This window comes from Triticum aestivum, chromosome 6B (assembly GCF_018294505.1).
Source record: "Triticum aestivum cultivar Chinese Spring chromosome 6B, IWGSC CS RefSeq v2.1, whole genome shotgun sequence".
NCBI classification, from domain to species: Eukaryota; Viridiplantae; Streptophyta; class Magnoliopsida; order Poales; family Poaceae; genus Triticum; species Triticum aestivum.
This window is the reverse complement of record NC_057810.1, coordinates 54,098,119-54,170,207: the sequence shown is the minus strand read 5'-3', so window position 1 is coordinate 54,170,207 and position 72,089 is coordinate 54,098,119. Positions and strand designations below refer to the sequence as shown.

At 44.0% G+C, this 72,089-nt stretch overlaps 1 non-coding gene and 2 pseudogenes across 1 annotated transcript; 2 read left to right on the top strand and 1 right to left on the bottom strand.

Annotated features, from left to right (window-relative positions):
- The first annotated feature begins 3,373 nt into the window (after positions 1 to 3,373).
- On the top strand, positions 3,374 to 7,467 carry LOC123133435 (putative disease resistance protein RGA4; annotated as a pseudogene).
- A 19,200-nt stretch (positions 7,468 to 26,667) lies between these two features.
- On the top strand, positions 26,668 to 26,752 carry TRNAY-GUA (transfer RNA tyrosine (anticodon GUA)). Its single transcript is given in 2 exon segments — positions 26,668 to 26,704; positions 26,717 to 26,752. It is a non-coding gene; the product is annotated as a tRNA-Tyr (tRNA).
- Positions 26,753 to 27,812: 1,060 nt separating this feature from the next.
- LOC123133434 (wall-associated receptor kinase 2-like) lies at positions 27,813 to 30,404 on the bottom strand (annotated as a pseudogene).
- Positions 30,405 to 72,089: the final 41,685 nt, after the last annotated feature.

The window sequence follows — 72,089 nt, the reverse complement described above, 5'->3', positions numbered from 1 at the left end:
AGAGTTCATTAACGGGATGGCATACCAGTGTAACTTACAAGTTTCCGAATGTAACTCCAATGGAATAGGTCATACCAGAAAAAAAAACTGATAAGACAATTGCATGATGCTCATCATCTTTCTTTTTCCCAGACAAGCCCTTAGGATGTAGAAAGAAAACTGAATGCAGTTTTCATACAATGTTGTTTATATGGGATGGCACATACCAGTAAAAACTATTGTGTACTACATGTTTAATTACCTGCTGTTTAGTACCAGTAAGTGCCAAATTGCAATTTAAAGTGCCTGGAGATGTGAAGTATCTGCATGGAATGACATCTCTTATGAATTGTTTGCAACTATGCACTTTTATTACTTAACAAAATTTGCATATATTCGGTAGCATAGCAATGCTACTGGGATAGTTTTACTTATTTTTGAGATATGGTGAAGGCTTCGGTGGGTTGGCTAATGTTTGAACTTGAATTCTTTCATACACGGGCCTGTGTGCTTCAGTGTGTTTGGTGTGTGTGACTATCGTCTTTGTTAAAAGTCTATGTACAATGCAGGTACATGTTGTGTTTCTTTTATTATGCGTGTGCTCATTTTCACTGTTTTCTTTTGATTTTGTCCCATGTTGTATGAATAGGGGAAATCCTACGTCGAATTTCTGCTCATGTCCCATTTAGTGTGTACTGATGAATTTGTCTGGTTCTGACTGATGAATTTCAATTTTTTTTGCCTTCACGACAGGGGAAGATAAAATCAAAGACACATTAAAATTAGCAGGTATTTGCCAAATGGGTCGATAACTGGCTTTATTATAAGATTCACAAACTTTCTCACAAGTAGTGCACCGAAGTGAGATACATTTTATTGCATTGGTGCAGCCGTTCAACATCGTATGATCCCATGATCGACCGATCTTAGATCTTCAAGGTTCTGTGGCGGGACCATGGCCACCCCACACCTGGCTGCATGCATGGAAACAATCCGGAGCACAAGCTGCATATGCAAAATGGCAGTGGAAGCACAAGAACATCAGAACAAAATAACAGCAAAAGGAGCACACATATTCCATCAATGTGCCTCTACGGACAGACCCACAAAGTAGGGTGGTAGGTCCTCTTACCGGACGGCGCCGGTGGCAGGCCGCAGATAGAGTCCGTGCAGCAGGCGACCATGCAGGTGACGACAGGGTCCTTGTTTTCGTTGCAGCTGCCACCGCACACGACCTTGCAGAGCATCGGGAAGGTGTTCTTGCACTCGAAGTAGCACTTTCGGTAGCAGTCGCAGGAGTGATCGGAGAACTGCTGAAGGGATGGCCTTGACAGCATGAGGAGCAGGAGCATGCACATGGCGGCAATGGCCGCCACTCTCTTCTTCACCACCATCTCCCTCCTCGTGCAGGCAATGAGAAGAGAAGAGAAGAGAAAGAGAACTGCTGTGGTAAGTGGTGAATGGTGACTGTTCATTCAGCCAGTGTGAGCTCTTATATAACGGAGAACTGCTGTGTGACTGTTCATCTCAATGGGGGCAATCTCGACATTTGACACGGATAATTTGTATTGTAGCCGAGCAAAGTATTTCAGTATTCTACAGCAAACTAAATGCGCCACAATTTCAGGTTGAGTGTCCTGTACCCAATTTTTTGTGAACGATAACTGAATGCATGCTGCCCACATCTTTCTTTTGTCCAAACAAGCTGCATGCACTGATGAAGAGAGATAACTGAATGCAGTTTCATACAATGCTGTTTATATGGGAAATTACTATAAACAACTATTTTGTTTCTAACGCAGAAGAAGTTGATCAACCAGCCGATTCAAGAATTTTCATTGATGACAACTGGAATTGGTTCGACCATTTGTGGTAGATGTTTCCGTTGCAACATACTGAAATTGTTTCGATCGTTCATGTCCAATGTTTTCCATGGTAGCCAAAAGATGATTCCAACAAAACTAAAATTTGTTTCAACCGTACATGAAAATATTGTAGGGATAACATTTTTTTCAGATTAGATGAAATTTTGTCTTATAAGTAAGGAGAGTATTTACTTCCACCTATGTTCAACAAAATGGCTATATATTAAAACTGATGCAGCTTAGTTTTTTAAGTGCAACACTAGAATCAGGTCTAACTTGTCACTGAATCTTCCACCTCTGCCTGGAAAGCATACGCCACTTGTTAACTGATCAACATCCAGTGCTCCTATTGTGTCGCCACTTTTTGCTTGAGCAAAAAGTACTTTTGTGTTGATTCATGCCTACTCTTCTCATCTGGTAAGTCGCTTCAGGGTTCTTTGCCCCCTCGCCTACATTTCAACAGTTCAACACGCACCTGATTAGGGTTCTTTGCCTCCTTTCCATCAAACGATACCTCTTTCTAAAAACAAAATCCAACTTGTACAGCCTCGCACCAGGAACAAATATGCACCAGTCACTCCTCGCACAGCATGTCTCTTAATTTGAGGTACATAAAATGTCTACTATTAGTATGTTTGAAATTCTGCAAGATTCTATACTGTGTCCCCACCCCTTATTTCGGTGTTCCTAAAGTAGTATTTACAGTTTTTCTTTTGGCAAAAAAGAGGCATCTACGGTGGTGCAAGGAGCACCATCCTTCCAGCCCTCGACATCATATTGAACAAGGTGAGGAAGAGATGAAATTCGATACAGCTAAAGAGCACCCACCCTTTAATGTCTGGACATCACCTCTTGGCTAAGGTAGCACAGTCTTTGATATCTTCATTATTTACAGTCTTACGAATAGATGGTGGTCATTACTGTCTTGCTAATACAAGTTTGGAACAATTCACTGATATGATGAGCAACTCAGGCATTCAGATTTGAGTTGTTACATGTGCACTAGATGCAGAACTGCAGAAGGACCATAAACCAGTAGCCAGAACCGGTTGACCCTACCTTGGAACCAGATCATGTGAGTGATTGATCAATAGTCAAAACTGTAGTTGCATGATTAAAATCCATCGGCATTAGGCGCATCCATGATGTTCACTTAATAACTATACGGAGTAGTTATCAAGTAATGCACTCTATTGAAAGTTTCTTGTCACTATTATTAATGTATGACGTGCTTGCGCGGAACTTGTTGTTTGGCATAAACAAGTACAATACGTGCTTCCACAGAAATTAATGATCTGGGTGAACGATTCCAAAGTCAAACACAACTCTCTAAAGGTATCTCCACGTCAAAGCAATCGATTTTGATTGCTCCAGCTCCATGTCCCACCGAAAATAATATGATCTACTAGCATTTTAATACTATATCATTTTATAAAATCGTTGCTTAAAGTCAATGGAGGCTTATATTGTGGAATCAAGGACTACAAGTCGCCTGCACAGATCTTTCTTTGGTTGTGTTAGTCCTGACTCCTGACTCCTCCTTGTCCTTTCTGTTTCCTGTCGAGAGAGCGAGATCCAATCCTCCTGTCCACAGCAATGGCAGCTACTGCTGCACTGGTCTTTGCAGGGAAATCGGTTGCAACACCGGCCATCTCATTCATCGTGAACAAGGCATTCGGCTATCTCAGTAAGAGGTACCAGCCTAAAGATCTAGAGCGGCTCAAGAATAGTCTGCCACCGAAGCTCAAGAAGATCCAAGCAGTGTATGATGCTGTTGATCGTCAGGAAATCAGCGAGCAAAGCGATGCACTGGATAGGTCGAGGGGGCTGAGGATGTACTTGATGAGATGGACTACTGCAAGCTTGAAGAAGAGGCAGAAGCCCACAACCTAGAACAGGTGCGTAATCCAATCACAAGGTTTTACAAAGAAAAGATTGTTGGCAAGTTTGCAAGGATGATTTCTGAGGGTAGGATGGCAAAGAAGCTGAGGGAGGCCATAGAGAAGTTAGACAGTGTTGCTCAAGATGTGGGCAATTTCCTTCAGCTTTTATGCCGTGTTGATAATCTTGTCTTGCAAGATCATGCTGAAAGCAGTGAACAGCAGACTAGCTCCACTTTGGTGCCTATTGAGATCTTTGGCCGTGACAGTGAGAAGAACCAGGTTATGAGGTGGTTGACTCATAATGTATATGATGATCCAGATACAGTTACTCGAGTCCCGATTTTTGCAATAATCGGAATTGGAGGTATAGGAAAGACAACCCTTGCTCAGATTGTCTGCGAAGAGTTGAAAGATTCAGCACACTTTGACTGTATTCTGTGGGTACATGTTTCTGATAATGTTTTCAGTTCAACAAGGATAATGAAAAAGATCTTGGAGGCAGTTACAAAAGAGAAGCCTAATGCTGATACTTTGGAAGCATTGCAACAGATTCTCAGGGACAAACTTGGCCTTAAGAAAGTTCTACTTATTTTGGATGATGTTTGGGAAGATAGCAAAACAAGTGAATGGGAAACATTAATGGCTCCTTTGCGGAGTATGCAGAGAGGAAGCAAGATCCTGCTGACAACCCGAATGAGATCTGTGGCAGATATGGTTGCAGGTGTGATGAGAAGTAGAAATGATTATTTGCACTTAGATGGATTAAATGAAGATGAAAATTTTATGCTCTTCAAGAAGTATGCATTTGATGGTTTGGATTTGGAAGATTATGCACACCTCTTGCCAATTGCTGAAGAAATAGCAGAAAAGTTTCATGGCTGTCCTTTGGTGACAAAGATTGCAGGTGGCCATCTACAAAGCAATGTAAGTGATCAGCATTGGAAGGACCTGCACAGACAATTAGAACATTTAGAAGGAAGCACTGATGCTATCGTCACAACTGTTCTTCGATCGAGCTACCATCATCTACCTGAGCACTTACAGCTTTGTTTTAGATACTGTAGCATATTTCCAAAAGATCACAAGTTTAAGGAAGACATTGTGAAAATGTGGATGGGTTCAGGACTGATCCTACAAACTGAAGGTGGTTCCGAAAGGCCAGAAGACATGGGAGGAAGATACTTTGTGCAGTTGGCAAGAAAGTCATTCTTTACTTTTGTGCCAACAGTTGATCCTTACCAGAAATACTACACGGAGTATTATGTCATTCATGATTTACTGCATGAATTGGCACGTAATGTTTCTATCGGTGAATGCCTAAGACTTGAATCCGGTGGTTTTCTGCATCACAAGTGTACAGTTAGACACTTATGGATAGCAAACTTCAGCAAGTTATCATGTGAGGAGATCAAGGCCATTTCCTGCTTTAAGAGTTTGTGTACACTCGTCATGGAAGACTCTTATCATGTCAGTGCTGGTCATGAAGATGCACTGCAGGAAGTCATAAAAACTGTCAAGTGCTTGCGGTTATTGAGCTTAAAAGGGATAACCAAGTTCTATTTCCCAAATGAAGTTGCTAATAAGCACCTTCGTTATATCTCTGTCTCTAGGATGGAGGAAATACATGGACTTTCTAAGCTCTATCATTTACAAGTACTTACTGCAGCGAAAAGAATAGGTACAACATCAGAACAAGTGGAGAATATGGAAAACATGTTTCATCTGCGGTATGTGTCCTATGGTAGTAATGGATATGGTGAGTTTCCTGTTGGCAGATTAACTTCACTGCAAGAGTTGTATAACTTCAAAATTCAGTCAGTGGAAGGTCACCGAATAAGTTCATTAAAGAATTTAACAAGCCTTTGCAAGCTACAAATGTGCAACCTTGAGAATGTTGGGGGTCATGAAGAGGTTATCCAGGCAAAGCTAAATGATAAATCCTATCTTAGGTCACTGTCACTTAACTGGTCTGAAACTAATGATGATCTAAAGGAAGACAACCTAGTTCTTGATAAACTTGAGCCACATGCTTGTCTTGAAAATCTGGAAATTACAGGATATAGTGGTGTCCGATTCCCATCTTGGATAAACCATCACCCTCTGGTCAATATGGTGTCACTTGAGCTGAGATGGTGCAAAAACTGGGTGCACCTCCCGTCTCTTGGAAATCTGCAGTTACTCAAGCACCTCGAGTTGCAAAACCTTAGTGGATTGGAACGGATTGGGCCATCATCTGGTGACTCCTTCCCTCAAAATCTGAAAACCCTAGTGGTGGAAGGATGTCAAGAGTTGAGGAATCTACCACTTCTACCTCTGACTTTGATGCAGTTGGAAATAAATAATGTTGGATTGGAAATCCTCCCAAGAATAGGGGCCCACCATGATAATGTAGATTCTCAGACCACAGCACCCAAGCTAGTATCAGTCATCATAAGCAATTGTTCAAATTTGACTACGTTGTCAGAGAGCTTTCTACTGCAGGAACACTATATCTGCACTCTTCGGATCCTAAAGATTGTTGCCTGTGCACAGTTAAAACATGCTCCTTTATCATTTGGGAGCATGAATGATCTTACAGAATTTTGTATTGGGAGCTGTTACTCATTGAGAATGATGGAGAATGTTGATGGTGGACTACTCCCTTGCACGCTTAAGGAACTGTCTATGATGCAGTGCGGTGACCTCCAACTTCCTCTGCTCGATTCACTGGTTGGTCTGACTAATCTTAAATCATTAAGTTTGTGCAACTGCTCCAGGGTGAAGTCTCTTCCATCATCAGAGGTGTTCCAGAGTCTCACGGCACTTCGAGAAATGGTTGTAAAAGACTGTATTTTCTTGTCATCCTTGGGTGGGCTTGGAGCTCTTTCATATCTCAGTTGGCTAGAAATTACAGACTGTGAGCAGCTTCATCTGGCTGCAGAAACAGGTGAAATGGATGGAGATTCATCGTTCGAGGTCTCCCTGAAGGTCTACTCACTCTGGATCCATACCCCTTGCATGTTAGAAAATGAGCCACTGAGTAGATTGTGTAACACAAAAAACTTGATCATCTCTGTTGGCTGTGGCACAATATCTCAGCAATGGATGAGACAAAATAGAAGGTCCCTTGAGTCCCTGGAGATACTGAAGGTGGGGATGATTATGTTAATGCTAGAAGAGTTTTGCTCTCTCAAGAGACTGGAGTTTGATGTAGTTCCCTGTCACCTCCCGTTTCCCTATCTGCCCTCTTCGCTGGAGTCTTTCATTATCAAAAAATGTGATCCAGAGGTGGCGGAAAGCTGGAAAAAGGAAGGAAGCTATGAATGGAACAACATTTCCTGCATTGGTCATGTGAGAATAGGTATACCCCGCTTCTCATCAGCCATCTTGTTTCTTAGTCACTTCTTCCATCTCATCATCTCCTGCAATCTAGTTGTCAGACCGAGAGATGTTATTCCTATCTTACGTACTGTTTCCATGAATTAACCAGAATTATCTCCGTCAGTTTGTGATCTGGGCATTGGTTTAACTACTATATGTGTTAATTTTGCAGGAGACACGAACTACTATTTGGGTCAGGAGAGACCTGTCACAAATTTGGTAAACACGGCTACCCATTTTGATAGCTGTGGTCCTTTACGAGGAAAGAGAACTAAAAGGTACCCCACCGTTTCTTTACAGTCAACGGAGTACACGACATTTCTTGCTTCTATGTTATAAAGCTACGGAGATGTGCTGTGCTTACAGGTGAAGTCCAAGCTGTTATCTCTACTGCCTGAAGATTCAGGAAAGAAGTCACGGAAAGCGACGTCCTCTCATTTTCGCGCTGCAAGTGACTCTGGAGGGAGAAGAAGTAACCATGTGCTCTGTTATGCTCTGTTCGCAAATGCTCTGTTCCACTGTTGGCCCCTCCCGTCTCATCTCACGCTAGCCGCCAGCCGGCGACAAGGATGGTGTGGGTCCCATACTCCAACAACTGTACAGATGTAGTTAGGATCTAGTACTTTCTAGTAAGATTTCTTTTCCCGTGTTGTTTTGGGGTCGACCCCATTGTAGAACTAGCTGACTATGCCATCTGACCGCCGTCTCTTGTAACAACCTAGCGAGCCTCTAGGATTTTGTCCATATTGAAAGTTATTTGTGTGCTATATATCGCTATAGATATCATCAAACATTTGTTGGATATGAGATTTATACAATTGTATAACAGCATATAAGATTGGACAGAAAACGCGAAAAGCTTTGTAGACACACACACACAAATAAACAAACTCTAGGTCGGAATCTAGGATTTCATGGCATAATTCGACTTCACCTTGATTAGGAAGTAGGGGTCGCCAAAATAGAAAACTGAGAAGCCTTGTGCACATAAACGCAAACACCTGGTGGTCACGAATTTTAGACTGCAATGTATAGCTAGCTTGATTAATGTTGGACCAGAAGGCACGGATCAACACGAAAATTGGCTCCACTATCAGAATCTCTCCACGTTAGGTTGGAATCTATGATTTCCTGGCATTATTCGATTTCTCCTTGATTGGGAAGTACGGAATAGAAAAATGAGAAGCCTTGTGCGCATAAACGCAAACACCTGGTGGTCACGGATTTTAGACTGCAATGCATTGCTTGATTAATGTTGGATCAGAACTTCGGAAGGCACAGATCAACAAGAAAATTGACTCCACTATCAGAATCACTCTACGTTACCTGATTTCCAGCATTGTGAAGTTGAATGTCTCCAGTGCGTGACCCAAATTCCAGTAACGCTCCGGCACCAGGGCCAACATTCCCGCCTTTGTCCTCCATGCCATGGTGCGGACTGCAGAGGGAGAGGCGGCTGGAAGGGCCGGGATTAGGGCTTCGGCGGATGGGAGTGATGCAGCGGTGGATTCAGGAAATGCAAGCGACGAAAAGGGAGAGAATAGTCGACATGTTCTTGCCAGGTAACTCCACATGGATCCCTGTGAAGCGCGCGCGCGGCAAATCCAAATTTTTTAGAGCATCTCCAGCAGGCGCCGAACGCGCCGCGCGCTAAAAACTGATTGGCGCGCGCCCAACGCCTGATTTAACGCGGCGCGCGGCGTTTGCTCCAGCAGCCGCGCTGTAAAGCCGCGCGCGCGCAGCTCCAGCAGGCGCGGTAAAAATACAGCGCGCGAACATTTTTTTTGCATAGATAACGATGCAAGATATTTTACATAGATAGATAGATAGTTCAACATACATAGATAGATAGTTCGACATACATAGATAGATAGCCACTACTACGGCATAGATAGATAGATAGAAACTACTCCAAGTCGCTACCATCATTATCATCATCATCATCCTCGTCGGTGTCGTCCGAGGTTGAGAGCCATATGTCGTCCCAACGGTCATCGTCGGTCGTGAAGAACGACCTCCCACCTGCTGAAACTATGTCGCACTGCTCGTTCGCCAATGCCTTCCGCTGACGCCGGTCAGCCCGCTCCGCACGGTGCCTTGCCGTCCTCTCCGGCCAGTAGGCGTGCTCGTCGGCGACGTCCTCCGGGTGGCGACGGCGCCACTCCGCCATGGCTCGCTCGTCCTCCTCGGCGACGAGGAGGCGGCGCAGCCGCCGAGCATGGTCGGCACGGTCGAGGTCGGTGATGAGACGCGGCGGAGGGGCGACGCGCTGCGCCTGCTCGCGCGTGAAGACGTCCCGGAAGTTCATCTGCGACCGGGGCCTGTCCAAGCACCACGCCGCCGCGTCGTACGCGCGGGCCGCCTCGTGCGCGCTCAGGAATGTCCCGAGGCCGAGCCACACGTCGCCGGACCGTATCTCGGTGGAGAACCAGCCGTTGGGACGCGCGCGGACGCCGTGATAGCCCGAAGCACCCCGACGGCGCGGCGGCATGGTGGCGCGGTGGTGGCGCGAAAAGCTGCGAAGCGGCGAGCTCGCGAGGGGAGGGCGCGTGGCTGTGTGCGGTGCGCGTGGCGGGCGCGACAATTTATAGGCGCGCGGTAAGCGGCGCGCCAAATCTACCGCGCCGCGTGCCGCTTTCTCCCGCGCGCGCAAGTGCTTCCCGCACGCGGTAAGTTCCCGCCACCGATGTAGCGCGCGGAATCAGCCGGCGCGCGCTAAAACGTAATTTTACCGCGCGAGCGCGCCTTTTGCCGCGCCTGTTGGAGATGCTCTTACTCGTATAATATCCCATATCCCATGTGGAAGGATTCAGTGCATCATATGACTTGATCTGATGGCCTGCAGCTCTTGGCCGTCCAATGTACCGGATCCATCCAACTTAGTAATGAAAATTATTCATATGCTATACATCCGGTACGGATATAGACTTGAAGGATTGAACGTGTCTTGTTGCGCTGTTGGTGTTGTTAAGATTTCATTAAAAACATTTTTTTGCGGGAAAAGAAGATGCTGAAGTGTATTTCCTTTTTAAATGCGGTAATTTGATCGAGTTAATATGGCCGCAATATGGGAGTTTGTCAATGGGCGCGAGAAGAGTTCCACGTAGGCCTGCAGAGCCTCATCGGAAATGATCTCGCCTTCATGCGCTAGGCGTTACTTCCTAATCTGAGCATCGCTTGCTGCTTGGAGCCAGTGGAACCACGACCTGGCCTCTTCGCTAAACGTACACTCCGCCTTGGGTTCGACGCTAGCAACCTCTTTTGTATCGCGCATCATTTTGGGGCAGCGGGGAGGCCTCTGCGGGTCGGTCAGGACAGAGAAAGTGTTCGTGTAATCTTGTTGCAAAAATCCTGAACATGTGATCAGATATGTGAGGTACGCTGATTTGGGGTAGTTACGGCATACAGATCACTCTCCAATACTACAGAGCCCCGTGTAGCCGGAATGCCCTCTGATAGGCTAACCAAGAACATGTTTGTCCTTGTGCATGTGCACATTGCAATCCTGTATGCCGATGGGGTCCACCGGATCGACAAGAATCCCGAGGCTTCCGAACACGCCAACCCAATCTTCCACAAAGCCTGAGCCGTCAGGCGTGCCAGCGGGTGCCAGCGGTGAAAGTGCGTTATATCGACTAGAGGGAGGGGTGAATAGACGACTTTTATGAATTCTTCACTGAGTATTTGCCGGTGAGGAAATTGCCTAGCGAAGAACTACTTGCAGCGGAATAAGTACTTAGAAGTAAGCATAACAGAATACAGACATGGTCATCATAATGAAATGAAGACAAGCACAGAATACGAAAAGCGTAATCACAGGATAACACAAGATGAAGACAAACAGACTGAAGAAATTGAACTGAGAAAATTGAGAAAGTGTTCTGTCAAAGTCTTCAAACACAGATATGATGAAGCACTTAACACAGTAATAAAAAAATGAAAGAGTTGAGGAAATAGAACCAGTAAGCTTGGTGAAGACAATGATTTGGTAGACCAATTCCAACTGTTGTCTCAGTTGTACGTCTGGTTGGAGCAGCTGAGTATTTAAACTCGAGGACACACAGTCCCGGACACCCAGTCCTGAACACGCAGCTCAGGACACCAAGTCCTCACCGTATTCTCTTGAACTACGGTCACACTGACCTCGTCCAATCACTCGTGGTAAGTCTTCAGGCGACTTCCAAACCTTTACAAACTTGGTCACTCGGTGATCCACAATTCCTCTTGGATGCTCTAGACCATGACGCTTAACCGTCTGGAAGAAGCACAGTCTTCAAAGGTAACAAGCGTTGGATCCACGCAGGATCAATATCTTGTGTGATGCTCAATCACTTCGGGTTTGTAGGTATTTCGGTTTGGTTTTTCCTCACTTGATGATTTTCACTCAAAGTCCTCAGAGAATGGGATACTCTCAATTGACAAGTGTCAGTTTCTCTCGGAGCAGCCAACCAGCTAGTGGTTGTAGGGGGCGACTATTTATAGCTTAGGGAGCAGCCCGACATGATAAGACATAAATGCCCTTCAATAATATGACCGTTAGGTGGATAAGATATTTTGAGACAGTTGGCGCGTAGCACAGCAACGGTTGGAAATTTGAGGTTCAAATTCCTCAGGGCTATCATGTTCCTCACTGTGTAGGCAATCCGCACTGGCGAATTCCTAACTTCTCAGTCAGAACAAATTCCTTAGCGACCCGAAGAACTTCGTCTCTATCACTGAAGAAATTGACTGAACTGTATGGGATTTCCAATGGCTTCACTCGAAGGTATTGGTAGGTGTAGGATTTTGAGTTGAGCATCACATTGAAATTTTTCCTTAGTATTTCCTCGACCCCCTTTAACAGTACAGTGTTTCCTATGACTCAAGAAAGAGAAAACGAAATTACGAAAATAAAAGTCTTCACGCTTCATGTTCCTCAAATGAATACCAAGTCTTCAAGGTCACACCAATTGCTTCACTTTCAAAGTCTTTAAAAAGTCTTCAGTCGAAGTACTTCATTTTTAGGGGTCGACTTTCTCTGTAAATATCAAACTCCTCATAGACTTATAGACCTGTGTACACTCATAAACGCATTAGACCCTTAACCTATAAGTTTTCAATACACAAAAATCACTAAGGGGCACTAGATGCACTTACAATCTCCCCCTTTTTGGTGATTGATGACAATATAGGTTAAGTTTTCAATGAGGATAAACATATGAAGTGTAAATACTGATATTGAGAAATTTGATTGCAAGATATAGAAGAACTCCTCCTGAAGATGTGCATAGTGAGGAATTTTCTTTTGAGGCAATGCACATTTGAAGAGTTGAATCATGGAGATCTCCCCCTATATCTTGTAATTCATATACGCATTTGACATATAATATGAAGAATTTGAAATGCATGATGAAATATGATGACTGATGTAATTCAGAAGAGCACATCAAAAGTATCAGAGCACCATCGGGTTTAAGATTACAACTCGATCCAATAAAGTTTCAGAAGAGCGAGAGTTGTAACTTAGCAAAAAAAACGCCCATATAATAGACCCACTTAAAGACTAACTCAACTTTCTCACCCTTTGTCATCGAATGACCAAAAGGATCGAAACTGAGGACTAACGCCCCTAAAGAATATCAAGTTGATGGAGGAGCGCCAGCATTGTCGGGGTCATTTGTCGTAGTAGGGCCTGCCGCAGTGTCGTCCAAGTCTTCATGTTCATCAGTGTCGCGTGATGAAGAATAGGAGCTAGCCACCAAGGAAGGAACCTTGACCTTCTTGTATTTCTTCGGTGGAGGTGTAGACCAGTCAAATTCTTCCTTGAGACCCATTTTCTTCAGATCTTCTTCGTTGTAGACATGAGACAAAACAGCCCAGGTACGGTTGAAGGTTTCATGGAGGTAGTATTGGTTTTTCTTCACTGCATTGTGGGTTGAAGTCATGTTGTGAAGAATTGAACCAAACTGACGCTTGACCAATTTATGATTGCGATCAACCTTCTGATGAAGACTGAGGAGAAGCTCACGACCAGTCATCACCCTGGGTGTTGTGCCTTGAGGATTTGGCTTGGTTGTGTTGGCGGCAGAGTCATGGATGGCAGAGTCGTCATTGGTTGAGTAGGATGCAGCCTTGCGAAATTGACCATCCAATGAACGAATGCCTTCATCTATCACATCAGCGGCCTTGCCTTTGTCATCAGCTGAGGAAAATGTCCGTTTGAGGACTTCAATCAGAGGCAAGTAGCTGCAGTGATTCAGAGTACCAGCTTTGTAATTGAGTGAAGACCTTGTTCTGATGAATCTCATGATCCAAGGTGCATAAGGCTTCAGCTCAAAAGGTGACATAGCGACATTGGCCAGAGTACTCATGAAGAAATCATGGAAGTTGACGGGAACACCATGAATGAATTGAAAAGAAGATTCTTCATGATGCCAATGACTTCTTCATTCGAGTCATGGCCTTTGATAGGACTCAATGTCTTCGTCAAAATGTGATAGACAGTCCGAGGCACATACAGTAATTCCTTGACGAGGAATTTGGTTCGTGGGGCCTGCCCTGGATTCAAAGGCTTCATCAGAACTTGCATGTAGTGATTTGTAAGCTCAGGTTCACTGTAGACGCAACGAGCACCTTCAAGGGGAGGACTGAGTGGTAGGGCACGAAGCAATTCAGTAGCTGGTGCCTTGTAGTGAGTGTTTTCTGACATCCAGTCCAGCACCCATGAGTTCACATCTTCAAAATCTCCTGTGATGTGCAGCATCGCAAAGAATTGAAGAATGAGTTCTTCATTCCAATCACATATGTCAGTGCAGAAATTTAACAGTCCAGCGTCGTGAAGAACACTGAGGACTGGCTCGAAGCCCGGCAGAGATTCCATGTCCACATGAGGAATGTGTGCATGATCGAAGACTTTGTCTTTGTTGAACAACACTGAGGAATAGAAATTGGCCTGGCTGGCCGTCCAGAAACGCCTCTTCCTTATGCGAGCAGAATCATAGGGGTTGTAATCTGTGAAGAACACATGCTCGCCGAAGAAATCTTCAGCCTTGAACTTTTGCTTCCTTGAGAATGGATCCTTTGGCTTTTGAAGTGGAGTGTCAGTGAGTTGCATTACGACTTCAGGAATCTCAATCTCAGGTTCTTTAGGCTGAGGAATTTCTGGTTCCTCTTCAGTGGCAGTCTGCATGTTCAAGTGATCAGCAGCAGCAGTTTCTTCAGCACTAGTGGCTGGAATTTCTTCACGTACAGATGAAGTGGGGTGATTTTCTTTAGAGCCCATTTGAGCGGTTGGTGCAGGGGACTGAGGTATTTGCTGTAAGTGGAGAATTGGGGTGCTGATTTTCCCAAAAGTCATCATTCATCACTGGCGTAGTGCACCCAATATCCACATATTCATCTTCCATTTCTTTAACGCCAGCCTCTTTAGCTATGAACTGAGGCATGGGCGAGGAGACAATAGGTGTTGAAGGGATAGCATCCACTTCAATTTCTTCATCAATCTGCTCTGACGAAGCAGCAGAATAATTTTCTTTATCAGATCCGCTAGGGATCACATATTCTTCACCAAAAGGAACAAGGTCCTTTGATGGCATGATTGAGATCGGAACATCATCAATTGGATTTGCAAATGAACTTGTCACAGGCTTTATTTTCTTTGGAGCTAAGGAATCTAAAGTAGCTGATGATTTCCTTTTCTTCACAGCTGCACGCTCTGCAGCCTTGGTCTTCTTCACATCTAATGCAGATGGAAGGATTGGAGTTGGTGTAGGCGCAGGAGGAGCAGAGGAATCTGGTTAATTTTCTTCAGGTGCAACTGATGCAGTTGCCCTGACTTCTTCATTTTCTTTAGGCGCATCACTAGTGGATGCCTTGGCAATGTCTTCAGCGGCTGGAATGCAGTCATCAGCCCTGGAACTAACATTTTCTTCAGCAGTCTGAAAGTCATCATCGGTGCTGGCATGTTCTTCAGTTTGCTGAGCAGAAGTTTCAGCCTAAGGAATTTCCTGTTGCGATGGGGCTGCAACACTGGAGGTGAATTTCTCAGTCAGTTTAACAAATCTGACTTTGGCACCTTGCCAATCAGCATAGTAGGCATTGAAGTTATTGCTGAGGGCTTTGATTTCGGACTGGATTTTTATAAGCTCATGAGTTGTCATAGAGACAACGTTGGTCTTCAAAAACTTTTCTTTTCTATACTGTGCTTTCTTGATCTGCCTGGCTTTCTCATATTTCCATTTTTCTTCAGAGATGAAATGGGTCAGCATGGTTGGCCAGGAGTCAAATTGAAATCAGGCATAGGAGTGTCTGGATCCTTGTGCCAGAGATCAATATAATCAGGATCAACTTAGGATCCAATAGCAGTGGCACATTAGTGCCTTTGGTTCTAGCGGCCCTGACTTGTCTATCTCTGATGATCTCAGCAAGTTCTTCATTATCAGCTTCGTCTTCTGCAGATGGTACTTGGAAGGCAACCTACTTCTTCTGAGGACTAGGGCGAGGACCTCGTCCTGCAGTGGCCTTTTTCTTCAGTAGAGACGGACCCGTTGAAGAATTGGGTGCAGCTGAGGAACTATCTTAGACACCTGAGGCAATGGAGATGCCTGCCGTCCTTTGGCACGTGGCAAGATGCACAGGTGCAGAGGACTTTGTCGGAGCGGCCGAAGACTTTGGTGGAGGAGCTGAAGATTCTGGAGGAGCAGGAGCAGCATGAGGAATTGGCCGTGAGGGCTTTGAGGATTCTGGCCGTGAGGGCATTGCTGAGGAACTAGGCCTTGAGGGCACTGGAGGTGAAGCACTTGGCTTGCGCGCGGGCTTCTTTGCCATAGATTTCTTTGGCTTGACAGTAGAGGCCTCAGCAGAGGCAACAGCAGTAGCAGAGTCCTCATTGAGTTTCCTCACTGTTTCTTTGGCTTGCCTGGCCAGCTTGGCTTGGCACTTTGCCCATTCATCAGGATAATCCTCACCGCGCTTGAGGCTGGTGGGATCTGCTACTTGGCCAGGTGCCAATGGTGGTCTTGGGCATGGAGGATTGATTGTGAATTTCTTCATGTACTTTGGAGTTACATACCTGTACTCCCTCCATTCTCTTGCCCATCTCTTTTCTATCCTATGGATACGCACCTTGCGCTGATTTTTGTTCTCCTTACCAAACTTGGCCTCATCAGGAGTGCAATAGTCTTTGTATATGTCATCAGGGGCCTCAAAGGCAGTCATGACCTCAGGCTTCTTTTCTCCTTTCTGTGGCTTCTTACCGCCTGCCATTTTCTTCAGTTGAGGAATTTGAACAATCGAATTCTCTGAAGAAGTATGCAACTTTTCTTTGAGGAACGCTGCAAATGAGTTAAGTTGATGAGAACCTAGTGATTCAGCAGCGGACATGAGTACCTGTGAACAGAATATAGTTGCGAGGAATTTGGAGAGGTCATATGCGTTCTCAGAAGGTTTTACAAAAAGAACAAGTTTCAGGAATTTTAACTAGACGAGTCTTGAAGAATTTCAGTAAGCGTTCTTTGTCTTAGGTTCCAGAGTTGTATAGATCTAAGATCCACACAATTGAGGAATCTTGAAGAAAAATGATGCTTAGAGAAACGAATCAAGAACAGATGACATGTGAGGTGTTTAGTGTGTGAGGATTTGAAGAATAAAACACCTTTGAGGATTTTGTAGAAATCATTTGAATCAAAGAGGGTAATAAAAGTAACTTTTAATTACCCTGAACGAAGAACGCGACGAACTGTGAGATGGAGAGGTCAAGTTCGTCAGTGCAGATCTTCCATGCCCTAACTCGACGGAGGAAGACGGCTACGACGGCGGTGGAGTGAAGATTTCCTCGGCCGGCGCGAGTACGACGGCGACGAGGTCGAGGCAGTGAAGCTCTTCCTCACCGGCAACGATGAAGTAGCGGCCGCGCTAGGGTTTGAGAAGCTCGAGCAGGAGAGAGAGCGAGCGGAGTAAAGGAAGTGAGGAAGGGGAGAGGGGTATTTATAGCCACAGTGAAAAAAAAATTGTTCGCTCGAAGATTTAGGACGAACGTGCCCCTGACCCTTCTCATTCGCATGACATGTGTCACCCACGTATTGAAAAGTGGAGATCGTGTTAGATCGTGGGTGAATAGATAAGTCTATCGTGGGAAACGGAACGGTTTGAGCGGCAAAGCTAAAAATTTGGATAAGATAAGTTAAAAGTTCCGCTCGCAAATTCTTCAGATGACAAGGACACAGTGAAGATTTCGAATGAGTTTCAAATAGAACGCACATGAAGAATTTGTAAATAGATTGGGTTGAGTATAGCATAGATGGGGAAGGGTCCGATCACATTCACTTAGCAGAAGAACAACTTGAAGAAATAGCCATAAGTGAATGATGTAGAGGACATAAACCCATATATATATATATATATATATATATATATATATATATATATATAGCCAATGAAGAAAAAAGACGGAACCAGTGAAGATTTTGCAAAGTTGAAGAATTTGAAAAACTTAAGAATTTCAAAAACTGAGGAAAAACTCAAATTGAAGATTTTTAACTTTGGTGGTGGCGTGACCCACCATATAAGAATGATGATTTCAGACACTGCATACAATTGTCGTAGGGTTCTGAGAATCAAATTCTTCGTTAATTTCTTCACACTTAGAGTGTTCTTCATTGATTGAAGAAACATGTTTCTTCATGTGTTGCATATCTAAGTCATCAATTTTGCATAAGTGTTAGTATGAGTGTCCTATTCAAAGAACATTCGAAGATTCTAAGATATTTAGCTCACGCCGCAACTTGCTAAATCTCTTCTCATCCAAGGGCTTTGTCAAGATATCGGCTAGCTATTCTTCAGTCTTCACATGATCAATAAAGATGTCGCCCTTCAACACATGATCGTGAAGAAAATGATGACGAATCTGAATGTGCTTCGTCTTCGAGTGTTGAACTGGATTGTGAGAAATCTTGATTGCACTCTCATTGTCACAGTAGAGAGGCACATTCTTCACGTTGATGCCATAATCTTTGAAAGTTTGCTTCATCCACATCAATTGAGCACAGCAAGAACCAGCAGCAATGTACTCAGCTTCAGCAGTAGACAGTGATACGCAGTTCTGTTTCTTCGAGGACCAACAGACCAAAGATCGTCCGAGGAAATGACAAGTACCAGATGTTGACTTGCGGTCCACACGATCACCAGCATAGTCATAGTCAGAATATCCAATGAGATCAAAAGCAGAGCCCTTGGGGTACCATAATCCTAGTGTTGGTGTGTGAGCTAGATATCGAAGAATATGCTTCACAACCTTATGGTGTGATTCCTTCGGTGTAGCTTGAAATTGGACACACATGCAAACACTAAGCATTATATCTGGCCTAGATGAACATAAGTACAATAAAGAACCAATCATGGAGCGGTATACCTTGTGATCGAAGTCAATACCATTTTCATCAGTGCATAGATGGCCATTTGAATTCTGACGCCTTTGCAATCTTGCATGCTGAATTTCCTCAAAACATCCTTGAGGTATTTCTCCTGAGATATGAATATATCATAGCACTATTGGCAAATTTGAAGACCTAAGAAGAATTTCAACTCTCCCGTCGTAGACATTTGATATTCTTCACTCATCATATAGGCAAATTCATCACTATAACGTTGGTCGGTACAGCCAAAGATAATATCATCAATGTATATTTGGCACACAAATAGTTCACCATCATAAGATTTAGTAAAGAGAGTAGGGTCGAGTGAACCGGGTGTGAAGCCATTCTTCATGAGGAATTCCTTCAAAGTGTCATACCACGCCCGAGGGGCCTGCTTGAGGCCATAGAGGGCCTTGTTGAGTCTGAAGACTTTGTCAGGATTCTTTGGATCTTCAAAACCTGGGGATTGAGAAACATATACTTGTTCCTCAAGCTTACCATTGAGGAATGCACTTTTCACATCCATTTGATATAAAGTGATATCATGATGGTTAGCGTAAGCAAGTAATATGCGAATAGCCTCAAGTCTAGCAACAGGTGCAAAAGTTTCATCGAAATCAATTCCTTCAACCTGTGTGTAGCCTTGAGCTACAAGTCGTGCCTTATTCCTCACCACAAGGCCATTTTCATCTTGTTTGTTGCGGTAGATCCACTTTGTGCCAATGATATTATGCTTGCAAGGATCTGGACGTTTGACTAGTTCCCAGATGTTGTTGAGCTCGAACTGATGTAATTCTTCTTGCATGGCCTGAATCCACTCAGGCTCCAGAAATGCTTCATCTACCTTAGTGGGCTCTGTGATAGAGACAAAAGCATAGTGCCCAAAAAAGTTAGATAAATGTGAAGCTTTTGAGCGTGTGAGAGGACCTGGTGCTTCAATGTCATCGATGATCTTTTCAACTTGCACTTCTTTTCCAACGCGAGGATGAGCTGGTTGTCTTCGAGGAATTTGATCAGCATTTTCTTCAGCACCATTTTCTTTAGCATTTTTGTCAGGTGCATCAGCTCGACGTTCTTCACGTTCTGAAATAAATTCTTCAGCAGATTCTTCAGTAGGAATGACATCCTCAGTAGCCTTGAACTTGATAGAATCCTCAGGTGCTGGTTCATCTATCACAGAAGGTAGGTGCTCTCTTTGCGAGCCATTAGTTTCATCGAACCGCGCATCTACAGTTTCAACAATCTTGTGAAGAACATTGTTGAAGACTCTGTAGGTGTGCGAGTCCTTTTCGTAACCAAGCATAAAACCTTCATGTGCTTTTGGTGCAAATTTAGCATTGTGATGAGGATCTCTAATCCAATATTTAGCACCGAAGACTTTGAAATAACTCACATTGGGTTTCTTGTCAGTGAGGAGTTCATAGGCAGTCTTCTTGAAGAATTTTTTGTGAAGATATACCCTGTTGATGATGTGGCATGCAGTGTAAATTCCCTCAATCCAGAAGTGACGAGGCGTCTTGTACTCATCAAGCATAGTGCGAGCCATCTCAACAAGAGTTATGTTCTTGCGCTCCACGACGCCATTTTGCTGAGGAGTATAAGGAGCAGATAACTCATGAGTAATACCAAGTTCATCAAGATAGTCATCAAGACTAGAATTCTTGAACTCAGTTCCATTGTCACTCCTGATGTGCTTGATCTTCACACCAAAGTTGGTTGAAGCCCTCAAGGAAAATTGTTTGAAGACTTCCTGCACTTCATGTTTGTAAGTAACAATGTGTACCTATGTGTAATGAGAGTAATCATCAACATTAACAAAGCCATATAGAGATGCATCATTAGTGACTGCCGAGTAATGATTAGGACCAAAGAGGTCCATGTGAAGCAATTCGAATGGTCGAGTAGTGGTCATGATAGTCTTCGCTGGATGCTTGGCCTTGGTCATTTTTCCAGCTTCACAGGCCCCGCATAAGTGATCCTTAAGGAATTTGACATTCTCAATGCCAATGACATGCTTCTTCTTCGCAAGCATGTGCAAATTCCTCATGTCTGCGTGACCAAGTCGTCGATGCCATAGCCAGCCTTCTGAAGCTTTTGCAAGTAGGCACACGGCTGGTTGAGGTCTTGTAGAGAAATCAACAATGTACAAGTCTCCTCTCCTAAAGCCTTCGAAGACTTTGGAATTGTCAGCTTCCATAACCACAACACAACGATACTTGCCAAAGACAAAAATCATATCAAGATCACAAAGCATTGAGACAGACATAAGGTTGTATCCTAAGGACTCAACAAGAATGACTTTGTCCATGTGTCGATCCTTTGTGATCGCAACCTTACCTAGACCCAATACCTGACTTTTACCTTTGTCAGCGAAGATGATATGCTTCAGATGCGATGGTGATAAGGGAGCATCAATCAACAGATTCTTGTCACCAGTCATGTGATTTGTACATCCACTATCGAGGACCCACTCAGTGGCTTTGGGTTGATCATCCTGCAGATAAATTAGTGCAGCTTACGAACTCATATACTTCATCAGTGAAGAATATGATATCAAATTCATCAGATGAATTTCATCAAGCAGTAAAACAGATATAGCAGTATGAGGACGTGTGAAACGAAAGTTCATTTCTTCATGATTAGCATGTGTCCTTTCAGGCATTTTTGTCAGGCCCCCAGCAAATTCTTTAGATGTTAAAGCACGTCTGGAGACCTGACCCTGCAAAAGAGATTAGTTCTTTTTCTTCACCACCCACATCTGAAGGGGTGGCAAAGATTTCATCACTCTGCGAGCTCCATATGAGAATGGTGGCAAAGAAGCCAGACCATTTCGTTTCACATAAGACAGGTTAGGGTAAGCATATGAATAAGCAGAGAAATTATTCAAGGACTTATGAACATAATGGTTTGAAGAATAATGCACATATTCATAGCCCTTAGCTCTACCCTGCGAAACAGAGTTGTTAGCATGATGATAATCATATGAGGACTTTGATCATTTTGAGGAATTTGATCCACGTGAGGAGTTTGGTCCGTATGAGGACTTGGATCCATATGAAAAATTTGGTCCATATGAAGAGTTTGATCTGGGGTTCCTATTCTTCACAGGTGGTGTCATGAGGACATTCACCTGAAGACTTTCAAGGCACCTTTTGGGAATCCAGATTTTCTTCATAGGGGAACTGTCCTGCAGTTAGTGCCAACATATCTAGCCAATACTTCACCATTCTGATTTTTGAACAGTTTATAGTTGGAGTCAAATGACTCGTCAGAAGAATGAGGAGATTCACATGTAAAGCCAGTTAAGTTAGATGGATCAACTGGTGGTCCCTTTGCAGCAACCCATGAGGTTTTAGGGTACTGCTCAGACTGCCAATATGTACCATCAGCATTGATTTTCCTCTCAAAGGCAATACCCTCTTTCCTAGGGTTCCTGTTGAGGATCTGCTTTTTAAGTACATCACAAAGAGTCTGATGCCCTTTCAGGCTTTTGTACATGCCTGTCATGTATAATTCCTTCAGCCCTGCATCGTCAGTGATACTAGCAATGTCCTCAGATGAGGAATTAGTGATAGCAGAGGCAGGTGAAGAATTTGTAACAATAGAAGCATTTGAACATTCAGGTGAAGAATTAGCAGATTCACGTTCAATGCACTTTAAGCATGGAGGAACAAATTCTTCCTGAGAAGCGCTGATTTGTTGAGCAAGTAATGAATCGCGCTCCTTCTAAAGATCTTCATAACTCACTCTTAGCTTCTTAAGATCTTCCTTCTTTTGAAGAAATTCACAAGAAAGCTTCTCATGATCAGATAAGAGAGTGTTATGATGACCTTGAAGGCTGTCAAACCTAGACTGAAGTCTCTGAAGATTTTCAGTCAAAGCTTTAGTGCGATCCATTTCTTCACCCAACATATCGTCACTTTTGTCTAGCATGTTTTGAACCTTTTCAAAAGCCCTTTCCTGTTTTACAGCAATCTTAGCAAGTTTAGAGTAGCTGGGCTTGAGGTTTTCATCAGATCATTCTCACTAGATTCAGAGGACGTATATTTGAGTACCTTGGCACCCTTTGCCATGAAGCAGTAGGTGGGAGCGTAGTCATCATTGCCTTCATCAGCCTTGTTGGTGAGGTCATTTTCTTCAGAGTTGAAGATAGACTTGCTGACGAATGCAGTAGCGAGAGCCAGACTCGCCACACCAGACTCGGACTCCTCAGATGCCTCCTCTTCCTCATGTTCCCCAGATTCAGCCTTAGAGTCCATTTGCTTGCCAATGAATGCCCGAGCCTTCTTGGAGCTGCTCTTCTAGTGAGATGAAGACTTCGAGGATTTTGATGATGAAGATTTTGACGATTTATTCTTCTTCTTAGCGTCATCAGAACTGTAATCCTTGTATTTCTTCTTCTTTAATTCGTTTTCTCACTGAGGACAATCTTGAATATAGTGATCAGGTTTCTTGCATTTGTGACATAGCCTCCTCTTGTAGTCACTGGATGAGGAATCATTGCTCCTTGAGGATTTTCCAAAGCGGCCACGTCTTGAGAACTTCTGAAATTTCTTCATGAGCAGTGCTAGCTCCTGGCTCAATTCTTCAGGATCACCAAGGCTGCTGCCAGAATCTTCATTTTCAGATCCAGACATTGCCTTGGCCTTCAGGGCACGTGATCTACCGTAGCATGAACCATAGAGATCTCTCTTTTCAGCAAGCTGGAACACATGAGTGTTTAGCCTCTCAAGGATATCAGCTGGATCAAGTGGCTTGTAATCAGCACGCTCTTGTATCATCAATGCCAGAGTATCAAATGAGGAATCAAGTGATCTCAACAATTTCTTCACCACCTCATGGTTGGTGATGTCAGTGGCACCAAGCGCTTGAAGCTCATTTGAGATGTCAGTGAGACGATCGAAGGTTTGCTAAATATTTTCATTGTCGAGTCTTTTGAAGCGGTTGAAGAGATTGCGAAGTACATCAACCCGAGAGTCACGCTGAGTTGAGACTCCTTCATTCACTTTGGACAGCCTATCCCAGATAAGCTTAGCAGTTTCCAAAGCACTCACTCTTCCATACTGTCCTTTGCTCAGATGGCCACATATGATATTCTTTGCTTGAGAATCGAGTTGCTTGAATCTCTTCACATCAGTGGCGTTCAGTGAGGATGAGACAGAGGGAACACCATTTCCCACAACATACCAGAGATCGTTATCAATTGCCTCAAGATGCATTCGCATCTTATTTTTCCAGTAGGGGTAGTCTTTCCCATCGAAGGTAGGACAACCAGTAGAGACCTTGATCATACCTGCGGTCGACATAACTAAAACTCCAGGCGGTTAAACCAAAATCACACAGAACAAGGGAGTACCTTGCTCTGATACCAATTGAAAGTGTGTTATATCGACTAGAGGAGGGGTGAATAGGCGATTTTTATGAATTCTTCACTGAGGAATTTGCCGGTGAGGAAATTCCTTAGTGAAGAAGTACTTGCAGCGGAATAAGTACTCAGAAGTAAGCATAACAGAATACATCCATGGTCATCATGATGAAATGAAGACAAGCACAGAGTACAGAAAGCGTAATCACATGATAACACAAGATGAAGACAAACAGACTGAAGAAATTGAACTGAGGAAATTGAGAAAGCCTTCAGTCAAAGTCTTCAAACACAGATATGATGAAGCACTTAACACAGTAATGAGGAAATGAAAGAGTTGAGGAAATAGAACCAGTAAGCTTGGTGAAGACAATGATTTGGTAGACCAGTTCCAACTGCTGTCTCAGTTGTACGTCTGGTTGGAGCGGCTGAGTATTTAAACTCGAGGACACACAGTCCCGGACACCCAGTCCTGAGCACGCAGCTCAGGACACCAAGTTCTCACCATATTCTCCTTGAACTACGGTCACACAGACCTCGTCCAATCACTTGTGGTAAGTCTTCAGGCGACTTCCAAACCTTCACAAACTTGGTCACTCGGCGATCCACAATTCCTCTTGGATGCTCTAGACCATGACGCCTAACCGTCTGGAAGAAGCATAGTCTTCAAAGATAACAAGCGTTGGATCCACGCAGGATCAATCTCTTCAGTGATGCTCAATTACTTTGGGTTTGTAGGTGTTTGGGTTTGGTTTTTCCTCACTTGATGATTTTCACTCAAAGTCCTCGGAGGATGTGATACTCTCAATTGGCAAGTGTCAGTTTCTCTCGGAGCAGCCAACCAGCTAGTGGTTGTAGGGGGCTGCTATTTATAGCCTAGGGAGCAGCCCGACATGATAAGACATAAATGTCCTTCAATAATATGACCGTTAGGTGGATAAGATATTTTGAAACAGCTGGCGCGTAGCATAGCAACGGTCGGAAATTTGAGGTTCAAATTCCTCAGGGCTATCATGTTCCTCACTGTGTAGGCAATCCGCATTGGCGAATTCCTAACTACTCAGTCAGAACAAATTACTCAGCGACCATAAGAACTTCGTCTCTGTCACTGAAGAAATTGACTGAACTGTATGAGATTTCCAATGTCTTCACTCGAAGGTGTAGGATTTTGAGTTGAGCATCACATTGAAATTTTTCCTTAGTATTTCCTCAACCCCCTTTAACAGTACGGTGTTTCCTATGACTCAAGAAAGAGAAAACGAAACTACGAAAACAAAAGTCTTCACGCTTCATGTTCCTCAAATGAATACCAAGTTTTTAAGGTCACACCAATTTCTTCACTTTCAAAGTCTTCAGAATACCAAAGTCTTCAGTCGGAGAACTTCATTTTTAGGGGTCGACTTTCTCTGTAAATATCAAACTCCTCATAGACTTATAGACCTGTGTACACTCATAAACGCATTAGACCTTTAACCTATAAGTCTTCAATACACCAAAATCACTAAGGGGCACTAGATGCACTTACAAGCGGCGCGGGATCCCGAGCCACCAAACTGTCATGCCCGACTGGGAGGCCATCTTACATGGTAGGACACTACTTCCTCCCATCTCTTCGGCACATCCTCATCACTCATGCTCTTGGGTGTGCGGTGTGCCGCATCATCATACACTTGAATATGTGTACATTTTTTTACATTGCTCGAATTTGTATGCAATTATTATACATGGGGCATGGATTGTGTTACTTTTTCGTGAATCACACTCCAATTGTTTTGTCATTTTTTAATCTTGCACAAGGATGAAAACATATATCTTTTTTTTGAGGGTGATGAAAACATATATCTATTGTAACAAGGGGTGTGTTACGCGTTAGCCGAATGATCTTTTTAGAGGATTGGCTCGGTCGCGAGCTGTCGGATATGCGTCATCGTGCGGATCTTCCCTTAGTACAACAGACTGGCTGTTGCAGAAATCTTTGCAGCAGAGGTCTTGTTGCAGAAAAGTTTTGCAACAAAGGTCTTTTTGCAGAAAAAAATTCGTCTTCACATTTTTGCAACATAGGTGATATTTTGCGAAAGAAGCTTTTGCAGCATAGGTGATGTCGCAACAAATTTTGCAACAAAGATGATGTTCCAGAAACAATGTCGCCATTCCCGACGCATGTCGCAGCAGCACCATCATCGTTCGTCGTCACCGTTTGCAATTCCGTCGTTGCCATTGCAACAGGGAGGCAAATGATGATGGTCGGCGGCGGCTCATGCACGCATATCCATGACCCCAAGTTGCGAGCCGGGCGTCACTGCGGCTCACAACAGTCGTGCTTTGCTTGTAGCAACAAGGGTGCGCGGCAGCCGACCTTGCACCATGGCGCGGGGGCAGAGCTCGCAGCAACCTGAGGTCGTGTTTCAACGAGGAGCTCTGCGCCTAGCACGTTGCCTCGTCTGGTCGAGATGAGCAGTGCAATAGCGGCAACAAGCACAACATACTACAATGGCGGCGAGGTGAAAAGGCGAGGAGGATATGGTAAGGACGTGTGTGTGAGGTGGAGATTTTTTAGGAACATCGAACATGGTGCAGTGTGGTTGAGATTGGATAAGCCAGGGAGACCATGTCACGCAGAACACGCGTCACATGAGCGAAGCAGTGGACCGGAGACAACAAATCAGTCGGGTGATTTGAATCATATCCCAATTGTTTTCCTCAAGTGATGTTGATTAGCAAAAAAAGTACTGTTGGTTAGCAAATTGTGCATCTGATGCGCTAATCCAATCCTTGACACAGCTTCTTCTCTTTATGAAAGATCATTATTAAATGATAAACAGAAACCGACCTTAGCTCAGTTGGTAGAGCGGAGGACTGTAGTGTTGCAGATAAATCCTTAGGTCGCTGGTTCGAATCCGGCAGGTCGGAATTTTGTATTTTTCTCCCGATATCTTTTATCTTTTTTTTTTCCTACCATCTGCTGACTGTCCAACGAACCCAACCTGAACCAGAACGGAGACAGGCCAGCGTACCCTCCCGCGCATACCGACTCCGCCGCCGGCGTCGTCCCTGCGCACCACCGCCGATCCCACGCAAATCAGCTTCTCTTCCCTTTTCAGTTTGAAACCCTTGCTCCCTTCCATTTGGAAACAAATTAAATCACAGTCCCCTTGCTCTGTTCAGTTTGACAAATTAAATCCTAATATCTTGGCATGATTTGGATCTTAAATACTTGAGTTATGCGTAATTTTGACTGGGAACATTCATTGGTGGCACACAAAATATATCTAGGACTGAATCTTAGTGTATGATTTCTGAAAATATAGTGTCACACAGAATATCTAGAGCAGTGGCACACAGAATAGAAAGTACATCATTTAATCATGGCGAGAACATGCCATCATCTATATCTTCAAGACTTTAACACTAGCTAGGACATGCAAAAGATCAGTCAAACTTGTCATGAATTCGTATCCTCGAGAGCCCACATCATTTGGTCCAAAATCCTTTTTCTTGTTACTGAATAATTATGTGTTGGCATGTTCTCTTTTTCTTTCTGCTTGCCAGAAAGAAGTCGTCTCTTTCTTTTCTTTCTGCAGACACAGATGGTCTTTTCTTCTTTTTCTTGTGTTGCCTATCAAACCAAGTTCTTCTTTTCTAAAGTGGCCGTATGCATCTCCCGGATGCAGAGGCCGGGGGTCATGCATCCTCCTTTTCTAAAAAAAAAATCAAACAAAGTTCTTCTTATTTTGGAGTTTTTGTTCTGAACCTCTTTTTTCTTTATGCGTGCATCACTCAAGAATTCTTTCTTCTGAACCCCTGTCAAGTGCATTTTCAATCAAAATGCAACATTCTTCAGAGCTTGTATGTCTGTTGCACTAATGCAAGCTCTCTTTTTTGCCAGAGCAGTGAGAAAACCAATGAGATTGAGACAGACATGCGAAGTTCCAAACTATGCAATTCCACAAGACCACAAGGTATGGACACATATGTCAATTCTCGTTGTTTCTTTTAGAAAGAAAAACGTAAAACAGTTTATATACCATTATGGAGTCATCAGATTTCAAATTTAACTGACACAAGGATTTTATTCACTACCGAGGGTACCTAGATGACAACAAATACTCTGCTTCCAAGCTATACTGCCGGCTCGTTTCCTCCATGTTCGTACCCTCAATCACTGGATACTTCGGCACATGCATGTCATGCATCACGAAGCTATCATGCGAGGCCCCAAGACTCTCGAGTGTCAACTCCACTTGCCTCATGCTTGGCCGGTGGTCTCCTTCAATCCTCACGCATGCCATCGCCAGCACAGCCACCTCTTTAACCTCCTTGCCGCCTTCTTCAACGACCTGAGGATCTAGCACGCGAACCAGCTTGCCTGCTGCTAGCGAAGAAGTGAAATATGAGACAAGGGTTTCCTCCTCGGATGACCGATATGAGCATGGTTTTTCCTTGTCAAAAGTTCCATGAGGAGGACACCGAAGCTGTAAACGTCGCTCTTCTCGGTGAGCTGTCCCGAGTAGAAATACAAGGGGCCTAGGTACCCAAATGTCCCTTGGATAGCGGTTGCGGTCTCTGTTTGATCGACCGGAATGCACCTCGAAGCTCCAAAGTCTGACACCTTTGCTATGAGAGTGCCATCTAACAGAATGTTTTGGGACTTGATATCCCTGTGGACTATAGGGAACGACACGGACGAGTGAAGGTAGGCAAGAGCTCTTGCAGTTTCGGTTGCAATCCTTATCCGATCTTCCCATGCCAGGGATGGCGCGGGTTCTTGGACATGGAGATGATGGTAAAGGGTCCCATTGGAGATGAACTCGTACACCAGCAAAGGCACCTCCGTCCCAAGGCAACACCCAAAGAGTTTCACCACGTTTCGGTGGTTGATCTGTGAGAGGATGGCTACCGCATTTATAAACTCGTCGATCTCCCTCTGGATCGCGACTTTGGACTTCTTGATCGCCACGACGTGCAGGTCTGACATGATCCCTTTGTAGACCATGCCATGCCCTCCTCCACCAATCTCGCGAGCTTTGTCGAAATTGTTTGTGGCCTTTTGTAGCTCCACCAAGGGAATGATCATCCTCTCGGCGATGTCCGCCTTCTGAGACACCAATTGCTGCAACAGATGCCCTCGATTTTGCTTGAAGAATCTCTTCTTGAGCATTTTTGCCCTCCGTTGCTTCATCTTCCGGGTCACCAAAATAGCACCAAGTACCATGATTAGAAGGGCTGCTCCACTGCCAACTCCAATGCCGACACTTAAACCTGAAGAATGTGCACAAATAATGCATCTTTGTTGTTAGGGGAGAACCTCTGAGATACAAAGCAGAGCATGACGACCCGATGCAATCTCTGACTCATAATTTTATTGGTTCTGTGCTCACCTAGAGAAGATCTGATGCAGCCATTTCTTATGCGCGGGTCGCCTTGGGCGCCACGCGGGCACCGGCATAGGTGCCCGCCGGCCGTGTTGGTGCACTCGCCGAAGCACATGCCCGGCAGCGTGCACTCGTCGACGTCCTGGCATCCGCCGGCGAGGTACGGGTTGCCCTGGTAACCGTCCAGGCACCGGCACACGTAGCCGCTGCGGTAGTTGCCGGAGACGTTGCGGCAGGAGGCATGGCTGCTCTGGCACGCGCTCCTCCGCGCGTCCACGGGGCAGCCCGACGTTGCCACTCCCGGCAGCACCACCGGCTTCGAATCCACGGCGAACTCGAGGACGACGGGCACCGCCGGCCCGCGCGAGGGCGAGTACCCCAGCGAGTCGTTGAGGAGCGCGGCGGAGGCGCCGTCGAACCACCCTCTCTCGGCGATGCGCACCGCGATGGGCAGCCTGTCGGCGTGCTCATTGCTCGAGTCCAGCGACTTGATCTCCACGCGGTAGGAGGGGCGGCCGATGGGGACGGGCGTCTCGCAGCAGCCGATGCCGGAGCACGTGGCCGTGGCGGCGCCGTCGCCGGTGGAGCTCGAGTTGGTCACGGCGCCGGTCCACTTGTCGTTGATGGAGCAGAAGGAGGAGCAGCCGCTGATGACGTTGCCGCCGCCGCCGTCCCCGACGAGTGTGGCCTGCACGTTGCACCCCGTCACGACGAACTGGTTGCGCCACTCCGACAGCACGTACGGGCCGGCGGTGCCGAGGCCGCCCCACGCACCGTTGCCGTCGAGGCCTCCGGGCCCGGTGAAGTTGAGCTTGACCTGGCCCGCGCCGTCCACGACCCGCAGCGTGGAGTTGGCCAGGGAGATCTCCACGACCTGGAGGCCGGTGCCAACGAGCAGCCGCGGCTCACCGGAGCGCGCCCGGTCGCAGGTGAGGTTGAATCCCGGCCAGTAGCAGCCGTCGCCGATGCCGATCGAACGGGTACGGCACGCGCACAGCGCCGCAGCTGGTTGGGCAGCGCGAGCCTGCGCCTGGCGTAGCCTGAGCTGCTGCCGCTGAGAGGCAGAGCTGCAGCAGCAACACCGTCAGCGCGACGGCCGGAATCATCGTCGCGGCGGGTTGTTCCATTATTGTCTCTCCGATCCATTATAAAGCTTTCTACAAGTTGAGCAAGCTGTAGTGTAGGAGAGCAGCCGCAACCTACCGTGACAGTGAGTGCTCGCTCGCTTGACCCAACACGCGCGCATGTGCATGCATGTGCACGTTGACGGACCTGGTCTAGGCTGCATGGTGATGAGTGATGACCAAGACATTGAGATGTCGTTTTGGAAAAAGTCCAAAACAAACCTTCAATTTGTAGGCGAAAGCTAAATCAAATCCCGAACTCTCAATCCTTGAAATCAGCACACCAAACTCTCTAATTCCGGTCTATTTTAAACCTTGACAGAACATAGTCGGGATTTGCTGAATTGGGCCGGCCCAGCAGCGAGTTGCTTGCGCGCGCACTAATCTGGTTTTCTTAGTTTCTTCCTTTTCCTTTTTCTTTTCTTTTTCATTTTTTACACGTGTCTAATTTTTCTCAGCATCCAATGTACATTTTTAACGCACACATTAAATATTTTTGATAAACTTTTGATATTTTAAAATACATTATGTACATTTATAAATTACATGTTTTAAAAAAAATTGAATGCATGGTAATATTTTTTCAACTACATGTTTTACATTTTCTTCATGACAATAAACATTTTATAAAACTACACAACATTCTTTTACATGGTTCAACATTTTTAAATTTGCATACACTTTTTTCAAGGACATGCGACATATATTCTGTTAAGGTTATGACACATTTTTTTACATCACGCAACATATTTTTACATTGTAAACACATTCTTTTAAAAATGTCACAGGCACAATTTTTGGAACTCGTGATCATTCTTGAAATTTTACATTTTTTTGAATGTATAAAACATTTTTTAATCACACAAATATCATTATACATTGTATAAACATTTGGATTGGCCCATACATTTTATAAAACTTGAGATATTTTTTAAATGTCACAAAATATTTCCAGGTTTCAGAAAATGTTTATGTATCAAAACGTGTCCGCACTTTAAAATTTTGTTCAGGTTGCAGAAAAAATTTATGTTTCGAAAAGTGTTTGCACTTTAAAATTTTGTTCAGGTTTCAAAAAATGTTTATAAAGGTGTTTGCTTTTTCAAAGTTGTTGCTTTTTTTAAAAGTATTCAAAATTTTCAAAAAGTTCTCGCACTTTATAAAATGTTCAAAGATTTCATAAATAAATACATTTTCAATAATTGTTTGCCCCTAAAAAATGTTTTCAAAGTTCGACGCTTTGGTTTCTGATTAAATATTTCGGGCCTCTGACTATGTCAGCATAGTCCTCTGGTGTAGTGGCTACTAGGTCCCAAGTTCGACTCCACAACATATTTTTTCTGTTTTGGAATTATTACGTCGCCCGTTAAGGAAAAGAAAGAAAGAATTTTTACGTCGCGTTTTAAGGAAAGAAACTCGCTTCATGTCTGGTGCACTGGCCTAGTCGAGTCCACTGCAAACAATCCGAAACAATTTTTAAATAATATATTTATGAAACTCCAAAAACAGTATTTAAAAATGTGACACAGTTTTGAAAATATGAAATATTTTTCATAGCATGTGAAAAAATATTGGAATTCTGAACATTTTTTGATAAATGTGATTTTTTAAAATTGCGAACAGTTTTCTAAAATGCTAATAGAGTTGATTTTGTGCGAAACATGAAATTCCAAACAGTTTTTATTAACACAAAACGAATTGAATTTGTGGGAAAAATAGAAACAGAAACATTTTTAACTTTTGAACATTTTTAGAAATGTGCGAACATTTTTTAAACCGCATGAATTCTTGTTGTGTTATAGTGGACCGGCCCAAAATCTAGTTCGTGAGAGTAGCTGGAATCCTGGCCGGGATTGTAGTCTGCCCAGTGTGCCAAACAGGTCTAGAGTCCAAAATAGACCGGGATTACAAGTTCAGAGTGCCAATTTCCGGGATTCAAAGTTCAGGGTTTAATTTAGTTTTCATCTAAAACTTCAAGGTTTATTTTGGACTTTTTCCTATCGTTTTCTTGTTTTCACATTTGTATCTACAATTTCATGATTTCTTCTTTTTCGATCTCATGAATTTTCTATTTTTTTATTTTTTTTAGAAAAGGAGAATGTACCCCGGGCCTCTGCATCAATGCATCCATATTATTAATTATTCACAAACACCATACAAGGTGATACATCAATAAGCCTGAAGCCACCATCTTGGCAACACTGTTGCTACTCCTATCCCCTTGATGAAGGTGTGCCGAATGTCCGGGCCTAATACCAAATAGACATCGCACCAAAGCCTAACATCTAAAGCCGGTGTCCCATCCAAGCCACTACCTGGAATGGGTCCCACCCCGGTCTGGCACACTCCCAGTAAGCACCGGACGTTGCAAGGGCCGTCACCTCTATCATCCCTTGGTCCATCCTCAGAGCAGAACTGATGTACCGACCTTGCCAGGTCTCTCTGCCATCAACGCCACCATGACACCAGACAGCTTCCTCCTCATGCGCACGTCCATCTAGACACATCTGTCGTTGAGAATCAGCTACACCATGCCGCCAATACTCGTCGTCGTCGACGCGGTAGATCCAACACCGCTCCACCTGCCGACCTCCACACCGTCGCTGCTGCAGGAACTGCCATGCAGAGCCCCCCACCCACAGTACCTCTCCCCCGAACACCCAAGCCTCCCAAGATGGCGCCTCCATGGAGGACACGATGCTAAGGGCGCTGCCGCCGCCCAATCCAAGATGGATTTTGGACTTTCGTCCGGGAGTGGGTCAGAGGTGGATAGGAGAGGACCTCAGCTTCGCCTCCAAGGAGGGTAACGACGCCAAAGCCGTCGCTGATGTCGGGTCGAGCTAGCCAACCAAAGTTTCCTTCTATCCCCAACCTGTACCACCAACCACTTCCTGCTTTGGATCTGGCCACAAATTGAGAAACGTAACCATCCGGAGAAGAAAGCACCATGGGGCGACTCTGGTGCAGATCCGTCCAGGCTCTAGATCCAGAGAATCCAACATGGGCAACGACGAGTACCACCATCCCGCACTGACCGCCGATGTCCAAGCGCCTGATCACGAAAGATCTGACCCGAATCCCATCGTCGCCTTTTTCTGGATCGAGATTCCCATGCGAGAGAAGAGAGAGGGTGAAAAGAGAGTGGCGAAAGGAGGGATGGACGAAGGGATCACATGAATGAGGAAGAGAGAATCACTCTAGATCGGATGGGGGTTGGGTTTGGAAAGCAAAATCAGAATCGGGAACATATCGGGAAGGAGCCGAGGTCGATTGGAAAAGATGGAAAGAGAAGAAAGCCAAAGGGAGGGGACGATGGAGTTGGATGAATGACGCGTCAATTGATTTTCTTTAGTTGATTGACGAAGCAATTGATTTGGCAAAGGAGATTACGGAGGAGAGGTGGAGGTTTCCTTTTTTCCTTAATAAGGGAGAAGTGGAACGACGGAGCAAAAGAATGAAGCAATGACTTACCGACTGACCATCACTGCTACAGACTTCGCCTTTAGGAGTAGAGATTCAATAGGGTTTGAAAAAATAAATACAAAGGTCAACCCAAACCTAACTTCGAGGTGAACAAAGTCACCTATACAAGTATAAAGATGTGTCCTAACCGCCTCAACCAACCAGTCTAGGTGTCCTACAACGTGCACCGCATGCACGCGCTCTATGTCCGCCGCCACCATCTTTAGTCGTCCCATCTTCAGGAGGGATCATTGCATAGACCTTGCCAGACGCTCTACCGTCGATGTCACCACGACATGATACAACGCCACTAGCCTTCGTGAGTCCCATACCACGTCCAACTCCAAGGATCCACTGCTCCACGTCGCTGAGACCCGCCATCTTCAATGCGGTAGATGCAACACTGGTCCACCTATTGGCCCCTCGAGTGAACCTCTACTCGAAAACAACGCCCTTGGGAGGGAAAATGGCACCACAATCTCTGTCACCATCCAATCTGGGAGACTAGATCTAAGGTTCCCCCATGAACAGATGCCCATGCAGGAAGAGGGGCACGCCTTCTGCACCTGCCACTAAACCTAAACGGTGTCAACCATCACAAAGCTCCCATGGCGACGCCTTTGGGATGGACACGACACCTTGAGCACCATCACCGCCCACCGTAGTTAGGGTTTTCACCCGAAATGCAGTAATATAGGAAAAGGTAGGGCGGACCCGAACGACATCTTCAAGAAGAAAGTCGGCACCCGTGGGCGGTGTCATCATGTCTGGCCAGAACCGACCAAGGAATTATCCTGATCTAGTACCGCGATCCCTAGCGGTAGTACCGTGAGGACGAGCGGTATACCGCTCCTTGGAGAGGTAGTACCGCTCTGTGCGGGCTGTGAGGATAACGGTTGGATTTTTCCCCACCTACAAAAGGGGGTCTTCTTCCCCAATGAACCTTATCTCTTTAGCTCGTGTTCTTCCTCCATCATTGACCTTCTTCGAGCTTGCTAACTCTCAATCCCTCCATGGATTCTTGCTAGTTTTTGAGGGAAAAGAGAGAGGAGATCTAGATCCACATTTCCACCAATCACTTTCTCCTCTGTGTGAGGGGAACCCCTTGGATCTAGATCTTGGAGTTCTTGGTGTTCTTCTTCTTGTTCTTCCTCTCACTTTCCTCCCTAACATTAGTTGCTTCGGTGGGATTTGGGAGAGAAGGACTTGGGCACTCCGTGTGCCCTTGCCATTGCATTTGGTGCATCAGTTTGAGTTCTCCATGGTGATACGTGGAAGTTTCGAGTTGGGAAGCGTATTACTCTTGGGTGTTTGGGTACCCGAGAGCTTGTTCCTCTTGGGTGCCTTGGCGCCCTAGACGGTTGGTGTTGTTAGGAGCTCAATCATTGTGGTGTAAAGCTCCGGGCAAGCGTCGGGGTCTCCAATTAGGTTGTGGAGATCGCCCCGAGCAATTTGACGGGTACCGGTGACCGCCCCCAAGGGTTGCCAAAGTGTACGGGTTTGGTGACCGCCCCCAAGGGTTGCCATTTGTACGGGTTTGGTGACCGCCCTCAAGGGTCCCTTAGTGGAATCACAACATCTTGCATTGTGCAAGGGCGTGAGGAGATTACGGTGGCCCTAGTGGCTTCTTGGGGAGCATTGTGCCTCAACACCGCTCCAAACAGAGATTAGCATCCGCAAGGGTGTGAACTTCAGGATACATCATCGTCTCCGCGTGCCTCGGTTATCTCTTACCCGAGCCCTTTACTTATGCACTTTACTTTGTGATAGCCGTATTGTTTCTTTTCATATATCTTGCTATCACTTAGTTGTTTATCTTGCTTAGCATAAGTTGTTGGTGCACATAGGTGAGCCTAGTTGTTGTAGGTTTTGTACTTGACATATTAACCGCTAGGTTTATTCCGCATTTGTTCAAGCCTAAACCGTAATTATTTTAAAGCGCCTATTCACCCCCCTCTAGGGGACATCCACAATCTTTCAATTGGTATTAGAGCCTCGTCTCTCTTTAATAGGCTTTACCGCCTAGAGAGTAAAGATGTCGACTAGGGGATTAGGATTCTCTGACACTCTTAGTTTCAATGGCACAAATTTTGATGTTTGGGTAATTCACATGCTTAATCTCTTTAGGGTCATGGACCCAAATTTAGAGCGAATTGTAGATATGGGTTTTTCTCCTCCAAAGGATCCCCAAAGATTATCTTTAGAGGATGAAAAAAACTCTTATCTCAATGCTCAAGCTTCTAATGTGCTTTTCGATGCTTTGAGCAATGTAGTTATTTTCCAACTCATGCCATTCCGGGATGCTCATGAGTTGTGGACGAAGCTTCGAGATAAATATGGTTTGTCCAAGATTTGTGGGGATGATTGTTCTCCTTCCACCTTCGGTCATATAGTCTTCTCAACTTCTTCTACTTAACCTACATGTGGTTTGCCACAAGGTAATGATATGGTGAGTAGTGTTGGTCATTGCAATGACGATAGTATGCTTATTGTGGATGATCCTTCATCACTATATTATTGCAATGCTCCTTCTTTGGGCTTTAACACTTTGAGCACTCCAAATGTTTCACATGCTTGTGTTGATAGTCCTTGCATATCATGTAGAAATTGCTTGACTAAATCTCATGATGATATGCTTGTTATGTCTTGTTGCCATGATAAAAATGCATCTATTTCCTCGAATTGTTGTGCTAACAATGTAGAGGAAACCCAACACTCCATGGAACAAGATGTGGTGTTTAATGGTGCCTCAAGGGATCCTACATCATATATTGCTTTTTGCCTCATGGCTAAGGCTTCAAACGTATCTCCTACCTTGAACCCCAATATATCTCTTGATGAAGAGAATGATAATGTTGCCTCCTTAAAAACGAAGGGGGAAATGATTTTTAAAGCTCTTCATAAAAATAAAATTGCTCGTTCCAACTTCATGGAAATAATGTCCATTGCCATTGAAGGCAAGAAATACATTGAGGAGTTGGAATCTCATCTAGAGGAGCATGAGGTCACCATTGAGAAAATGGAAGATCATGAGCGAGATTACGCAAATGAGATCGCGGAGCTATCTCAAGCTCTTAAACATGAAAAAACCACCTCCGAATCTCTTAAGGAGACTTTTGCTCTAGAATTATCTAGAGTGAGGGAATCTCATGATAGAGCTATTGATGTGGCCAATGATTTCAAAACTAAAAATGCTAAGCTTGAAGTTGCTCATGCTAGACTCCTTGAGGACTTTGAGCACCTCGAAAATGGCTCTAGGGTCATTAAGAGTGAGCTCATCGAACTCACCGAGTCTCATGCTCAACTTAAAGCTTCCTATTTGAAAGAGATTGACAAGTTGCCTTCTCCTCTTGTTGTCAATGATGATGCTTGTGCTACTAACTCTATTTCTTGTGAAGCATCCATTTTGAAGGAGAATGTTGAGCTACGGGCTCAACTTGAGTTGCTATCTAGCAATTATGGGAAATTGGAAGAAAGCCATGAAAAGCTCTCAAGCTCTCATGATGATCTACTAGTATCCCATAATGTGATAAAGATATCTCATGAGGCCATGATTGCTAAGGTAACATCAAGTGAGCCTCATGCTCATGTGGATACTAGCACTTCTTTTAGTCAAAATGCTATATTGCCTTGTGCTAGTCCTTGTAATTCATCCATGCATAACATTGGTACATCTTGTGATGAATTGCTTTCCTTGCCTTGTTGCTCTAACGATGAAGCATATACTTCCTCTAGTACTTGGGTTGAGAGTAACCATGTAGAGGAAATCAAAGAGCTCAAGGCCCAAGTCACTTCTTTGAAGAAAGACTTGGAAAAGAGTCGTGAAGGGAAATCCACACTCAACAATATCTTGAGTGTGCAAAAATCCCCCAATGATAAAGGTGGACTTGGATTCATTTGGATTCAACTCCAATAGGAAGAAGAAGTCCAAGAGAAACAAGAAGAAGGGCCAAGAACAAGTCAAGAATTCGGCCAAGATTATTTGCTTCAAGTGCAAAGTAGAACGACATCATATTAGATCTTGCCCATTGAAGAAGAAGCCCATTAGTGACAAGCAACAAGGGAAGCAGCCAAAAGTTCACTCTCATGCTCAACCTCAAGCTGAAGAAAGGCCTCTTACCAAGAAAACTCAAGCTAACGCTTCTCTTGTTGAGAAATCAAGTAAGAAGAAAGTGAAGAGTAGACGTTGCTACTTATGTCATGAGAAAGGTCACGTTGCTTCTTCATGCACTAGTGGTAACTTATCCAACCCAATTATTATTGATGATATCTATTCTCTTGGGAAGGATAAGGTTGGCAATGTGTTTTCCAAGTTTGTTGGTACTCAAAGTGGTGTCAAGAAAATAACCATTTAGGTAGCCAAGCCTATTGTGACTAACCTCTTAGGACCCAACTTGGTTGGGGACCACCAAGCTCAAACTTGATCAATAGGTGTTGTTGGAGGGCATTGGAGACTTGGCTACATTATGAAGAATTAAGGGGACTTCATCATTCTTATTGTCTCAAGCCAAGTCAATTGGATTATCAAGTTTCTATCTGATATCCACTGTGCCTCCTTGCGGTAACTTGTACTTAATTTGTTTACATTGAAAGTTACTTGCCCCCTTGCATGTTTTGGTTTTGTTCCTTGCATGTGTTTGTATATGTTGTGCTTCCAACTTGCTTATCTTGAGCAATCAAGTATGTGTGTGTTGGGTTGAACATCATGTACGTGTGTGTCGTGTGTTGAGCCTTTATGCTTCTTGTTTGTATCCTAGTTGGCTCGTGTGAGAGATTAATGGAACATCCCATTTTGGGGGAGTGATGTGCTTTGTGCACCTCACAATCCTATAAATGTGTGTACATGAGGAATACCATCTAGTATTGATATTACAAGATTATCTAGTCGCTAGGTGGTATATCTCTCATGAGAGATTCAAATTCTAAAAGTCCATTGATTATCTCTCGTTGGATCCTCTTATTGCCTCTTGTTAAGTTTTCTTTGGTATCACATTATGGGGGACTAACACCTAGAAAATGTGTACATTTGAGATATTGTCACTTAGAGTTGATATTGTAATTATATTGTTCCTAAGTGACATGTTAGCTCTACAAGTTGCAGCTTGCTTGTGTTTGTTGTGAAGATGATGTTGGATATCCTTGTTATCTACCACCGGGAATTATTTCCAAATACTTCTTGCCTTTTGACAATTAGTATTCACTTATGTGTGGTAGAATCTATTGATCATCTTTACATTGGTTTTTGTTTTTATTTGCCTTTTCTCTTCCCAAGGGTTGTGTCAACTCCCGTTGTCTTCCATACCACTTGTGGATCTTGTTAATTTCTTGTTCTTGTCTAGTGTTTTCTAGATATAGTGAAAGTGGTGATCCCATCTTGTGCATTTTGTATTCAAATGCAAATTCTCTATAATGCACAACTCGTGGGGGAGCTATCCTATTTTCTTTAGAACACTCTTCTTGTGATCCTTATCAAGTGTGTGTTGGTGGAAGGGAAGCCGTTTTCTTTTTGGTACTTGTGCCATCATGAAAATTTGTTGAGAGCTTGGTTTGTTTGGAACCATCCTCTCTTTGGGAGTTTGACATCTTTAATTTAGTGTGTATCAATGGATATCTCATTCCTTGATGTATCTTTAATGATATCTTCCAAGTGATGATTTCTCCATTTGGTATCCTTTTCACTTGGCATTTCTTTTTCTTTTGGTTTCGGTTCTTGAAAGTTTTGAGCATGCATATTTACTTCATGTATTTTATTAGGCATGCTTTCTTTCTTTGACTCAATATATAAGGGAAACTCCACCAAGTCTCAAATTGGATGAGATGTACGTGAAATTCATTTTCATATCTATATGCACATATTTATGTGGAGTTTGTCCTATGTATTGGTGTTTCTAACTATTTGGTCCCAATGAATTTGGGTACCGTTTAGTTTGTGTTGTTCTTCTAGGAACGGTTGGAGATGCATTGGATGCTCGGCTCACTCACAAGGAAGGTGTTGTCACCATGTGCTTATTGGAGTCAAGCTAGGATGATCAATTAACTACCATCTACACTCATTTGGTATCTACTACATCCTTCCAATGGTATCTCGGTAACAAGTATCATCATTTACTTCATGCACACATTTCTTGCATCAACCTTGTGTAGGTTGTATTATGGCATGTAATTCATTCTTTCTTGTGGTACTTGTTTCCTTTCTCAAAGCATCTCAACGATGATCTCATGTTCCTAGTTGTGATGTCTTTGATGGTTGTGTGGTAGGAATTCATTTATATACAATAAGACCATATCTAGCCATGTGCTATGATTCCAAGCAAATATCTTATTGGTATATGTATGACTTCCTTGTGGATATCTTGTTCCTGCGTGTTGTAACTATGTCAGGTGTACATCCTTCTTTGTAGACATATGTCATCATGATTTCGTCTACCTAGAACCTCATACACCTGAGAGAAATTACATCTCTAGATGATATCCTTTCTTTCACGTCCACCTTGTCTTTCTTATGTTATTTCTTTGGTAGCTCCGTGAAAGCTTTTGTCTTGAGTGCGGATCTTATTTCTTGTTGCATCCTGATGCACTCTGTGGTGAAGATTATTTTTCTCATGCTTGTCTTTACGAGGCTTTTGCCATCTTAATTGGTATCCCTCGTCTTGATAAGGCTTTCTTTTTCTTTCTTCTCCATGGGTTGTCAAAAGTGTTGGTTATTCATTTTGCATTTTTAGTGTGCTTGTGAACCCATTTGCTTGTTGGGTGTGTGTGGGGAGGAATGTCATGCACCGTGTATCTCATTTATCCAAGACTATGTTGATGCTTTATGCTCATCCTTATTTTAGTCTTCTCAAGTGCTTTGCCGTGACTCACACACATCATTTTGGTTGAGCCTATTCTTAAGTTGCCCCTTTTACATGTTGCTCAACCATGTGTTTGTTGCAAGTCCTAGGCTATGCTAACTTGCACTTGTTGTAAGTTTCTATTGATTTTGGGGGAGCTATGATCCTATTTTGTGCACTTTGTATCCAATACAAATATTCTTATTTGTGCACAAATCATGGGGAGCTTCTCTAGTTTCTTTAGAACACTCCTCTGCTCATATCATAATATCATTTATTCTTGTGGCTCATAGGATCCTTGGTCTATTTGGTTTAATTGATATCTTTTGTTTGCTTGCTTGAATTGGTATCTTTTGATTGCTTGATTGCGTGTGACTCTCTTTGATTTGTCTTTGTTGAAGGAAATATGCCCTAGAGGCAATAATAAAGTTATTATTTATTTCCTTATATCATGATAAATGTTTATTACTCATGCTAGAATTGTATTAACCGGAAACATAATACATGTGTGAATACATAGACAAACATAGTGTCACTAGTATGCCTCTACTTGACTAGCTCGTTTATCAAAGATGGTTATGTTTCCTAGCCATGGACAAAAGAGTTGTCATTTGATTAACGAGATCACATCATTAGAAGAATGATGTGATTGACTTGACCCATTCCGTTAGCCTTAGCACTTGATCATTTAGTATGTTGCTATTGCTTTCTTCATGACTTATACATGTTCCTATGACTACGAGATTATGCAACTCCTGTTTACTGGAGGAACACATTGTGTGCTACCAAACGTCACAACGTAGCTGGGTGATTATAAAGGAGCTCTACAGGTGTCCCTGAAGGTACATGTTGGGTTGACGTATTTCGATATTAGGATTTGTCACTCCGATTGTCGGAGAGGTATCTCTGGGCCCTCTCGGTAATACACATCACTATAAGCCTTGCAAGCAATGTGACTAATGAGTTAGTTGCGAGATGATGTATTACGGAACGAGTAAAGAGACTTGCTGGTAACGAGATTGAACTAGGTATTGAGATACCGACGATCGAATCTCGGGCAAGTAACATACCGATGACAAAGGGAACAATGTATGTTGTTATGCGGTTTGACCGATAAAGATCTTCGTAGAATATGTGGGAGCCAATATGAGCATCCAGGTTCCGCTATTGGTTATTGTCCGGAAACGTGTTTCGGTCATGTCTACATTGTTCTCGAACCCGTAGGGTCCGCACGCTTAAGGTTTCGATGACAGTTATATTATGAGTTTATGAGTTTTGATGTACCAAAGGAGTTCGGAGTCCCGGATGAGATCGGGGACATGACGAGGAGTCTCGAAATGGTCGAGACGTAAAGATCGATATATTGGACGACTATATTCGGACTTCGGAAAGGTTCTGAGTGATTTGGGTATTTTTCGGAGTACCGGAGAGTTACGGGAATTCGCCGGGGAGTATATGGGCCTTATTGGGCCATACGGGAATTAGAGGAGAGAGGCCGAAAGGAAGGAGGCACGCAGCCCCCCTTTTGTCCGAATTGGACAAGGGGTGCAGCCCCCTTTTCCTTCCTCCTCTCCCCCTCTTTCCTTCTCTCCTACTCCAACAAGGAAGGGGGGGGGGGAATCCTACTCCCGGTGGGAGGAGGACTCCTCCTGGCGCGCCCCTCTTGGCCGGCCGACCCCCTCCCCCTGGCTCCTTTATATACAGAGGCAGGGGGCACCTCTAGGCACAACACAAGTTGATCTTCGTGATCGTTCCTTAGCCGTGTGCGGTGCCCCCCTCCACCATATTCCACCTCGGTCATATCGTTGCGGTGCTTAGGCGAAGCCCTGCGTCGGTAGAACATCATCATCGTCACCACGCCGTCGTGCTGACGGAACTCATCCCCGACACCCTGCTGGATCGGAGTCCGGGGATCGTCATCGAGCTGAACGTGTGCTGAACTCAGAGGTGCCGTACGTTAGGTGCTTGGATCGGTCGGATCGTGAAGACGTAAGACTACATCAACCGCGTTGTCATAACGCTTCCGCTTTCGGTCTACGAGGGTACGTGGTCACACTCTCCCCTCTCGTTGCTATGCATCACCATGATCTTGCGTGTGCGTAGGAAATTTTTGAAATCACTACGTTCCCCAACAGTGGCATCCGAGCCTAGGTTTTATCGTAGATGTCATATGCACGAGTAGAACACAAGTGAGTTGTGGGCGATCCAAGTCATACTGCTTACCAGCATGTCATACTTTGGCTCAGTGGTATTGTGAGATGAAGCGGCCCGGACCGACATTACGCGTATGCTTATGCGAGACTGGTTTCACCGTTGCGAGCACTCATGCTTAAAGGTGACTGGCGGGTGTCTGTCTCTCTCACTTTAGCTGAACCGAGTGTGGCTACGCCCGGTCCTTGTGAAGGTTAAAACATCATTAACTTGACGAACTATCATTGTGGTTTTGATACGTAGGTAAGAACGGTTCTTGCTCAGCCTGTAGCAGCCACGTAAAATTTGCAACAACAAAGTAGAGGACGTCTAACTTGTTTTTGCAGGGCATGTTGTGATGTGATATGGTCAAGACGTGATGAGATATAAGTTGTTGTATGAGATGATCATGTTTTCTTGAAGTTATCGGCAACTGGAAAAAGCCCTATGGTTGTCTCTTTGTTGCATAAGATGCAAGTGCCAAATAATTTCTTTACTTTATCGCTATGTGATAGCAATAGTTGCAAGAGCAATAGTTGGTGAGACGACCATGTGACGACACATTGATATAGATCAAGATGATGAAGATCATGGTGTCCTGCCGGTGACGATAGAGATCATGATAGTACTTTGGAGATGGAGATCAAAGGCGCAAGATGATCATGGCCATATCATGTCACGTATTTTGATTGCATATGATGTTTATCTGTTATACATCTTATTCTGTTTTGTTTGACGGTAGCATTTTAAGATGATCTCTCACTAAAAATTATCAAGAAGTGTTCTCCCTGAGTATGCACCGTTGCGAAAGTTCTTCGTGCTGAGACACCACGTGATGATCGGGTGTGATAGGCTCTACGTTCAAATACAATGGGTGCAAAACAGTTGCACACGCGGAATACTCAGGTTAAACTTGACGAGCCTAGCATATAACAGATATGGCCTCGGAACACGGAGACCGAAAGGTCGAACGTGAATCATATAGTAGATATGATCAACATAGTGATGTTCACCATTGAAACTGCTCCATCTCACGTGATGATCGGACATGGTTTAGTTGATTTGGATCACGTGATCACTTAGATGACTAGAGAGATGTCTGTCTAAGTGGGAGTTCTTAAGTAATATAATTAATTGAACTTTAATTTATCATGAACTTAGTCCTGGTAGTATTTTGCAAATTATGTTGTAGATCAATAGCTTGCGTTGTTGCTTTCATATGTTTATTTTGATATGTTCCTAGAGAAAATTGTGTTGAAAGATGTTGGTAGCAATGATGCGGATTGGATCCGTGATCTGAGGTTTATCCTCATTGCTACACAGAAGAATTATGTCCTTAATGCACCACTGGTGACAGACCTATTGCAGGAGCAGATGCAAACATTATGAACGTTTGGCTAGCTCAATATGATGACTACTTGATAGTTTAGTGCACCATGCTTAACGGCTTAGAATCGGAACTTCAAAGACGTTTTGAACGTCATGGACCATATGAGATGTTCCAGGAATTGAAGTTAATATTTCCAGCAAATACCCGAGTTGAGAGATATGAAGTCTCCAACAAGTTCTATAGCTAAAAGATGGAGGAGAATCGCTCATCTAGTGAGCATGTGCTCAGATTGTCTGGGTACTACAATCGCTTGAATCAAGTGGGAGTTAATATTCCAGATAAGATAGTGATTGATAGAGTTCTCTAGTCACCATCACCAAGTTAGTAGAACTTTGTGATGAACTACAGTATGCAAGGGATGACGAAAACGATTCCCGAGCTCTTCGTGATGTTGAAATCGACGAAGGTAGAAATCAAGAAAGAGCATCAAGTGTTGATGGTTGACAAGATCACTAGTTTCAAGAAAAGAGCAAAGGGAAAGAAAGGGAACTTCAAGTAGAATGACAAGCAAGTTGTCAGTCCCGCGAAGAAGCCCAAAGTTGGACCAAAGCCTGAAACTGAGTGATTATACTGCAAAGGAAATGGTCACTAGAAGCGGAAATGCCCTAAATATTTGGTGGATAAGAAGGATGGCAAAGTGAACAATGGTATATTTGATATACATGTTATTGATGTGTACTTTACTAGTGTTTATAGTAGCCCCTGAGTATTTGATACTTGTTCAGTTGCTAAATATTAGTAACTCGAAACAGGAGTTACAGAATAAACAGAGACTAGTTGAAGGGGAAGTGACGATGAGTGTTGGAAGTGGTTCCAAGATTGATATGATCATCATCGCACACTCCCTATACTTTCGGGATTAGTGTTAAACCTAAATAAATGTTATTTGGCGTTTGCGTTGAGCATGAATATGATTTGATCATGTTTATTGCGATACGGTTATTCATTTAAAGTCAAAGAATAATTGTTGTTCTGTTTACATGAATAAAACCTTCGATGGTCATACACCCAATGAAAATAGTTTGTTGGATCTCGATCGTAGTAATACACATATTCATAATATTGATGCCAAAAGATGCAAAGTTGATAATGATAGTGCAACTTATTTGTGGCACTGCCGTTTGGGTCATATCGGTGTAAAGCGCATAAAGAAACTCCATAAAGATGGATTTTTGGAATCTCTTGGTTATGAATCATTTGATGCTTGTGAACCGTGCCTTTTGGGCAAGATGACTAAAACTCTGTTCTCCGGAACAATGGAACGAGCTACTGACTTGATGGAAATAATACATACCGATGTATATGGTCCAATGAGTGTTGATGCTCGTGGCGGGTATCGTTATTTTCTGACCTTCACAAGATGAATTGAGCAGATATGAGTATATCTACTTAATGAAGCACAAGCCTGAAACATTTGAAAAGTTCAAAGAATTTCAGAGTGAAGTGGAGAATGACCGTAACAAGAAAATAAAGTTTCTGCAATTTGATCACGGAGACAAATATTTGAGTTACGAGTTTGGTCTTCAATTAAAACAATGTGGAATAGTTTCACAAACTCATGCCACCTGGAACACCACAGCTTAATGGTGTGTTCGGACGTCATAACAGTACTTTATTGGATATAGTGCAATCTATGATGTCTCTTACCGATTTACCACTATTGTTTTGGGGTTATGCATTAAAGACAGCTGCATTCACTTTAAATAGGGCACCATCAAAATCCGTTGAGATGACACCTTATGAACCGTGGTTTGGCAAGAAACCGAAGTTGTCGTTTCTTAAAAGTTTGGGGCTGCGATGCTTATGTGGAAAAGTTTCAACCTGATAAGCTCGAACCCAAATCAGAGAAGTGCGCCTTCATAGAATACCCAAAGGTAACTATTGGGTACACCTTCTATCACAGATCCGAAGGCAAGTTATTCGTTGCTAAGATGGATCCTTTCTAGAGAAGAAGTTTCTCTCGAAAGAAGTGAGTGGGAGGAAAGTAGAACTTGATAAGGTAATTGTACCTTCTCCCAAATTGGAAAGTAGTTCATCACAGAAATCAGTTCCAGTGATGCCCACACCGATTAGTGAGGAAGTTAATGATGATGATCATGAAACTTTGGATCAAGTTACTACAGAAACTCGTAGGTCTTCCAGAGTATGGTCCGCACCAGAGTGGTACGGTAATCCTGTTCTGAAAGTCATGTTACTAGACCATGATAAACCTACGAACTATGAGGAAGCGATGATGAGCCCAGATTCCGCGAAATGGCTTGAGGCCATAAAATCTGAGATAGGATCCATGTATGAGAACAAAGTATGGACTTTGGTTGACTTGCTCGATGATCAGCAAGCCATGTTAAATAAATGGATCTTCAAGAGGAAGACGGACACTGATAGTAGTGTTACTATCTACAAAGCTCAACTTGTTGCGAAAGGTTTTCGACAAGTTCAAAGGTGTTGAATATGATGAGATTTCCTCACTCATATCGATGCTTAAGTCTGTCCGAATCATTTTAGCAATTGCCACATTTTATGAAATCTGGCAAATGGATGTCAAAACTGTATTCCTTAATAGATTTATTAAAGAAGAGTTGTATATGATGCAACCAGAAGGTTTTGTCAATCCTAAAGGTGCTAACAAAGTGTGCAAGCTCCAGCGATCCATCAATGGACTGGTGCAAGCATCTCGGAGTTGGAATATATGCTTTGATGAGTTGATCAAAGCATATGGTTTTATACAGACTTTTGGAAAGGCCTGTATTTACAAGAAAGTAAGTGGGAGCTCTGTAGCATTTTTGATATTATATGTGCAAGACATATTGTTGATTGGAAATGATATAGAATTTCTGGATAGCATAAAAGGATACTTGAATAAAAGTTTTTCAAAGCAAGACCTCGGTGAAGCTGCTTACACATTGAGCATCAAGATCTATATAGATAGATCAAGACGCTTGATAAGATTTTTCAATGAGTACATACCTTGATAAATTTTTTGAAATAGTTCAAAATGGAACATTCAAAGGAGTTCTTGCCTATGTTGCAAGGTGTGAAATTGAGTAAGACTCAAATCCCGACCACGGCAGAAAATAGAAAGAGAATGAAAGTCATTCCCTATGCTTCAGTCATAGGTTCTATAAAAATATGCCATGCTATGAACCAGACCTATTGTATACTCTGCCCTGGTTTGGCAAGGGAGTACAATAGTGATCTAGGAGTAGATCACTGGACATTGGTCAAAATTATCCTTAGTAGAATAAGGATATGTTTCTCGATTATGGAGGTGATAAAAGAGTTCGTCGTAAAGAGTTACATCGATGCAAGCTTTTACACCGATCCAGATGACTCTAAGTCTCAATCTGGATACATATTGAAAGTGGGAGCAATTAGCTAGAGTAGCTCCGTGCAAAGCATTGTAGACATAGAATATTTGCAAAATACATACGGCACTGAATGTGACAGACCAGTTGACTAAACTTCTCTCATGAGCAAAACATGATCATACCTTAGTACTCTTTGGGTGTTAATCACATAGTGATGTGAACTAGATTATTGACTCTAGTAAACCCTTTGGGTGTTGGTCACATGACGATGTGAACTATTGGTATTAATCACATACAGATGTGAATATTGGTGTTGAATCACATGATGATGTGAACTAGATTATTGACTCTAGTGCAAGTGGGAGACTGAAGGAAATATGCCCTAGAGGCAATAATAAAGTTATTATTTATTTCCTTATATCATGATAAATGTTTATTACTCATGCTAGAATTGTATTAACCGGAAACATAATACATGTGTGAATACATAGACAAACATAGTGTCACTAGTATGCCTCTACCTGACTAGCTCGTTTATCAAAGATGGTTATGTTTCCTAGCCATGGACAAAAGAGTTGTCATTTGATTAACGGGATCACATCATTAGAAGAATGATGTGATTGACTTGACCCATTCCGTTAGCCTTAGCACTTGATCGTTTAATATGTTGCTATTGCTTTCTTCATGACTTATACATGTTCCTATGACTATGAGATTATGCAACTCCCGTTTACTTGAGGAACACTTTGTGTGCTACCAAACGTCACAACGTAACTGGGTGATTATAAAGGAGCTCTACAGGTGTCTCTGAAGGTACATGTTGGGTTGACGTATTTCGAGATTAGGATTTGTCACTCCGATTGTCGGAGAGGTATCTCTGGGCCCTCTCGGTAATACACATCACTATAAGCCTTGCAAGCAATGTGACTAATGAGTTAGTTGCAAGATGATGTATTACGGAACGAGTAAAGAGACTTGCTGGTAACGAGATTGAACTAGGTATTGAGATACCGACGATCGAATCTCGGGCAAGTAACATACCGATGACAAAGGGAACAATGTATGTTGTTATGCGGTTTGACCGATAAAGATCTTCGTAGAATATGTGGGAGCCAATATGAGCATCCAGGTTCCGCAATTGGTTATTGTCCGGGAACGTGTTTCGGTCATGTCTACATTGTTCTTGAACCCGTAGGGTCCGCATGCTTAAGGTTTCGATGACAGTTATATTATGAGTTTATGAGTTTTGATGTACCGAAGGAGTTCGGAGTCCCGAATGAGATCGGGGACATGACGAGGAGTCTCGAAATGGTCGAAACGTAAAGATCACTGTTCAAGATATCTTCCGATATTCTGATAAATCGGCCAATTTATCACTTACCAGTGTCTAAACGATAAGATAAACGGGTCGATAAAATAGCTGATATGGTGATAAATCGGCCGATATGCCGATAAACTGACCGATTTACCCCTTATCATGGGTCGACTGATAAGTTCCCGATAAGCGATATCCCCAACATTGGTAAAGATCGATATATTGGACGACTATATTAGGACTTCGGAAAGGTTCTGAGTGATTCGGGTATTTTTCGGAGTACCGGAGAGTTACGGGAATTCGCCGGGGAGTATATGGGCCTTATTGGGCCATACGGGAATAGAGGAGAGAGGCCGAAAGGAAGGAGTCGCGCAGCCCCCCTCTGGTCCGAATTGGACAAGGGGTGCAGCCCCCTTTTCCTTCCTCCTCTCCCCCTCTTTCCTTCTCTCCTACTCCAACAAGGAAGGGGGGGGGGGGAGTCCTACTCCCGGTGGGAGGAGGACTCCTCCTGGCGCGCCCTCTTGGCCGACCGACCCCCTCCCCCTGGCTCCTTTATATACGGGGGCAGGGGGGGCACCTCTAGGCACAACACAAGTTGATCTTCGTGATCGTTCCTTAGCCGTGTGTGGTGCCCCCCTCCACCATATTCCACCTCGGTCATATCGTTGCGGTGCTTAGGCGAAGCCCTGTGTCGGTAGAACATCATCATTGTCACCAAGCCGTCGTGCTGGCGGAACTCATCCCTGACACCCTGCTGGATCAGAGTCTGGGGATCGTCATCGAGCTGAACGTGTGCTGAACTCGGAGGTGCCGTACGTTCGGTGCTTGGATCGGTCGGATCGTGAAGACGTACGACTACATCAACCGCGTTGTCATAATGCTTCCGCTTTCGGTCTACGAGGGTATGTGGACACACTCTCCCCTCTCGTTGCTATGCATCACCATGATCTTGCGTGTGCGTAGGAAATTTTTGAAATTACTATGTTCCGCAACATTTGTGGCATATCTTTCTTTAACAATCTTTGTGCCTCAATATAGTTTGTCTTCCTCCAAGTATTTACCTTTGGATATGTGTATGGCATTTCACTCTCTTGTTGAGAAATACACAATTTATGGAGGAACACAATATATTGGCCTTCCAAGCTTTTCGCCCATTTTGGCAATCGATGCCAATGGGGGAGAAGTTTCAAAGAGTTTCGTGGAGAAGTTTAGAGAGATATATCTTCTTGATTTGGTTTTGTTCCTTAGCTTTTGCATCTCATGCACATGCACCATTGGTTGTTGCACTGCATGGTGATGCATAATTCCTTTTATAAACTCTCTTGAAAATGATTGTCATCAATTACCAAAATGGGGGAGATTGAAAGGACATGCGGTGCCCCCATGTGTGGTTTTGGTAATTGATGACATTCTCTATGGACTAATGGTTGCATTGAGTTATATTGGAAGGATTTGTCCATAGGCTTTTCTTGAAGTCCATGTGTTGGTTTCAAGGAGTTTATGTGTTGACCAAGGTGCTATAAAGGAATTATCCAAAGATTGGTCATGCGAGTGTTGAGCTTATTGCAAGCATGTCTTGAAGAAGAAGATTGTGTGATCATTCATGTTTACCTTCAAGACATCATCCAAATGAAGAGAGTTGGAAAGTTTCAAGGTTGATCAAGACTAAGTCAAGAGTGAATCAAGTTGATCAACTCACAAAGCATAGAAGATGTACCGAGAGGGATCAAGTGATCCCATGGTATGGTAAGCATTATCCATTGTGCTTTGTGTACTAACCCATGGTCTATATGAGAGTTCAATGTGGGGTTAGGTACGTGTTCATGGGCTTGCGTCAAGAGGAAGATATCACTCAACCTATGGAGAGGATGACATCAAGTGGTGATCGTCATCAAGATTGCCGTGTGCAAGTTCAAGTGGAGCATCACGAAGAGATCAAGTGCTTGAAGCTTTCTGTCCATTTTGGTGTCAATCGACTTGTGAAGATGTGCCAAAGAGTGGCTCACCCATAGTGGAGTATGAGGGAGCAATCAACTAGTCTTCGTCGACCGAGCGCAATCAAGAAAGGTGGTCCAACTTGAGGGAGTCAAGATCATCATCATCTAGCTCAAGTGGACTTCGTGCAAGGCAAAGGTTTGCCCTTGATAGGTTTTATATTTTACCGGTCTCATGGTGATAGTTTGGAGACCGGGTTATAGGATCGATAGCCGTACTATCAAGGGGGGCTCTCAAGTGACTAGCTTGATTGTATCGTTCGTCGAGAGCTCAAACCATTGCATCCTTGCATCATCTTTCTTGATTCTTATTTGTATTTTATTTTGAGGTTTTAGAGATTGTTGTCATCTTCTTGACAAGCTCGAGTTCATCGAAAACGGAGTTCACATGCTTCTTCTATTGCGTTTTCGATGTTGGAGGTTTTACCGGTCCTATTCGAGGAAGGGTTCTCACCATTTTCTTTTGGTACTTTTCTAATTTGCTTCTTATTGTTATTTCTATCAAGATTGTGTTAGGCCTTGTCTCTAGCTTTCCAACAAACTTGGTTTCATTTAATTCGGAGTCCGTTTGCAAAAGTTGTGGCAGTTTTGCTATTCTGAAAAGGCTGCAGCGGCACTACCACGAATTGGAGCGGATGTAATTTTTTAGTACCGCTCCAGAGCGGTACTACCGCGGCTCCTACAACGGTAGTACCGCTCCGGACCAAAAACTCGTCCCAAGTCATGCGGTGGTAGGCACGGATGTATTTTTTTAGTATCGCTCGCAAGTAGTAGTAACGCTACCCTTTGCGGTAGTACCGCGATCCCTAGCGGTATTACCGTGAGGACGAGTGGTAGTACCGCTCCTTGGAGCGGTAGTACCGCTCTATGCGGGCTGTGAGGATAACGGTTGGATTTTTCCCCACCTATAAAAGGGGGTCTTCTTCCCCAATGAACCTTATCTCTTTAACTCGTGTTCTTCCCCAATTGTTGACCTTCTCAAGCTTGCTAACTCTCAATCCCTCCATGGATTCTTGCTGGTTTTTGAGGGAAAAGAGAGAGGAGATCTAGATCCACATTTCCACCAATTACTTTCTCCTCTATGTGAGGGGAACCCCTTGGATCTAGATCTTGGAGTTCTTGGTGTTCTCCTTCTTGTTCTTCCTCTCATTTTCCTCCCTAGCATTAGTTGCTTCGGTGCGATTTGGGAGAGAAGGACTTGGGCACTCCGTGTGCCCTTGCCATTGCATTTGGCACATCAGTTTGAGTTCTCCATGGTGATACGTGGAAGTTTCTGCTGGGTAACGTAGTAATTTCAAAAAAAAATCCTACGCACACGCAAGATCATGGTGATGCATAGCAACGAGAGGGGAGAGTTTTGTCCACGTACCCTCGTTGACCGATAGCGGAAGTGTTGTAACAACGCGGTTGATGTAGTCGTACGTCTTCACGGCCCGACCGATCAAGCACCAAAACTACGGCACCTCCGAGTTCTAGCACACGTTCAGCTTGATGACGATCCCCAGACTCCGATCCAGCAAAGTGTCGGGGAAGAGTTCTGTCAGCACGACGGCGTGGTGACGATCTTGATGTTCTACCGTCGCAGGGCTTCGCCTAAGCACCGCTACAGTATTATCGAGTTGGACTATGGTGGAGGGGGGCACCGCACACGGCTAAGAGATCCAAGGGATCAATTGTTGTGTCTATGGGGTGCTCCCCTCCTTCGTATATAAAGGAGTGGAGGAGGGGGCTGGCCAAGGGGGGTGGTGCACCCAAGGGGGGGAGTCCAACTCCCACCGGGAGTAGGACTCCCCCTTTTCCTATTAGGAGTAGGAGAGGGAAGGAAGAGGAAGCAGGGAGGAAGGAAAGGGGGGGGGCCCTCCCAATTTGGATTGGGCTTGGGGGGCGCCCCCTCCCTTGCTCCTTTCCCCTCCTTTCCACTAAGGCCCAATAAGGTCCATATACCTCCCGGGGGGTTCCGATAACCTCCCGGTGATCCGGTATTGTCCCAATCTCACCCGAAACCTTTCCGGTGTCCAAATATAGTCATCCAATATATCGATCTTTATGTCCTGACCATTTCGAGACTCCTCGTCAAGTCCGTGATCATATCCGGGACTCCGAACAACCTTCAGTACATCAAAATATATAAACTCATAATGAAACTGTCATCATAACGTTAAGCGTGCGGACCCTACGGGTTCGAGAACAATGTAGACATGACCGAGACACGTCTCCGGTCAATAACCAATAGCGGAACCTGGATGCTCATATTGGCTCTCACATATTCTACGAAGATCTTTATCGGTCAGACCGTATAACAATATACGTTGTTCCCTTTGTCATCGGTATGTTACTTGCCCGAGATTCAATCGTCGGTATCTCAATACCTAGTTCAATCTCGTTACCGGAAAGTATCTTTACTTGTTCCGTAATACATCATCTCACAACTAACTCATTAGTTGCAATGCTTGCAAGGCTTAAGTGATGTGCATTACCGAGAGGGCCCAGAGATACCTCTCCGACAATCGGAGTGACAAATCCTAATCTCGAAATATGCCAACCCAACATGTACCTTTGGAGACACCTGTAGAGCTCCTTTATAATCACCCAGTTATGTTGTGACGTTTGGTAGCACACAATGTGTTCCTCCGGTAAACGGGAGTGGCATAATCTCATAGTCATAGGAACATGTATAAGTCATGAAGAAAGCAATAGCAATATACTAAACGATCGTGTGCTAAGCTAACGGAATGGGTCATGTCAATCACATCATTCTCCTAATGATGTGATCCCGTTAATCAAATGACAACACATGTCTATGGTTAGGAAACATAACCATTTTTGATCAACAAGCTAGTCAAGTAGAGGCATACTAGTGACACTCTATTTGTCTATGTATTCACACATGTATTATGTTTCCGGTTGATATAATTCTAGCATGAATAATAAACATTTATCATGATATAAGGAAATAAATAATAACTTTATTATTGCCTCTAGGGCATATTTCCTTCAGTCTCCCACTTGCACTAGAGTCAATAATCTAGATTACACTGTAATGATTCTAACACCCATGGAGCCTTGGTGCTGATCATGTTTTGCTCGTGGAAGAGGCTTAGTCAACGGGTCTGCTACATTCAGATCCGTATGTATCTTGCAAATTTCTATGTCTCCCACTTGGACTAAATCCCGAATGGAATTGAAGCGTCTCTTGATGTGCTTGGTTCTTTTGTGAAATCTGGATTCCTTCGCCAAAGCAATTGCACCAGTATTGTCACAAAAGATTTTCATTGGACCCGATGCACTAGGTATGACACCTAGATCGGATATGAACTCCTTCATCCAGACTCCTTCGTTTGCTGCTTCCGAAGCAGCTATGTACTCCGCTTCACATGTAGATCCTGCCACAACACTTTGTTTAGAACTGCACCAACTGACAGCTCCACCGTTCAATGTAAACACGTATCTGGTTTGCGATTTAGAATCGTCCGGATCAGTGTCAAAGCTTGATCAACGTAACCATTTACGATGAGCTCTTTGTCACCTCCATAAATGAGAAACATATCCTTAGTCCTTTTCAGGTATTTCAGGATGTTCTTGACCGCTGTCCAGTGATCCACTCCTGGATTACTTTGGTACCTCCCTGCTAAACTTATAGCAAGGCACACATCAGGTCTGGTACACAGCATTGCATACATGATAGATCCTATGGCTGAAGCATAGGGAACTTCTTTCATCTTTTCTCTATCTTCTGCAGTGGTCGGGCATTGAGTCTTACTCAACTTCACACATTGTAACACAGGCAAGAACCCTTTCTTTGCTTGATCCATTTTGAACTTCTTCAAAACTTTGTCAAGGTATGTGCTTTGTGAAAGTCCAATTAAGCGTCTTGATCTATCTCTATAGATCTTAATGCCCAATATGTAAGCAGCTTCACCGAGGTCTTTCATTGAAAAACTTTTATTCAAGTATCCTTTTATGCTATCCAGAAATTCTATATCATTTCGATCAGCAATATGTCATCTACATATAGTATCAGAAATGCTACAGAGCTCCCACTCACTTTCTTGTAAATACAGGCTTCTCCAAAAGTCTGTATAAAACCAAATGCTTTGATCACACTATCAAAGCGTTTATTCCAACTCCGAGAGGCTTGCACCAGTCCATAAATGGATCGCTGGAGCTTGCACACTTTGTTAGCTCCCTTTGGATCGACAAAACCTTCCGGTTGCATCATATACAATTCTTCTTCCAGAAATCCATTCAGGAATGCAGTTTTGACATCCATCTGCCATATTTCATAATCATAAAATGCGGCAATTGCTAACATGATTCGGACAGACTTAAGCATCGCTACGGGTGAGAAGGTCTCATCGTAGTCAACCCCTTGAACTTGTCGAAAACCTTTCGCGACAAGTCGAGCTTTGTAGACAGTAACATTACCGTCAGCGTCAGTCTTCTTCTTGAAGATCCATTTATTTTCAATTGCTTGCCGATCATCGGGCAAGTCAACCAAAGTCCACACTTTGTTCTCATACATGGATCCCATCTCAGATTTCATGGCCTCAAGCCATTTTGCGGAATCTGGGCTCACCATCGCTTCTTCATAGTTCGTAGGTTCATCATGGTCTAGTAACATGACTTCCAGAACAGGATTACCGTACCACTCTGGTGCGGATCTTACTCTGGTTGATCTACGAGGTTCAGTAACAACTTGATCTGAAGTTTCATGATCATCATCATTATCTTCCTCACTAATTGGTGTAGGTGTCACAGAAACCTGTTTCTGCGATATACTACTTTCCAATAAGGGAGCAGGTACAGTTACCTCATCAAGTTCTACTTTCCTCCCACTCACTTCTTTCGAGAGAAACTCCTTCTCTAGAAAGTTTCCGAATTTAGCGACAAACGTCTTGCCTTCGGATCTGTGATAGAAGGTGTACCCAACAGTCTCCTTTGGGTATCCTATGAAGACACATTTCTCCGATTTGGGTTCGAGCTTATCAGGTTGAAGCTTTTTCACATAAGCATCGCAGCCCCAAACTTTCAGAAACGACAACTTTGGTTTCTTGCCAAACCACAGTTCATAAGGCGTCGTCTCAACGGATTTTGATGGTGCCCTATTTAACGTGAATGCGGCCGTCTCTAAAGCATAACCCCAAAATGATAGCGGTAAATCTGTAAGAGACATCATAGATCGCACCATATCTAGTAAAGTACGATTACGACGTTCGGACACACCATTACGCTGTGGTGTTCCGGGTGGCGTTAGTTGCGAAACTATTCCGCATTGTTTCAAATGTAGACCAAACTCGTAACTCAAATATTCTCCTCCACGATCAGATCGTAGAAACTTTATTTTCTTGTTACGATGATTTTCAACTTCACTCTGAAATTCTTTGAACTTTTCAAATGTTTCAGACTTATGCTTCATTAAGTAGATATACCCATATCTGCTCAAATCATCTGTGAAGGTGAGAAAATAACGATATCCGCCACGAGCCTCAACATTCATCGGACCACATACATCTGTATGTATGATCTCCAATAAATCAGTTGCTCTCTCCATAGTACCGGAGAACGGTGTTTTAGTCATCTTGCCCATGAGGCACGGTTCGCAAGTACCAAGTGATTCATAATCAAGTGGTTCCAAAAGTCCATCAGTATGGAGTTTCTTCATGCGCTTTACACCGATATGACCTAAACGGCAGTGCCACAAATAAGTTGCACTATCATTATCAACTCTGCATCTTTTGGCTTCAACATTATGAATATGTGTATCACTACTATCGAGATTCAATAAAAATAGACCACTCTTCAAGGGTGCATGACCATAAAAGATATTACTCATATAAATAGAACAACCATTATTCTCTGATTTAAATGAATAACCGTCTCGCATCAAACAAGATCCAGATATAATGTTCATGCTCAACGCTGGCACCAAATAACAATTATTTAGGTCTAAAACTAATCCCGAAGGTAGATGTAGAGGTAGCGTGCCGACCGCGATCACATCGACTTTGGAACCATTTCCCACGCGCATCGTCACCTCGTCCTTAGCTAATCTTCGCTTAATCCGTAGTCCCTGTTTCGAGTTGCAAATATTAGCAACAGAACCAGTATCAAATACCCAGGTGCTACTGCGAGCATTAGTAAGGTACACATCAATAACATGTATATCACATATACCTTTGTTCACCTTGCCATCCTTCTTATCCGCCAAATACTTGGGGCAGTTCCGCTTCCAGTGACCAGTCTGCTTGCAGTAGAAGCACTCAGTTTCAGGCTTAGGTCCAGACTTGGGTTTCTTCTCCTGAGCAGCAACTTGTTTGCTGTTCTTCTTGAAGTTTCCCTTCTTCTTCCCTTTGCCCTTTTTCTTGAAACTAGTGGTCTTGTTAACCATCAACACTTGATGCTCCTTTTTGATTTCTACCTCCGCAGCTTTTAGCATTGCGAAGAGCTCGAGAATAGTCTTTTCCATCCCTTGCATATTATAGTTCATCACAAAGCTCTTGTAGCTTGGTGGCAGTGATTGGAGAATTCTGTCAATGACGCTATCATCCGGAAGATTAACTCCCAGTTGAATCAAGTGATTATTATACCCAGACATTTTGAGTATATGCTCACTGACAGAACTGTTCTCCTCCATCTTGCAGTTGTAGAACTTATTGGAGACTTCATATCTCTCAATCCGGGCATTTGCTTGAAATATTAACTTCAACTCTTGGAACATCTCATATGCTCCATGACGTTCAAAACATCGTTGAAGACCCGGTTCTAAGCCGTAAAGCATGGCACACTGAACTATAGAGTAGTCATCAGCTTTGCTCTGCCAGACGTTCATAACATCTGGCGTTGCTCCAGCAGCAGGCCTGGCACCCAGCGGTGCTTCCAGGACGTAATTCTTCTGTGCAGCAATGAGGATAATACTCAAGTTACGGACCCAGTCCGTGTAATTTCTACCATCATCTTTCAACTTTGCTTTCTCAAGGAACGCATTAAAATTCAACGGAACAACAACACGGGCCATCTATCTACAATCAACATAGACAAGCAAGATAATATCAGGTACTAAGTTCATGATAAATTTAAGTTCAATTAATCATATTACTAAAGAACTCCCACTTAGATAGACATCCCTCTAATCCTCTAAGTGATTACGTGATCCATATCAACTACACCATGTCCGATCATCACGTGAGATGGAGTAGTTTCAACGGTGAACATCAATATGTTGATCATATCTACTATATGATTCACGCTCGACCTTTCGGTCTCCGTGTTCCGAGGCCATATCTGTTATATGCTAGGCTCGTCAAGTTTAACCTGAGTATTCCGCGTGTGCAACTGTTTTGCACCCGTTGTATTTGAACGTAGAGCCTATCACACCCGATCATCACGTGGTGTCTCAGCACGAAGAACTTTCGCAACGGTGCATACTCAGGGAGAACACTTTTACTATGATAATTTAGTGAGGGATCATCTTATAATGCTACCGTCAATCAAAGCAAGATAAGATGCATAAAAGATAAACATCACATGCAATCAATATAAGTGATATGATATGGCCATCATCATCTTGTGCTTGTGATCTCCATCTTCGAAGCACCGTCATGATCACCATTGTCACCGGCGCGACACCTTGATCTCCATCGTAGCATCATTGTCGTCTCGCCAATCTTATGCTTCTACGACTATCGCTACCGCTTAGTGATAAAGTAAAGCATTACAGGGCGATTGCATTGCATACAATAAAGCGACAACCATATGGCTCCTGCCAGTTGCCGATAACTCTGTTACAAAACATGATCATCTCATACAATAAAATTTAGCATCATGTCTTGACCATATCACATCACAACATGCCCTGCAAAAACAAGTTAGACGTCCTCTACTTTGTTGTTGCAAGTTTTACGTGGCTGCTACGGGCTTAGCAAGAATCGTTCTTACCTACGCATCAAAACCACAACGATAGTTTGTCAAGTTGGTGTTGTTTTAACCTTCGCAAGGACCGGGCGTAGCCACACTCGGTTCAACTAAAGTTGGAGAAACTGACACCCGCCAGCCACCTGTGTGCAAAGCACGTCGGTAGAACCAGTCTCGCGTAAGCGTACGCGTAATGTCGGTCCGGGCCGCTTCATCCAACAATACCGCCGAACCAAAGTATGACATGCTGGTAAGCAGTATGACTTATATCGCCCACAACTCACTTGTGTTCTACTCGTGCATATGACATCTACGCATAAAACCTGGCTCGGATGCCACTGTTGGGGAACGTAGTAATTTCAAAAAAATTCCTACGCACACGCAAGATCATGGTGATGCATAGCAACGAGAGGGGAGAGTGTTGTCCACGTACCCTCGTAGACCGATAGCGGAAGCGTTATAACAATGCGGTTGATGTAGTCATACGTCTTCACGGCCCGACCGATCAAGCACCGAAACTACGACACCTCCGAGTTCTAGCACACGTTCAGCTTGATGACGATCCCCGGACTCTGATCCAGCAAAGTGTCGGGGAAGAGTTCTGTCAGCACGACGGCGTGGTGACGATCTTGATGTTCTACCGTCGCAGGGCTTCGCCTAAGCACCGCTACAGTATTATCGAGGTGGACTATGGTGGAGGGGGCACCGCACACGGCTAAGAGATCCAAGGGATCAATTGTTGTGTCTATGGGGTGCCCCCCTCCTCCATATATAAAGGAGTGGAGGAGGGGGCCGGCCAAGGTGCGTGGCGCGCCCAAGGGGGGGAGTCCAACTCCCACCGGGAGTAGGACTCCCCCTTTTCCTATTAGGAGTAGGAGAGGGAAGGAAGAGGAAGGAGGGAGGAAGGAAAGGGGGGCCGGCCCCCTCCCAATTCGGATTGGGCTTGGGGGGGGCGCCCCCTCCCTTGCTCCTTTCCCCTCCTTTCCACTAAGGCCCAATAAGGCCCATATACCTCCCGGGGGGTTCCGATAACCTCCCGGTGATCCGGTATTGTCCCAATCTCACCCGGAACCTTTCCGGTGTCCAAATATAGTCGTCCAATATATCGATCTTTATGTCTCGACCATTTCGAGACTCCTCGTCAAGTCCGTGATCATATCCGGGACTCCGAACAACCTTCGGTACATCAAAATATATAAACTCATAATGAAACTGTCATCGTAACGTTAAGCGTGCGGACCCTACGGGTTCGAGAACAATGTAGACATGACCGAGACACGTCTCCGGTCAATAACCAATAGCGGAACCTGGATGCTCATATTGGCTCCCACATATTCTACGAAGATCTTTATCGGTCAGACCGCATAACAACATACGTTGTTCCCTTTGTCATCGGTATGTTACTTGCCCGAGATTCGATCGTCGGTATCTCAATACCTAGTTCAATCTCGTTACCGGCAAGTCTCTTTACTCGTTCCGTAATACATCATCTCACAACTAACTCATTAGTTGCAATGCTTGCAAGGCTTAAGTGATGTGCATTACCGAGAGGGCCCAGAGATACCTCTCCGACAATCGGAGTGACAAATCCTAATCTCGAAATACGCCAACCCAACATGTACCTTTGGAGACACCTGTAGAGCTCCTTTATAATCACCCAGTTACGTTGTGACGTTTGGTAGCACACAAAGTGTTCCTCCGGTAAACGGGAGTTGCATAATCTCATAGTCATAGGAACATGTATAAGTCATGAAGAAAGCAATAGCAATATACTAAACGATCGTGTGCTAAGCTAACGGAATGGGTCATGTCAATCACATCATTCTCCTAATGATGTGATCCTGTTAATCAAATGACAACATATGTCTATGGTTAGGAAACATAACCATCTTTGATCAACAAGCTAGTCAAGTAGAGGCATACTAGTGACACTCTGTTTGTCTATGTATTCACACATGTATTATGTTTCCGGTTAATATAATTCTAGCATGAATAATAAACATTTATCATGATATAAGGAAATAAATAATAACTTTATTATTGCCTCTAGGGCATATTTCCTTCAGTTTTAAGTTGAGAAGCTTATTACTCTTGGGTGTTTGGGCACACGAGAGCTTGTTCCTCTTGGGTGCCTTGGCGCCCTAGACGGTTGGTGTTGTTCGGAGCTCAATCATTATGGTGTAAAGCTAGGGGCAAGCGTCGGGGTCTCCAATTAGGTTATGGAGATCGCCCCGAGCAATTTGACGGGTACCGGTGATCGCCCCCAAGGGTTGCCAAAGTGTACGGGTTCGGTGACCGCCCCCAAGGGTTGCCATTTGTACGGGTTCGGTGACCGCCCTCAAGGGTCCCTTAGTGGAATCACGGCATCATCTTGCATTGTGCGAGGGCGTGAGGAGATTACGATGACCCTAGTGGTTTCCTGGGGAGCATTGTGCCTCCACACCGCTCCAAACGGAGATTAGCATCCGCAAGGGTGTGAACTTCGGGATACATCGTCATCTCCGCGTGCCTCGGTTATCTCTTACCCGAGCCCTTTACTTATGCACTTTACTTTGTGATAGCCATATTGTTTCTTGTCATATATCTTGCTATCACTTAGTTGTTTATCTTACTTAGCATAAGTTGTTGGTGCACATAGGTGAGCCTAGTTGTTGTAGGTTTTGTGCTTGACATATTAACCGCTAGGTTTATTCCGCATTTGTTCAAGCCTAAACCGTAATTATTTTAAAGCGCCTATTCACCCCCCCTCTAGGTGACATCCATGATCTTTCATCCGGTTAGCATCCAATGCTCCATGGATAGTGAGACTAAGCCATCCACCGTGTCATATGCTAGTCTAGTATGACGTGTGCCCACACGCCACTTGCGACTAGGGACAATTTAGGATGTATCATACAACACAAGATCCCACAGACAAGTCACGTACTTGCCAACAAGTACTATTGATTACATCCAAGGACTATCATTATTCATAAACACATAGGAAATATCATCATACATGATTGCCTCTAGGGCATATCTTCAACACCCCCCTCCCGTGCTTCCCCTTTCCTTGCTGCTGCCCCATGGCCTCCACAGGGCAAAGCCCGCACGGATCCAGTGGCGGCGGGGCTCTGGCGTCCCAGGGCAGCTCGTCGAAGAACAGGGGTTGTTTGACAGCAGGCGGCGCGGTGCTCCTCCACACGTGTCGCGATGGCCAGGGGAGGTGGTTGTCGTGGTGGAGGTGTTGTGCCCACGCATCAAGCTTCAGATCTGGCACCCCACCACGACTAAGAAGTTGAATGAGAAAACCATACTTGCCATCAATAACCATGAATCCAGCACACGTTCCGGCTTCCAGATGTCGTCGATGCAGACCACAATCTACATCCGCTCCTATACTACCTCCAAAACACCGCGCCATCATTGGAGCAGATGTCGCTGCAACATCAAGGCCCGAGGACACATGTCCACGACAAGAATGCCGCCGTCGCTACAACATCCACGCTTGAATAGACTGATTTTCCCAAATCGATCACCGACCATAGAGACGATCGTCTTGCTGTAGAAGCATCCGGAGCTTTTTTTATTCAACATCGTCATGACCGCGGCCTAAGCCAAGATGTCGAACAATCCAAAAACCTAAACTACTCGGGTCCTAGAACCTAAAGCTAAAATGATCTGCACGCGTGGGATCCGGCGACCCCCCTCACCACCGATGACCAAGAGGTCGTCGGCAGAGGGGAGCCACCAGAACACGGCACCAGAAGCATTGGCTAATAGGGTTCCTGGTCGCTAGCATCAATCTTACGTAGGTCTAGCATTATTTAGATAGCCATTGTTTAACATTATTGAATTGGGATAGGGTGTGCGTGCATTCATAGAGATGTGTATATTTGAGCCTATGTGATTGTACTGTATATTCAAAAATAATAAATAGAACTATTTTTTGTTTGTCAAAAAAAGTTACGGTAGTCTTTTTTCTTAAAAGAAGGGGAGCCTTAGCGCAGTGGTAAAGCTGCTGCCTTGTGACCATGAGGTCACGGGTTCAAGTCCTGGAAACAGCCTCTTACAGAAATGTAGGGAAAGGCTGCGTACAATAGACCCAAAGTGGTCGAACCCTTCCCCAGACCCTGCGCAAGCGGGAGCTACATGCACTGGGGCTGCCCTTTTTTTTTTAGTCTTTTTTCTTAAAAAGGCACTGAAGCCTTATATTGTTGTTTTTTCTATAATAAAGAAAACAAAGTGGTTTTGGGCTTCAATCCTCAATCGTCACTCGCAGCGTCATTTTCCCTCACCTATGGCTATGGCACCCTGGACCGCGGCTTTCTCCGCCGCTACCGCCGACACCACCGCCGCAGACCTCCTCTCCTCGGTTTCTTCCGCAACGTCCGGTGGGGCATCTCCTACACGCCTACCATGGAGGCCCCCGATCGTGTCCCCGCCGACCGCTTCTCCTTGCATCTCCTCAACGACAGCAACAGTTTTCATATCCTCAGCTGCCGCCATGGCCTCGTGCTCATCCACCTCTCATCGTGCAACTATGTCCTGGTGTGGGACCCCGTCACCGGCGACCAGCACCGCGTTGCTGCTCCCAGGATCGACATGGCCACTACCCCGATGGACGGGTAGGTGCTTCGCGCTGCCGCCGACGCCCAACACTTCTAGGTGGTATTTGTAAACTACAAAAAGGAATATGCACGAGCGGTCGTCGCCATTTACTCGTCGGAGACCGGTGTGTGGAGTAATCTCATCGAAACACCGGTTCCACGTGAGGCCATGGAATATGAAAGCATGCCCCCTGTGCTGGTCAGGGATTCTCTTTACATCTTGCTCCCTGGGGATAGTACAAGTGTAATTCTCGAGGTTGATTTGGATAGCCAGAGCCTAGCTGTGTTAGGCATGCCAATGGACACCTTTGCCAAAGATCAATTCTTGATGGTTATGCGAGTAGAGGGTGGCGGGCTGGGCGTACTCTCCCTGACAGGATCCGCCGCCGAGTTATGGAAGAGGAATACCGACTGTGATGGTGTTGCTTCATGGGTGCTGGGACGAACTTTTGAAATGGACAAGCTATTTCCCTTGAATTCAGAGAAGATAAGGCACGCACAGATGGTAGCTTATGCTGAGGAAAATAATGTGGCTTTCTTGTGGACATTTGAGAATATCTTCATGATCCAGCTTGAGTCATTGCAGTTCAGTAAAATCCCCGAAAACAACGACTGTTTTACCTGTTATCCATTTGAAAGTGTGTATGCTGCAGGTAATAGCATGTCATCAAATTCTGGTTATAAAAAACCATGCCTGTTTTCTGTAATTGGTTGATGGCATTCTATTCACATCCTTTTGTGTTAAGCTAACTATTTTAAGTAGTGGCATATTACTTGTTTCTTTTGCTCCTTGATGACCTCTTCAACATATGGCGAATTTGTTCTGTAGTGTTTCTGTTATGATGCTTGACTGATTGTGTGGTAGCTTTATTTGATGGTCATGGTCTGAATTCACATATGCTACTGGTAGCTAATCTGCTAGTGTCCTTTATGCCTTTTATGTCATCACTTCATTGTTATCTTGTTTGTCAACATATATGTAGCGATGAGTTTCTTACGTTATCACATACTGTTATTCGTTGAACTATGTGCTTCAAGTCAAACATAGCAATATGTCTTTATCATTTTATTATATGAATATCTATTTAAAATAATGAACACCGAGATTGGTAAATTCTTTCTGCAACAATTGAACTAAATTTCACTGTTTGCCTTTTGACACATATAAGAATTGTTTGTTGGTAGTGCTAGTGCTGCGGCGCAGGTCTTTCTCATGTTGAAAACAACTGCATCGGAATATTCTTTTAATTTGACAGGCTGTATGGTTTTGTTTATCTTTGTAATGTTGTATCAGAACAAAGTTATTTTTTTTCAGATTACATTTCTGAGTTATATAAATATTGTGTTAATGCCTCCTTGTATCTCTTTAGCTTTCCATTAGGTTATTTGACTTCTTATGATTGCAGAAACAAGCACTGGTGGTGGACATGATGGAGCTGATCAAGATATGCTGAATCAATGATATACTGCTTGAGCAGGAAAGCTTATCTTCTGAATGTATGTTGAGGTATGAAGTTCTGAACTGTTCTTTCAAAAACATGTATTTTTTTATCTTTTTTACTTCCATTCTCAAGTACTAAATTGCAAGAGAGGGTTGTAAGTTTTTCTCTCAATCTTTTGCTTAACTGTTTCCCAACTGGACACTTCTCATCATCCCTTCCTCAGAAGCTCTCCATTTTCTTCCTCATGCCTTCACCCACTTACATTCTGCTTTATTTGCTGATGTTTTAAGCTCCTCTACTAGATATGCTCTTCGCTTGCCTCTCCCTTCCATCCAGCTGTCCTGCTTTCAGTTTACCTCATCCTTAGTACTACCCAAGTCCCCTCTAGTAGCGCTGTTTTTTTTTCCTTTTGTGCAAAATTTTGTTCCTACTCGGTCATAGATTATAATGGTGTCATGTTAAGTGGTAGCAGAATGAAATACATCATTTTTCATGATTCATAGATTTTGTTTTAATTTCACACATGCTACATTGCCTTTGATTAGTTTTTTGTGGTTATGGATCTATCAGGTTCTAGTTATTTATATGTACTTCTCTGCGTAAGTGACTGACAACTGAAAATAATCTGATAATTTGTTCTATACTTCCTTCACTTATATGGGCTTTATAGCTGGCATTTCGTTGCTGCTTATTTTGGATCATTGTATACCCAGTGAACTAATTATTGTAACAAAATTTTGAAGAGCATGCCTTCGTGCCATGCCATAATACTGTTTATCGTTCCACTTGCAGTTAAGTATTGCAGATTTGTGGGAGATTATTCTAGTTTTAGGAAGTGTTCTTAAATATTGTCTCGGCACCTCTCATTGTTAGTTGCATATTCAATTGGCCGTTGTCTGCTGCAAACTATATGTATATATATGCTTTGTGGTAGTTTAATTTCTTAAAATTGATCAGGGTTGTTGTTTAACACTTTATATTAAACATATCATCAAAATGGCACGACAAGATTCACCATAAATACTACTTTCACAACGAATTTCACTGTGTACTAACAACATATTATCATTGGAAGTATTGGTCAAGTGTTGTGCAGAGTGAAAAAAAGACATCTATTCTTGACCGAAGTAAGTCTGCCTGTTAATAAGGCGATGCATGATCTCTTAGTTCAGGCTTCTACATCGTGTATTTGATTAAATTCATCCATTAGTGACTTACTAGCTGCTTCTGCATTTAAATAGAAGAACGATAATGAGCTACAAACAAAACTTTGACATTTCTGATTTCCTACTCCATGAACCCCTTGTTTGCCCACTGATCTTTTAGCCTCTATTAGGACAAGATATAGCCAAAAATTGCCAATAAAGTAATAATAGAAGCTGAAGGTCACTACACTACAAATTACCTGTTCTGTGTTTCTAATGTTGGTTTTGTAATGCTGATATGATTCGTCTTTGGAGATCTCCACAATGGTGAAGCTTTGTTTACTATTTGAGTCATACAAAATCATGTGATAAAACTTTAATGGCATTTTCATGAATGAATGGCACACATTTGGTTTGACTGATGCTGTGATTGCCCTGCAGGTAACAAGAGTTACAATCTGGTGGCTGAGATGCAGAAGGGGCTTGTTTGCTGCGACCCGTGAGGAAAATCCACCTTCTATGTAGGATGCACTAGTCAGACGTGAAGTGGGCTTATAGGAATTAATCGCTTATTTTGATCAACCTTGCTTGTTATCTACTTTCTGTAGTCAATTAACCAACTGGGATGAATACATAACAGGCTTGCTACAATTAATTAGTATGTACCTTTCAGCTGATCTTGCTTGCATTTTGTGTGTGTTCATATTTTCACTGTTTTCTTTTGATTGTGTTCCATGTTGTGTCAGGGAAGGACGAATTATGCGTAGAATTTCTGCTTATGCCCCATTTAGCGTTCTGACTAGTGAATGTTGAGTTGTTTTGCTTTCCCTGAGATTCTGGGAAGGCTTCGGTGAGATTGCTAATGTTCAAGTGGATGGGATTGCGAAGGTTTGGAGTTTGAAGTAAACATGTCACTCGAGATTTGCAAAATTTCACAAGTGGTGTGCGGACGCGCAAAGCACATTTGATTGAATATTGATTCGTTCAGCAATCAGAGCCGCTCAACATCACGATCCCATCACTACCGGAATAATCTTATATGCCTACGGCCTTATCTATGCCGACGGCTGCCGTAGGCATAGATGGAGCTATGCCGACGGCCTGGGGAATACCGTTGGCACAGAAAAGCCGTCGGCATAGCTCCATCTATGCCTACGGCAGCCGTAGGCATAGTAAGGCCGTCGGCATATATCGATCTATGCCTACGGCAGCTGTAGGCATAGTTAGGCCGTCGGCATAGAGGTGGCCCTCGTGGCCTAGGGACAGACGCCGGGCTGACGCCGTCAAATCTATGCCGACGGCCCTGACGGCGGCCGTCGGCATAAATATCATCTGTTTTTTTATTAGGAGCTGCCACGTGGCAGAGCTATGCCGACGGCAAAGCCGTAGGCATAGTTTTCCATCTATGCCTACGACAAGGCTGTAGGCATAGCCTCGCCACGTGGCGCCTCTTGGTAGCCCCTAGCCAAGAACTATGCCTACGGCTATTTGTTTTTTTAAATTATTTTTATGTTTTTAAAAGTTAAATTTTGAATAATTTAAATCTAACTTATCTAAACTTAAACATACACAAATTATACATCGACTTGGGGTAGAATTTTCCATAGATTATGAATATACAGTTTTTTTGTTTTTGAGTATGTTAGAAATGTGACCTCATGTACTTTTGCATATAGGTCCTTATAGTTTGTTAAAATCATAAGTAATTGATACTTGGATCGATTTTGACAAATTTGATATGATTTTTTATCAGAATCTTGAAAGGATTATGTTGCTATACTATTTTTCAAATTTGAACAAACTTAAATCATGTTTGCTTCAAATTTACAGAAAACACCCTTCTGTTTTGAATTTTTTGTATATTTTTCATACCTTGGCCAATCAAGACAAACTTTATATTTACATCCATCAGATTGTTTCAAGGATTGTGGTGGCAGGCGCAAACACCCGGCAACCGGCTCCGGAGTGTGACTCCTTCATGGATGGCGATGCCATCGACACTTGGAGGGGGAAAACGGCCACGTTGGGTCGAGACAGAGGGAATCTTATGGTGGGTTTGGCCCAAACCTTGTTCTCAAGTGTTCCTATGGGCTGACCTATCATAACCAGGTGAAAACGTCTGTTGGTCAAATCCCGTCTGACGAAAGACAAAGGCGTAGATCTCCGGGTCAACTGGTCCAGGGTTAGGCCGGTTGGGGGCCTTCGGGGGGTAGCAATGCCACCAGAGCATTGCGCCGGGTCCTCATACATGTCTTAAGGTGTGGTGGCATGTCTGAAGAGGCAATACGCGGCTCCAGTGTGAGCCCCCCCATGGACGGCAATGAAATCGAAGTAATCCCTCTACGGTTCTGGCGTTGCATGAATATTTCTGAACACTCGGAGCGTGATCAATTCATGAAATTTTTACACAGTGCAGACACATGTGATATAATAGGCATTGCAATTTCTTATATTTTTTAAAGATGCAAGAGTATGTGAAAAAAAGCCCACTACGGATTGTTCTTCGCGTGTCTACGAGTGTGGCCAAGGGCCTTCGGGGGCTAGCTATGCCACCAAATCTTGCATTGGGTCCTCTTACATGTCTGGAAGTGTGGTGTCAGGTGCAAACACCTGTCATGTGGCTCCGGAAATGTGACCCCCTTCACGGAAGGCGCTGCCGCCGGCACTTGGAGGGAGGAAACGGCCGCGTCGGGTCGACACGAGGGGGATCCGGTGGTGGGTTGGGCCCAGTCGGGGGCCTTCGGGGGTAGCAATGCCACCAAAACTTGCATTGTGTCTTAATATATGTATACAAGTGTGATTAAGTGTTGAAATAGCCAACGGAGCAACGGGCAGCACTTCCTTCACAAAACCGGACACGTTCTCTCTCGATAATCAGATACTACCTTGGAGATGGTTTAGTTTACAAGTGGCCTCCTATGAGGCTTCTGCGAAACATGATCAAACTTTTACCACACCCTACAAGGGCCATATGACTACACCATGCCAGGTCCTGAGGATTTTTGGCATCGTATGATTTCCCATGGATTTTAACGGCTAGATCTGGCATGCCCCGAGTTACATTCACCCTGCGGTGGTGGGCCCCCCCTCCTTTGGTTGCACCAGGCCTACACATACCGCAAAGACATCATATGCGATTTAATAAACCACTTCTGGACATCATTTCAGGTGGTCGCCAAGCAGATCTGCAATTTCCCGCATTGAAACCCTACGGATGCAATAAATGTCTCAAATATTGCAAGTGGCCCAGATAAATGCCATGTCCTGGCACGTGTCATGCAATGGCCCCCTTTGGGAGCACGAGAAGTTTCAAGGTCAATGAAGCAACTGGCATCACACCTCCTTCACAAACTAAACACGTTCTCTCTCGATAGCCAGATACTACCTCAGAGATGGAGCATTTTACAAGCGACCTCCGGACAGGCTTCTGCGAAACAGGCTCAGACTTTCACCACACTCCACATGGCCCATATGACGACACCATGCCAGGTCCCGAGGATTTCCAGCATCGTATGATTTTTGTTTGATTTTAATGGTTGGATCCGGCATGCCGTCGAGGTACATTTGCCTCCCAGTGGTGGGGCATGCCCCTCCTTGGGTTGCACTAGTCCTACACATACCCCAAAGACATCATATATGATTTGATGAACCACTTCTGGACATCATTTCAGGTGGCTGCCGTGCAGATCGGCAATTTCCCGCATTGAAACCCTATGGATGCAGTAAATGTCTCAAATATTGCAAGTGGGCCCGAAAAATGCCATCTACTGTCACATGTCATGCAATGGCCCCCTTTGAGAGCACGAGAAGTTTTGAGGTCAACAGAGCAACGGGAACACACTTCCTTCACAAACCAGGCACGTTCTCTCTCGTTAGCCAGATACTACCTCGGAGATGGTGCAGTTTACAAGTGACCTCAGGTTAGGTTTCTGCGAAATGCGCTAAAACTTTCACTGCACCCTACAAGGGCCATATGACGACACCGTGCCAGGTCCCGAGGATTTCCGGCATCGTATGGTTTGCCGTGGATTTTAACGGCTAGATCCGGCATGCCGCCGACGTACAATCGCCCCCCCGGTGGTGGGGCCTGCTCCTTCTTTGGTTGCACTAGACCTACACATTCTCCCCCGGTGGTGGGGCCTATAGCTGCGCGACGCATGGGATGGCGTCAGCGCAGACGGGGGCACCCCTGCCGCCCTCCGCCAAGATCCCCTGCAAGCCAGCACCTCCGGCCCGCCCCCATGAGCAGTGGGCAGAGCCACCAGATCGGAACAACGGGCGCCCCAACCAGCCGAGACCCGTACCTGTATCAGCCATGAAGGAAGACGCCTCACCCAAGCCTGATGCAGACAAACCGCCGCCGGAGAGACTTGCTGTCGCCGCGTGCAGATCGGTCGACCACCATGGCCGCAACAACGCCGCTGTAGACCACCCCCGCAGAGGCCACGACGGGCCCCTGCCATCATATATGATTTAACAAATCACTTTGCATACAGTTTCTCATATGACTGTAGGAAAAATGAGTTTATCAATTTTTTAATTCTAAAAAATTCATTTTTTTTGGAAAAAACATGAAATTTGGCAGAATATTGGTTTGTGATTCGTAGAGGGTGTGGAAAAAGTTTGAAAAGATTTCATAAAAAACTCTAATAAATCTAGCAAAACAAATACGTAAAGAAGCACACAAAAATGAAGACTTCCTACTGGGTGACCACCCGGTCATGCGGATCGGTGACGTGGATGGCTGGCCCCACGCTCCTCTGCACCTACAAAAAGAAAAGAAGAAAAAGAAAACGCACGCACGCACGATACAAAATCAAATGAAATTTTGGGCCTTCCCGCGCCACTCAGCCCGCTTCCCTCCCACTAGTGCAGAACCGGGCAATAGCACCGGTTCGTAAGGCCCTTTAGTGTCGGTTCCATAACCGGCACTAAAGTGTGGGCACTAAAGGCCCCCCTTTAGTACCGGTTCAGCACGAACCGGTGGTAAAGGGCAACCACCTGGCACGAGCCAGCTCCGGGGGGCTGGAGCCCTTTAGTACCGGTTGGTAATACCAACTGGTACTATAAGGTTTGGGTTTTTTTAGTTTTTTGATTTCTTTTTCATTTAATTTTGTGTTTCCATTTTAATTCTTTTTCATTTGCTAGTATTTTACGATACTACACATTGTACATGTTATGCATATATATATATATAAATAGAATTTCTAGTAGAACCAATCATGCATATATATATCATCAATGTCTCACAAACCACCATATTAATTAATTCACACATACACAAATGTATAGCTAGCTATATACAATTTCTCCTACATATGCATGTTGCCTTCGGAGCCAGTGGCATTAGCCTAATTGGTGCCTTCGGAGCACGATGACAATTGGAAGTGGTTTTCATGGGGGCGGTAGCGGGTAATAGTATTCTCCCTTCGGATTTATGACCTGGTCGAGCAAAAATCCCGCTATTTCCTCTTGAAGTGCTTCTACGCGCTCCGTTTCTAGGAGCTTCTCCCGCACCTCTCTGAACTGTTAAGAAGGAGATCAATATGCATGTGTATTAGTTGTGTGACTAGATATCGATAATGGTGTAAAAATTGTGAATAGTGTTCTGACAAGCGTACCCATTCCTGTCTTTGAGATCTGCTCCTTTCGGACGCCATCATGCGAATGTTCTCGCAAACGCAGAATGCACACAGATCAGTCCCCTGCGCCTGCTTCAGGGCCTTTACGAGAATGAAATTTGATCAGATAATAATTAATCAAGCATGATAATTAAAGAGATGGCAGCTAGCTAGCTAGCTAGTACTACTTAATTACTTACCTTGGGTCGAAACCATTGAAGCTTTTTTTTCCATTCGCCATCCGTGACGCTGATGAACCTTGCCCAAGCCCTGCCCGCCGACAAAGAAAATGAATAAAGGGGTTATTAAATAGTTCATATCATGAAATGACGAACTAAATAGGCCGAGATATATAGTTAATAATGATTGAAATTACCCGTTGACTATCCCAAACAAGATGTTATAGTCAGTTTTAACTTTGAGTAGTGAGTCCAGTAGTTCAACTGTTCCGTCGTCAACTTTAATGATACACAAGACCCAGTGAAATCTGCATGCACACACGTTTGCATGTCTTAATTAAGCGGACATATGTAAGCAAAAACATGTAGCTAGCTAGT